This window comes from Ruditapes philippinarum, unplaced genomic scaffold, assembly GCF_026571515.1.
Source record: "Ruditapes philippinarum isolate M1 unplaced genomic scaffold, ASM2657151v2 ctg3104_1_1_1_1, whole genome shotgun sequence".
NCBI lineage: Eukaryota > Metazoa > Mollusca > Bivalvia > Venerida > Veneridae > Ruditapes > Ruditapes philippinarum.
The window spans coordinates 23,868-95,956 of NW_026865562.1; the positions used below are offsets into that span (position 1 = coordinate 23,868).

General features: G+C 32.0%; 1 protein-coding gene and 1 long non-coding RNA gene across 2 annotated transcripts in view; one reads left to right on the top strand and one right to left on the bottom strand.

Annotated features, from left to right (window-relative positions):
* LOC132729549 (uncharacterized) overlaps positions 1 to 288 on the top strand; it is a 2,089-nt gene extending 1,801 nt beyond the window's left edge. Inside the window, exon 3 of the long non-coding RNA XR_009625637.1 lies at positions 179 to 288. This is a non-coding gene — a long non-coding RNA (uncharacterized LOC132729549). The remainder of the gene's footprint in view (positions 1 to 178) is intronic.
* A 15,759-nt stretch (positions 289 to 16,047) lies between these two features.
* On the bottom strand, positions 16,048 to 23,752 carry LOC132729552 (uncharacterized). Its single transcript, XM_060715332.1, has 2 exons — positions 22,736 to 23,752; positions 16,048 to 16,319 (listed from the first exon to the last, which is right to left on the bottom strand). Exons 1-2 carry the CDS (start codon positions 23,604 to 23,606, stop codon positions 16,048 to 16,050), a joined length of 1,143 nt encoding a protein of 380 aa, XP_060571315.1. The 5' UTR covers positions 23,607 to 23,752.
* Between the last annotated feature and the right edge of the window lie 48,337 nt (positions 23,753 to 72,089).

Below are 72,089 nucleotides of genomic sequence, written 5' to 3' on the forward strand. Positions count from 1 at the left end.
ACCAAAATGGTCTATTTCTAGAGCATATCTGGCTTACACTAATTTCACTAGAGAATAGCATTGTGCAAAATACATACAAATACTCTTTTAAAAACATGGCGGTTTTTATTAAATGTAAGGTAAAAGTTATACACATTGGTATTACATGTAAATCTCTTAATAGTTTGTTTGTTTTCAGATATGATCATCTCGGAACACTCGGGTAACATGGTAACCGACGCCAATTTGAATGTTTCACAACCTTCAATACGATAATAAAAATCAGTTATTCACGTTATTAAAACGCTGCTTTATTTGTTGTTTTTCTCTATGATCACGCCTCGAACAAGTTTTCATGTTAAACCGCCTAATAGTATATGAGATTGAAGCATCTAAAACGAGACAAACGCAGATTAAATTTTTTTTTTAATTTTTATTGATAAGTTTATTTCAGATAATTTTTATTTATGAAATCTTATTCCAAATTGATTACTAATCAATAAGACATTTAGCATATTCGCTCAGGACAAACACATATTCTTTATATACAATGTATTAAGAACAATCGAGCTCGATGTAAGTAACACAATAAGTAATAACGCGTAAAGACAAATTATAAGAAAAATGATCCACTTTAAATAAATCTGTATCTACCAGACGTTATTTGGACTCGTTTATCATTATTTTGTAATTGTTATAAAAATACACATTGTTTATTATCTGGACTTTAAAAAGGCCTTCAGTTTTTCCAAAGACAAAATATGTTATTTTACGATAAATCGTTTCATATTCATGTCAAATCAAAAGAATTAAGGTATGCAATGCTGTTTGTCTTCCACAAAATATAAATGTATAAACAATAAGGAAGCCCCTCGGTATCTTTAATTTACTTGTCCCCTCCCTATATATGGATGGGGATATTCGTTTCCCAATCTTCTATTTTTAGAAACGAACGTCACTGCGCGCTATAAATAACTATCGGAGCGCTGTTTTGAAGAAGGCTTAGCAGTGGTATAATACACTCACTATTCCCAGGACATATTACTGGAGACCTTTGTTTGAAACAGTTCAGATTTTTTCCCAACAACAACAACAACAACAACAACAACAACAAATAAATAAATAAATCAATAAAATAAAACAAATCACTTTAACTTGGTAAATATTCTGCATGTTTTAATTTGGTCCAATATAATGACGCCAGATGTTTTGCGTCATGATAACTGTAGTGAAGAATAGTACTTCCAGCACAACTTTTTTACACCGTCATACCTTTGTATACAATCGCTTAACTTCTAACATTCTAAAGGAGTAGAGAAAAATGGAATCCTTGAGTAACGCCCAGAAAATAAAGCAATATTCATTATTTAACAAATAATACTTTTAAGCAAACCATTTCTGCTCTTCTAGTACATGAGATGTGTAAAAGCAACACTAGTCAAATACTGCGTAAATTTTATAACCCGTAATGGAATTTCGTTATGAATGCGCACAGTTGAATATAAATAACAACTAACAAAAACATTACACCCTCTTTACTGTGTTAACTTAATAAAATAGCCCGTTACGCACAAACTTATACAATCATAAAACTTGATTAGCCTACATAGCATGTACCGGATAACCGGATAACTGACTTTTATTTAGAGTTTCATATTGATTTGTAAATAATGCACTTGGAAGTTGAAAAAAAAACCCTCAGGTAATCAATGTTGTTGGAATAACAACCCATAGATGCGACAGAGTATAAAACTAGTTAATTAGAAAATGAACTTAAGTGATAGGTTCACGTTTTGATTACTTGTAATTGTTGATTGCTTGCAATTGAATATCAGTGTATTGAATCACAGCAAGAAAGTCTACTACCTTTTTAAAATATACTTGCAAGTGCGTTATTCACGCAGGAAAAACATCAATATGAGCTTTATAAAACATTATTACCTTTAATTAATGCAATCTTTCTCTTTAGATACGTGTTGATATTTATTAAATCGAACTGTATCTTTTTTTTTGATACTCGGTTACGGTTCTTAGAAACTGTCTGTTGCAACTGGCAATTGTAGCGAAAAAGAAGTACCTGATTTCATAAAACCTTCTGATATTACAGGCAATACGAAATTTGATTCACTTTACATTCGAAGCACCTCTGGCCGACATTCATCTACAAGTACAAACTTGTGTCATGAATGCTGCAAACGAGAGAGCACTGAGAACACACATCAATCTCCACGCAGTGATCTCCCCTTCATTCTCGGAATCAATATCCACGCAGTGGCCTCCCCTTTATTTGTTTTGCATCAATCTCCACGCAGTGATCTTGACACAGCTTATGCTTTTGATCATGCTAACATAATGGGCTATTCATAAAATTGAAAACTTTTGAAATTCATGGAAGATATTTAGGAATGCTCATTAATAGTTTCACTGGCTTATCCGGACACATCTAAGTCAACGGAATATTATCTGAAACTAAAACTTTTAAAGTACAACAAAGTATTCGTGAAGCTGGAATATTGCCAACTTTGCTGTATCTCCTTTTTATGATGAATTTCTTCAGTCATTACAGTTGTGGTCATGGAACGGTTATTGAATCTATAAGAAGTGGTAATCCAACGATAGCGGACGATATCGTGACGTTATTCTTTTGCCAAACATAAAATCTCTTGAACAACATTTTAATATAGTGAACAAATACGCATTCAGATCAGATGGGGACATGAATTCGATGACAGTAAATGCAAATTAATGTAATTTGGTAATTCTGGCAGGAAGGCGGTTAAAGACATAACTATTAATTTCGAAAACGCTTCCCTAAGTCCGGTGTTACTCACGCCGGAATTGAACTACACAAATATCAAAAGTGTAAGTTATCTGTGGAAACGCGTATCCAAAAAGGCCGCTTATCTTTATTTTCTATTCTACTAGTATCTATCGACGAGACTCCTGGTGACGTTAATCCCTTAGTTTTCGCCTCCTTAGTGAAATAAGTTACATTTTCATCTGCCTTTTACGGAGCAGAACTATGGAATGATATTGAAAGACACTGATATCCTTAACATGGAAAGGTTGTTTCCGTTAGCAACCAAATGCATTCAACACTTTCCAAGGAGAAAAAAAAATTGGAAACAAAGTGATCCCTCGAAAGCATTAATAACAGCACAATCACAAGAGAATTGCAGACTCGGTTTGATTGAGTCTGTACAAGAAGAGCAAGAGAAGCCGAACTGATATGGCTCTAGGCATGCTGGGATGGTTACCTGCTATAGCAGAAATTGACAAACGAAAGCTTAATTTCCTGCAGAAACTCTGCACAATGCCTTTAACTTTACTGACAAGAAAAATATTTAATTTTAGATTACACCTATATACAAACAGACGAATTAGTGGACAAAGCTGGTATATACCTGACGTATGTAGAATTTTAAGAAAATATAACCTTTTCACTATAATTGAAATCCTACTTAGAAACAGATTTTTCCTGACAAGTAACAATTAAAACGAACAGGTTTTTTACATTTAACGCTATATTGTCAAAAATACCAAAAAAAAAAAAAAAAAAATAAAAAAAATAAAAAAAAAAAAAAAAAATATAAAAAAAAAAAAAAATAAATAAATAAAAAATAACGATTTACATAGTTTAAAAGAATATAAATCCAAAAGAATTTGGTGTAACTGATTGATGGATTTTTGTTGTGATTAATGATTCCGAGGGATCACTTTGTTTCCAGATTTTTATACTTCACAACAGCAGGTGTCAAGTGCTGTGTGGCAGCTGTAAAATTTGCCCCGTACTTCGCTTCAGTGTTGTTATATTTTTCTGGTCCTTCGGGATCATTGATGCCAGCACTATTAAGTGTTGAGAATTGAGTACCGCTAAAGCCGGTGCTAGGGGGCTTGAGGGATGTTGCATTCTCTTGTAATTTTGTTGTGATTGTAATGCTTCCGAGAGATCATTTTGTTTCCAATTTTTTAATGATAAGCGTCGTAGGATTACATCTGCGGATGTTTCTAAATTAAAAAAAATCACCATTTTCGTGTTTTAATGTTGAAATAGAGAAAATAAGTATCCCTACAGAAAGTCCAAAACAACAAAATTGAAAATGTTGCAAACTCGGTTTTAATTTTGCGTAAGCCGGTGATAAGGGGCGTGGAAGGTAACTTGCACTTTCAAGTACCGCCCATGAACAGGCTCTAACAACGATTATGTGGCAATAGAATACAAAAAATAAGAATTCCTAAAGAAAGTCCAAAACGGCAAAATTGAAAATGTTGCAGGCTCGGTATAATTGAGCCTGTTCATGGTCGGTACTGTCAAATGCAAACTACCTTCCATGCCCCCCCAGCACCGGCTTATACAGAATTCAACATTTAAACATGACATGAACTTTGTTTGTTTGTTTCATTTTACGCCTTTTCCCAACAGTATTTCAGACATATAGGCGGGTAGTTTCCTAACCATCGTTTCTGGAGAGATACACCAGTACTAAATTACCTTCCTCTGTGCTAAACTACCAAAGCATCTCCCGGGGATCGAACCCGAGCCAGAGAGGAAACTGAATTAGAAGTCATCGACTCTAACCTATCGACCACGGAGGTGGTTCAATTTAAAATGGTGAAATTTTGAATTAGAAACAACCGCAGATATGTTCATACGGCGGTTATCATCAAACCTTCAATGTGACACTTTCGTGCCATTCCACGAAAAGCGACGTATGGTCCCCAAGTAAAAGAAAGCGTTTGCCCTAAACGAAAATCAGTGGAGGAACTTAACACAATGGAATTTTTGAGAGGTGATGAGAGGCTATGAAAATGGTAAACAAGATGAACAAGATAAGGCGGCGCTCAACGAACGCGACCCCACGCGACCAAGCAACAAGGACCAGCGGCTAGGAGCCCAGGTGGACCCCAAACAGGATCAGGACAGGGCATAAGGCAGAGCACGGACAGAATGTCATAAGCCTGTTTATCACAGATAAGACGTCAAAAACAAATTTATAAACATATCTTAAAATATTATAAACAAGATTATCAAGGAAAGTATTTTATGGCTTGGTGTCTTCTGGGCGCCCGACTTGGGCTGGTTTGGGGGGACGATTAGATATTTTAGACCGGGTTGCACAGGTGCAAACCCCAGTTATGGCACTAATGTGTCACATTGAAGGTTCCATGTAACAGCCATATGAACACATCTGCTGATGTTTCAAAATTTTTAATTTTACCAGTTCATGACGACTTAAGCCGGTGCTAGGGGGCGTGGACGGTAACATGTACTTACCCCATGAACAGGCTCAAACCGAGCCTGCACCATTCTCAATTTTGCCATGTTAAGTTTTCTTCACAACAGCAGGTGTCAAGTGCTCCGTGAGAATTGATTTCCACTCAAGCCGGTGCTAGGGAGCGTGAGGGATGTTGCATTTATTCAGTATCCCTCATGTACAGACTCAATCAAACCGAGTCTGCAATTCTTATGTAATTCTGTTGTGATTAATGCTTCCGAGGGATCACTTTGTTTCCAGTTTTTTTTCTTTAGAAATTATTATTTCACTTTATTATAGTATGGCAAATGTCGGGCAGCGGGCGGACAGGCGGAGATAAAATTTTCGTAACAGTTTTCTCAGCTACTACTTATCGCAGTCTCTTGACATTTGGCATACAGCATTGACATGTGGTCCCATACTTGGGGATTCGATTTCAAGCCTGTCGCTCATCCGCTTCCTTTGTCGCTCATCCGCTTCCTTTATACCGACCGAGCTAAATTTTCGATATTAATGGTAAATGGTAGGAAATTTTCGTAACAGTTTTCTCAGCAACTATTTATCACAATCTCTTGATATTTGGTAAACAGCATTATAACCACGTGGTCCCTTATATTGGGATATGAGTTCTGGTCTGTTGCTCAGCCACTTCCTGTTTGGCGAATTAGTTAAATTTTCAACATACTGGTATAAAAAGGCAAACCTTTTCTATCTTTGACCCATTTTTATGTATATAAATTGCCATCAAATGTATGTCGTTTCCTGTTACACTGACCCAGATCGACAATTAAACTACATGCGCTAAACATTAAATATATAAATCGTCTACATGCATGTATTTTGATAAACCTTCTTTTTAGTGTTTTTGTTTTGTTTTCTTTTCATAACATACTTGTCGTTGCAAAACATATTGCTATGTTTGTTACATTTGTTTCGGATGAGCATTTATGATTTATTGGTTAACTAGAACATTAATTATTTAAAGCGTGATTTAGTCATTTTTGATGTGTCAGGGCAAAGAAGAGTAGCTTCTCTAAATTCAAATTTTTACCATTTTTCGTGTTCAAATGTGGAATTCTGCTTTTGCCAGTGTTAAGGGGCGTGGACGGTAACTTGCACTTTCCAGTACCGTCAATGAACAGGCTCAATCATACCGAGCCTGCAACATTTCAAATTTTGTCGTGTTGGGCTTTAGGGATTCTGTATTCTCTATTTTTACATCAAGTTATGTTCTTCACGCGGACTTGTTTCTCCAAATGAAATGGGTCTTTGAATGAGAAATTAAAATTATTTACCTGTGTTTGACATGTAAATAATTTTGCCAAAAAAAAAAGGGAGAAAAATCGCCAAACTACAGTTTTTTTGATTCACTTAAAAGTTTTATGTGAAACCACACAGATTTGCAGGATATATTGTAACATATGATCATTACTATAGGCACAATTCATGGTTGTGTTCAAATGGAAGAACCGTTGACGGAAAATGATATGCGGACCATTGAACAATTTGGGGAAAAGTTCAGATGTGAGAAATTATATCACGAGGGGCGTTCTAGCCCGAGGTGATTAATGGATTGCCCATCCAAACGACAAACAGTGATGGTTATCAAGCGAAAAAATCACTGTTTGGGATATATTATTTCGATTCTTACACGATATCAACAAATAAATGCTGCCGTAACTGATATTAAGCTAAATTGTTTCTGAATTGTTTCCGTACTTTTTTTCAGGGCGTTGCATTTTTTAGTGGTTACGTCACATGTATAATTATTACGTCATATGTCTAATATAGAACGTCAAAAGTGACTTTGTTGCATAACAACAAACACTTTCGGTTCTTCTATTTTCAATAGGGAAAAGTGCGGGTCGTGTTAGAATATGCGATAAAATCACTGTTGACGTTCTATATATAGACATGTGACGTTATCATTATACACGTGACGTAACCACTATTAAAATACAACGCACTGTAAATAAGTACGGAAGCAAACCATGCTCAATTAGCTTAATATCAGGTACAGCAGCATTTATTCGTTGATGTCGTGTTAGAATCGAAATAATATATCCAAATCGGTGATACAATCACTGTTTGGAGTTCACCCTGGGGTATGTTGCCTGCTTTTTAAATTGTCTTTTGACGTCTTATCTGTGATATGCGGGCTTCATATCAGACTCAATGTACAGACTCAATCAAACCGAGTCTGCAATTCTCTTGTAATTTTGTTGTGATTAATGCTTCCGAGGGATCACTTTGTTTCCAGAATTTCATAACCTCAGATCCCCTTTCAAAATTCCATTTAGTTCAATTTAATTCCATAAAGATCTATTTAGTTCCGCCCATTGTTTTCTCGTTTAGGACACACGCATTCCTTTACTTGGGGACCATACGCCGCTTTTCATGGAATGGCACTACTGTGTCACATTGACGGTTCCATGATAATCGCCGTATGAGCACATCTGCGTATGTTTCTAAATTCAAAATGTCACCATTTTTCGTGTTTAAATGTTAAATTCTGCTTAAGCCGGTGCTGGGGGGCGTGGACGGTAGTTTGTACTTGACAGTACCGTCCATGAACAGGCTCAATCAAACCGAGCCTGCAACATTTTCAATTTTGCCGTGTTGGGCTTTCTTTAGGGATTCTGTTTTTCTCTATTTTTCGGATGCGAGAAATTATATCCGAACTCCAAACAGTGATGTTATTGAGCGTTTGGAATATATTATTTCTTAAATATATTTTTAGTTCGATTGTAAAGACGAACCCTAAACCTTCAATATTCAATAGTTTAATTATTATGATCACTGTTCAAGAACTAAAACTTCTCGACAATGTTCCCGATTCTATTTACAGTAGAAATGACGAGTCACATTGTTAGCTGTTTTACTTTACACAGTGTAATATGTTTCATGGAGAAAAGTGTGATACCAGCAGAACCGTGCGTATTTAAGTCAATCCTTATTTAAGGTATTAGGACCCTAATGGGCACTATCAGGAACTAAAAAATTGACATCATAAGTCAGATGTATACCTTAAAGTACACCTGTATGCAAAATTTAAACAAAGTTTACCGTACGGAAATCAAGTTATGGCCACTTTTCTGAACTCAAGCTAGGATGTTATGAGGGCCCTTTTTTAGAAAGTAGAAACCTTTAAATAATCTGCAATAACATTCTAATGAAAACTGTTTTCCCATTAATTTTTGGTAAGAAACAAAAAGTACCATTCAGCTAACAATCCAAATAAGAAAAATTATGTTTTCTACTTAAAATTTATGAAATCTGTATAAAAATGTTACCCTACCCCACCCATTTTTACCACGTGTCTGACCATTTTTCTACTTAGGGAGCCTAATTTAAAAAATTCTTAAAATTTACCCAAATGAGTGCCTGTTTTCAAAGTTTCCCTAAATTTTTAAAAAAGTATATTGGTTGATCTTGTAAAATATGAAATACTTTTACCATCTAGTTTTGATTATATTACACTTTGAAATTATCAGGTACCATATTTATTACTAGATTTAGCATAATTTAGCCAATAAATACCTATATAAATTAAAAAATCAAAATTAAACACTTTTTTCTTTGCAAATGGGACATGAGAGATACATGAATAATGTTAAAAGAAAAAAAGAAAGAAAAAAAAAGTTGACCCTTCTGGGGATTGAACGCATGGCCCTCATTTTCAATGTAGTTAACAGTAGTTCTAGCCTATTTGAATACTCTTCAAAGCGGAGGTAATGCATTAGGGTGCTAATACCTTAAGTCAGACATATAACTGATTGTTCCGTAAGGTTAATGTAAGCTTTTTCAATTATTATCTTCAATGCCAGGTACAGATGATTACAACACATGTTTAAATTTGATAATTTTATTCCGGTTAAAACATACATTTTGGTTTTAAAAACTGTATAATGATTACATGATGTGTTTTCAACTATCGTCTTCTGAAATTATCAAAAGGCATTTGTAAGCAAAATTTAATTAGTACCTCATCAACACATGAGGAAAAATTCAACAGTTTAAGAAAATATAACATATTACTTGTATCACATAAAAATATCACAGACGATTTTCAAACATGAACGAATAAAAATAAGAAGAAACATGCTAAAAATGGGTCATGAACAAAATATATACACAACAGCTCATACAAGAGAAAAACTTTTTTTCGGAATTAAGTAGGCCAAAGGTCCAAGTGAACATAAATAAACATACATAAACAATATCAAAAAAACAAAAAAAAAAAAAAAAAAAAAAAAACACCACCGACTGTTTTTGTGTTGAAATAAAACAAATGTAGATATCCTAATGCAGCCGATTTTTTTATGTCTAAATATTAACTAACATGCTATAGAAATACTAAGTAGACAAACATCTACCAACACGCCACCGTGTAATGAAACACAATTTCACCTAGATAGAGCTTTTTCTAAATTCATGATGTTACACATTTAAGAAAACATTGAAAGTTCAAATCAATTATCTTTCCGAAAAAGCTTGCACGAGTTTAATTTTCTAGACCTATAACTGAAGGTTGTTAATACTAATACGTTGTTTAGAAATATACAAAAAGCATTTCAGAATTACAAATTCCCTTTGCGTGCCATACTTCATGAAAACCCAGTGTAGAAATCGGTTTAAAATAATCAAGGAAGTTAACATATATCTGCATCTACGTTATCCTGTTAGGACAATCCCGACAAACACAAAATAAAGAAAACATATAAGAATATAAAGAATAACGATGTTGAAAAGTCGAAATGGTGAATGTATTAGATAATGTGGTTTCGACTTTATATCAATATATTAACGAAAAGTCGTGCAATATTGTTTTTTAAGCGTTTCAAAAACGGCAAGGTATTGTAATAAATATATCAAAGATACCAATATCATCATGCTGTTTTATATATCACATGCAAACATATATAATTTTCAATTTCTAAAATGATTATATGAAGTTTGCTTTCAAATTATTATTTTTAAGAAATAAAATTGCTCTGAATGCAAACATTTTTAAAGTAATCAAAATCAATGGCACGGTTGTTATTTCAGGTAACACAGACAGGTAACTTCTGATTTGTTTTTATTTTACTTTTTCGAACATTACAAATGCAAAAGTAATAGTCATATTTGAGCATTATACATTAAGTATTCTAGGGATAAAAGTACACGTTTTAAAGTTCGTTAAATTTTACAATGTTTCATCAATCAATCAATCATTGTAACGTATTTGCGAAATAGTTATGATTTCTGTCGCTAAACACTTAAAATAGTGGATTCTGTCTGACTGTATTTGTACTTTATGCTACCTGAAACACCCGACCCCTCCGTATCACCGTTCTATAAAAATGTTTTAATGGCATATAAGGTATAAACATCATCTAGTTATTAACATTCGAGATTAGACATAAACATAGATTAAAACTTTACAACGCAGGTGCCCAGGTTAAATGTCTTAGTTATAATAATAAACATAATCAATGACCATCGTATATTATCTGGAAACAAAGTGATCCCTCGGAAGAAGCATTAATCACAATAAAATTTCTTGAAAATTGCATACTCGGTTTAATTGAGTCTATATATGAGGAATAATGAGTACAATATCCCTCACGCCACATGACACCGGTTTGAGCGGTACTCAATTGTCAATGTTCAACACTTAATAGTGCTGGCATCAATGATCCCGAAGGACCGGAAAAATATAACAACACTGAAACGTCACTATTTTTGTTAAATGTTAATTTCCTATTACCGTTAAATCAAGTGTACCATGTGACTATAATGTGTACTGTTACAAAGGCAACATGGCTTTTTCACATTAAAAATCCGAAAGATAAAGATCTATAGAAAAAGTATCCCAGTGTGGTATTTGTTCGGGGTAAAATAATGAAACACACATAGGTTAATAACAGGAAAAATATCATCCCTCATAAAAATACTCGGATTTTACAGTATTTTCTTGGGATTATATTGTTACTGTTACGTTCAAACCTGTGTTATTTACATACTCATTGTAAATATACATTTACCAGACATAATGTTACAGAAAAAAACAACATTATATTAAAAGTTCTTTTGCAAACAGGTATAATATGCATACATGTATTCTTACATAATGATAAAGAGTTCAATCATAAAGCAGTTCAGTGAAATACTTATCAAAAGACACATGCACAATGCTATATGGTTAAAAGGTACCACTCAAAACAGACACAATCTTAACCGACTTTCTCCCACGGAAAATTCAAATTGACCCTTTCGAAACTGTTATACATGTGTATATATAAACAGTACCGATCTTGGTAAGACTGCGCGGGCACTGAGGGCAAAGTCTTATCACGTTCGGTTCATTGTTGAGTAGATGAAGTGCAGCTACACTATTTATGTAAGGTATTAGCATAAGCCATGAGTAAAAAAATCATCTTGTTAGAATTAATATCAGATAACAATTCAGTTTAAAAAAATAATCAAGATTTCTACGAAACAAACAGTTAAGGTAAGAAGATTAATTCCTTTATATCTTAAACTGTAATAACTTAAGTTAAACATTAAAGGTTATAAAATACAGACATATATCAACACACAAAGCTAGGTATTATGTCGAAAAACAACACTAACAATAATAAATATGAAACAAACAAATCATACAATAAACAATATTCAATTATTCTGAAATCAAATTCGTTTAAAAACAATTCTATCTAAAATCATAAATTGATTTCAGTGTATTCAAATCCATTTATTGAGTGGGATAGTTGTGTTCTTTTTAAACATTGTAACTGCGAAAATAAATGCACAGAAAAATTAAGTTCTTCAGATATAAATGATCATATCTTATCTATTAGAGATATGTTAAAGGAAGAAAAAGAACAATTAATTATGACTATTGTTAAACACAGTAAAAATATCAGACGCTGACACCAGGAGAGGCTCGAGAAAGCGCGACCCACTTACTGTGTATTGTTTTGAAGGAAAGAAAATATGCCGTCAGGCTTTTCATGATATTATATGACATTACAGACTTTCTCTGAGAGCTTTATGCGAACACGTACATGGTCATGGTGTATCTCCACGTAAACATGGCAATACTGGACGAAAGCCTATTCATGCTCTCCATTTTGACGATGTTATGAAAAATAGTGACATTTTTACGGTCGTATGCTGACGAGAATGGCTTACCACAGCCAGCTGCTCCGAGAGGACGTGGTGATCTCCCACCCATCTATTACATTCATCCTTGACAAAAGAAAGCCATTCATTCTATATTATGTTGATAGTGTACGATCTGAGAATGGAAAATGTGTTAAAAAGAGCAACATTTTGTCAGATATGGGAAAGTGTGTACCGCAGTAAAATTGTAATTGCTTCCCACGTCACCGATGTTTGTCAAAATTCGTGAACAATATCGCAAGAAGATGTCGATGCTCGAACAGAATCTGAGAAGATGACCGCGACGTCATCTATGCAAACACATATTCAGCTAGCACAAGAAGAAAGAAATCTTTATCTGACATTGATTCGTCAAAGTAAGACAGCCTTAGAGACAGCCGCGTTGCTCGGCAATATACCTAGTACAATGCACTATACATTTGATTTCGCCAAGAACGTCACGCTTTCCGCATCATACTTCTTGACACTGAAAAAGGTTACAATTTATCTACCATTTCTTTGTTTCTCATCTTATTTGTATTTACAATGCGTTATTTAGAATGCAGACTATAACTTATCAATTATCTACCAATTTTCAACGCGCTTTTTCAGTAATTTATGGTTGAATTTCAAACACGCATGAATAAATCTACGGACACAGGCTGGCCAGTGATAAAGTACCAAACATTTGAATTACATTATCATACTGCAACTGAAAAAAAAAACACTTTATAAAAATAAGTAACGGAAGTAGATTCTCGTCCAAAGACATTATTAGATAAACGTTCTACACATTCTAAAAATGCACGCATGTGCAAATTATACCATAATGAAGTTATTTCAATTTTTGTGCCAGCATTTTAGATTTATTCATCAAAAGTAAAACACGCATAATGGGTTTTTAATGACCGGGAAAAAATACCCCGGTATGGTTTTAAGAAATTAACATGCTTGTTTTATACATACATAATTCATTTTGAAAAAATTGTAAGAGAAAAACTAAAAATATAAGATGAATATTGTTAAGGTACAAGTATTTGGCTTCCGCACTGATGGAGATCCAATTAATCTGATCCTAGTTTTGATGAGAGCCAGTGCATCGGCGGGTAGACGGAAAGCTGTCACACGGTCCAAATGCTGTTACTTAGTATAGATGCACCATGCTTTCAACGCGTTGGTTAAACAGGAAGATAATTGTTCATATACATGCTGATAAACTGCGCTGGTATTTGATATTTTTCAACCTTTTTGTAGGAACTCTGTATTGAAATAAATAATCGAGACAAAAACTAAAATAAGCTTACTTGATAAATGAAAATATGTTTTAATTGCAATTTATGATTGATTCTTTTTTTATTTGTTGGTTTACGATCACGCAGATATGTACTGAGTCCCTATGTAAATGTATAAATAAAATGTGAATGAATGAATGAATGAATATATGAATGAAACCAGTAAAGTTCATAAAATAAATGAATAAATTAATTATTATTATTGCCAAAATTTACACATTATGTCCGTAATCAATTCCTTTTATAGGACAAAACAAAAACAGATATGTGTTAGCCTATCTTTCATGGCCGTGTTAATGACAGGACTGCACAAAAGTATTGACCTACACATGCAGATTCCTGAGTCACAGTAGATGTCTTGTAGACACTGGATTTTTGCAAATTTTAAGGAGATTTATACAGGTGTGTTTGCTAATTCTAATAGCTGATATAGAGGCGTCAATAGAATTTCATGACTATAATTGTTGTAAAATACCGTTTAAAAATATCCATATCTTTTTCATACTGGATTTTTTTTTATCATTCAGGGTTATTATATATATCATATATACGGTTTTCTATATCTATGGCTACATTACTGTTTATGGAAACAGTCACTGTCCATATGATTTCGGGCGACACTTTGTATAGTTACGTCGGTATTAATCCATTTACTAGCTTTAAATTCGAGAACGTTTACTCTTGTAGGGCGATGTGATGCAGATTCCTTGCTGATCTGTAAATCAAGTAAACAAAGTCTTCAACCGTAAAAACGAATCAGTTGAGCTACCCAGAATGGACATGGTTTGACTGGAAGACATATTAATCAGTACTACAAAAGCCCTACCGGGAATTTCATCATATCAACATTTCAGGTGTCAATTGTTTTTAATATATACTTTTTATAAAGATTTTATTTTATCATTCTTTTACCAATAAATTTACGTTGCATTCTAAAATTATTATGAAATGGCAGTGGCTAGCCGTACGGGCCCGTATTGCTAGCCAAAGTTCTAAGCCATACCTTAGTCACGTGCGAACGACATTTAAAAAAATGCAAAACTTTCTTTCTTGAGTATCACGAAAACTTTAACATTAACGTTACGTAAATATATTATTTTTGGCGTTTGATGATCGGAAGTTGATTTTGATAAAGTCCGTGCGAAAGTACAGGAGAAAATAAACTGAACATTATTAAATTCATGTCTATAGACGTAATACAGTTGTAATGAATTTTTATCTTGATCACTTTTAATAGCGGACATAGATAAAATGTCTGTTCATGATACAGCGCGAGTTCAGTGCGTATAGGCTAGACGTGCGCGACTGCTTAACTTTTCGCTAGCAGTTTCTCCGTACGGCTAGCCACTTTTCTTATGCCATAAGTGTTTTGTGAAAGTAAAATTAGTATTTCAATATATATTTTTCAATCCATGCTTCACAGAATTGAGCACCAATAGACCTGGCGAGGTAACTGTGAGGAAAACTCCCGATGGTGGACGAAAGATCGTTCAAACTCTTACGATATTTTCGGACACTACGTTCACTGCCAGAACAAATGCCACCTGTGACTACTGTCAGGCGGCTCTTCTCATTGAAAGACAGATGTACTTTATACAGATCTGTACGTCCATACGTGCGACAAAATGTCGCAAGATGAAACGTGCCCCGCTACCTACAAGAGAAGAGTAACTCTTCCGCTGGAAATACAATAACAAAATCTATGTACTGAAAATCTAAAAATTGATAATACATGTATAGTATACTGGAAAAAAGACTGTGTACACATATGTGAACGACGTTGTTTATTATTTGAATAATCAATTTTGCATGCATTGTCTTATTTGAAAATATTTTTCCAGGATAATTATGTTAAGCAAAATAATTTTCCGTTTAGTCAATCTGACGTACTTTTTAACGAAACGTCGTACTTTTAAACGACGTCGTTACCAACGTCAACTTAAACGCCGTCACCAGCAACAGGTGTCGTGTGAATAAAAAAGTATTATAAAAACAAGTTTTCATCGTCCAAAATAATAAAAATTGTTTTCAAATGATTCAGAAAAGATTGCGCTTGAGAATCTCGTTGAAAAAGTGAAAATGTCCAAATTTGACCACTATGTTCGAAATGTCATGTCAGCGCTCATATCAGATCATTCATATCCGATAATGTTTTATAATAACATTCTGAAATATCAGGGTTTAACATACTTCCATGCTACTTCCGAGCGAGTAAAATAAAGTTCTCGTATATTTCGGCGTAAATCGGTGCATTTTTAATTCCGTACAACCAACCGGCTCTTAAAATATCACATATTGGCCCGTGACAAACACGCGACCATTCATTTCCTCTCTTCAACAATTACCAATGGCATTGAATCCCTGTTCTGCCTTCAATCAATACTAACGCGCCAGAAATCTCCAGGCTCTGCAAATGGGTTCTCTCCTATTTTAAGAACTTCAATTTGATTCATAAGTCTAAAACCAAAGCCATGGCAATGTCCTTGCATTTGACTTTTACGCACTACCGCGCCTTGTAGGGCAAAGCTTCCTCTTGTAATCCCGGAACTCATGCCAAACTTGTACACTTCAGTCCTTCGCTTTATTTCATTTGTTTCACAAACTTCACCAGAACTGAAACATAATGGATTACTTGCATCGAACCCTGAAAATAAGACATAAAAATAGTTACAGAGCAATGTTAATTAAATTTTGAGCTATATGCAGTCACGGTCCCCTGTTGGGCGCCAGATATCAAAGGGTGTGGAAAATGTGCAGTCTGACCGGGACTCGAACCCGGGACCCTCAAATCTTTCCGCGGCTTATCTTTTCTGAGCTATTCCCGCGAACAGTTCGCCCCTGTTAGTTCTCAGGGAGAAAAAAACAAGTAAAAAAAAATTCAGGGCGGTAAATTTATTAGGGGAAAAATGAGCCCCATCACCATAGTTTAGTTACTAAAGTTAGTGTATGATATATGATGAATGATAATGAGGCTATTGGAGTAAATATGAGATGAAGAGTTGATGAATATATTTATAAGAAATGCGCTATATATCATATAGGATATGATAATGGTAAGGTATATATACTAGGACGAAAAAGAAACGCCGGGTACATAAATATGCAACACATATTTTATTGCTTGGCCTAAAATAATGAAAATCGGTCAGATTTATATAATGCCCCATGTCGCCAGACGTTTGCCAGCAAATTTCTTGCCAACAGTAAATACACCCACTCGATTGGCCAGCATTCAGTCCAGATTTGTCCCAATTGAACATTTGTTGGGACGAACTGGATAGGAGGGTAAGGAGACGTCCAAATGCCCCCACTAATCATGTCCGGCTCACACATAAGCTCCTTGCATGAAGAATGGAATAACGTCCCATGGCCATGATTACACCCTGTTGAATTCCCCATGCATAGACGGATCAGGGCTGCCACAGGCTGCGCATGGAGGACACACAAATACTGATATGTCCGGCCGTGTTTCGCAAAACAAGAAGGGTCATCGTTAAAAGGGGGTATTTTTCACATAATCAGCATCGGAAATCGATTGAAACTTCAACAGCTGGTTCCATACAGATGACATTTCATACAAAAATGAATATAATAATCCAATAATACAATTTATCCCTTAAAACAATCATTTTAGGTTACCCGACATTTCTTTTTCGTCCTAGTATATATAAGGACAAATGACCCTGTGGTATTCTTCCCCGCTCACTCAAATGTCCTGACATTTCTAATTCTTACAGTCATCTAAATTAATTACAACTACATACCTAGGGTCAGAAGTCTATATACAACGACTTTTTACATAGCAGTCACAAAATATTCCACCAACAGCTATGTTGTTTAGGTTATCATTAACATATAGTTTAAATTAACGTTCAATCAAAAAGAAACGTAAATAATAAAGATTATTTCATACATTCCTAAGGAATGTTTTACAAAATATTTGAATTAGAGTGTTGTTTTATCTTAATACAATAATTACAATAATCACTATATATTTCTTATGTAGTATCAGACATTTGTTTAAACTAATCAGACATGTTCAAATTTTATTTATTCATAATGCAACAATTATCACAATAAATGCAAGATAATAATGAAAAACTAATGCTACATATACTGGCAAATTAAACACTGGAATTCGTGAAGATGTTAGTAAAAGCAGCAGTCATTTAAATGAAAGTTATACGAAACGAAAACATGTTAAATCTTTTAAGATCGTTTAGGTACAAATTCTTCAGCTTTTGGATTGAGAGTAGATGTTCTTCTCTGAGGAATAACATATTTGGGAACATCTTGGCTTTCTGGTGTGTTATCTGACATGTTAGAAGAAGATTCATTTATGTGCTCGGTCTGTACAAGATGCTTGGGGCCATCATTCTCATGGGAGGGGTATAACTGAGCTTTCCGTACAGGCAAACTCATTAAAAGCAACAAAAGATTTCTATGAAGGGTTTTTATGCCACTTCTACCATGTTCTCTTCTAACCTGAAAACAGGTATAGAAGGATAAGGTTGAGATGTCACAATATAAACCTCCTTATCCCACCTATCAGCCAACTTGCTGTTCCCTTTCAGGCCTACATTTCGAATCAAAACACTTTCCCAAGGAAGGACTTTAGCGTCTCTAACCTTAAACTTATATTGGCGCTTATATCGTTTACTTTGACGTCTGGACTCACGATTGGCAACCTTATATGCAAAATGGAGACGTTTCTTTAAAGAAGAAATGTACTCCGAAGGACTTTTCTTGGCTGATGTTGAGTCAGGTTTGAATCCCAGAAAAGCATCAATAGATAACATTGGATGCCTCCCAAACATAAAAAATGAGGCCCGTCACCATACTTTAGTTACTATAGTTAGTGTATGATATATGATAAATGATAATGAGGCTATTGGAGTAAATATGAGATGAAGGGTGGATGGACAAGGAAGAATATATTTATAAGAAATGCACTATATATCATATAGAATATAATAATGGTAAAGTATATATATAATGACAAATGACATTGTGACATCAATAAAGAAATAAATATTGTTAAAAGTTTGTTTTTAAAATCAGTCAGTTAAAAACGAATAAATCCACCAGAAGTTTCGATTGAGTCAGTTTAACTAATCAATCAAGGGTACACATTTCTGCCCTTGAATTTTTTCAATCACACAACATAAACCAGCAAGGTCGTTTATGAATATTATGGGAAAAAAATTAAGTCGATCTCACTCAAATGTTTTGTTTAGAACAGTCTTTGGTTTCTGTATTTTACTGCGTAAGATGTGCTCATATTGTACTCTTTATTGTACTTTGTAACAGATATTGCAACGTCGGTACGAATTAAGATTCATTGATATATTAACAGGGAGACGTGCCAGTTAGTATGCAGCACTTTTCATAAAGTAATTTCAGTTCGAGCCAAAATGCATATTAAAAGATTTATTCAATTTTATTTTTTTAAAAACTAAATTCATGTTGTTTATTTATTTTCATTTGATATTGTTATCAATTAAAATTCTGGTAAAATTGTGTGATATTAATAAATGACTAATTTTTTTGGGAAGGTTATAAAATAGATCAAAGCAAAGGTCATTTCTATTGAAGTTATCGTTTCATTTTCATTATTTTGGTCTCACGTAGTTTTATGGATTACTATTATACAGACCAAAAATTGATCAATAACAAAACTCGAACAATGGCACTTCATTGGTGGAGAAACATTCGTTTAAATTTAGATTTGTATAAAAAGCCGAAAGATATTATAAAGGGGCAATCATTAGTTCATATGCTTTGTCAACTTTATCCAAACAACTGACAAGAAATTCTGAAAACGAAAAAACTTTCTGCTGAAGTCATGCTACCTTTTCATGTCTGTTCTTTCAAATAAGTAAAGGTCCTAAATATGCCTTTGAATGACACAAGCTTGCATTTGAGACATATGCTAAACCACGACATTAATAAAACGTAAAATAGTAGGAACAGATGTTGCTTTTTATCTGGTTTCAATACAATTAAACTCTGCCATTTTAGCAGTAGTATCTTGTGAATTCGGGGTCAAGGGCATATTTCAGCATGTCAAAAAGACTATGTGCAGTTGTGACTAATTTTCAGATACAAAGGCAAATATATAATAATTGATTGAAAATAAAAGTATTCTTACCTAAAACATGTAATAAGAATTTGGTATTTGCTGTTTTACATAGCTGTATTAAAATGTGAAAAGTTTACGTACTTGTTTTTCAATTTTATATTTTCAATTAAGCTTTTTCTAAAAACATGGATACAATCATTATTATATACATGGTATGACTCATAATGTCCTTTTTTTATGTGCTAAAATTCTTTTGTAAATAATATCTCCTTTTGCTAGAGGTCATGACCTCAAATCATTTAAAAGAAATTAAAAAAAATTCTGAAAGTAAATATCTCATCTTGCTAGAGGTCAAGATCTTACGACCTCCCAGCTATTAAATCATTTCTTTAGACATATTTCATATCATGTTCAAATGTTGACATTCCAATATAATTACTTCAATTTCATCATTAAACTATGTTTTAAGAAAAGCCATTACCTCCTGGGACAGCGGCCATTTGGCCCAAAAGCTAAAATTTGTATAATCTTAATAGAGGTTCACTAGACAATTTTCTGTGCTAAATAAGGTTTTAGCTTTGTTTTTAACATTTTTATGCCCCCAGAGGGAGGCATAGAGTATTCACACCGTTCGTTCGCTACATCTCCAAAACCGCTGGGGAATATCAATGAAACTTCACAGGACTGTTTGTCACCATGCTTAGTTGTGCAAATTGTCTTGATTTTCAACTTGATTTGTTATTGACATAACCCAGTTATGGTCCCTCAATGGTATTTTTTAGTAAAATAAGCTTGTCCGAGCTTCATCACCAAAACTGATTTTAGTGAAACCTAACAGGATTGTCTGTCATCTTACTTAGTTGTGCATTCGCTCTTGATATTTTGCTTGTTTTTATGCCCCCAAGGGAGGTATATCAAAATCGCACCGTCTGCCTGTCTGTCCGTCCGACTGTACGTCCGTCTGTGCGTCCCCACTTAATCTGAGTCCGGACTGTAACTTTGTCATACATTGAGGGATTATGAAATAACTTGGTACAAATGTCCACCACTACAAGACGATGTGTCGCGTCTAAAAATCACGTCCCTACCTTAAAGGTCAAGGTCACACTAACATTTTGAAGCTTCACTTTATCACAATAAGAGTAAATAGGTACACATATTTGTGTCCGGACTATAACTTTGTCATGCATAGAAGGATTTTAGAATAGCGTAGCATAAATGTTTACCAACATCCAGACAATCAGTCGCGTCTAGACTCACGTCCCTACCTTAAAGGTCAAAGTCAAACTAGGAATGACACGGAAGTGCCACATTGAAGGTTCCACGATAACCGCCGTATGAACACATCTGCGGATGTTTCTAAATTCAAAATTTTACTATTTCATGTTTAAATGTTGAATTCTGCTTAAGCCGGTGCTAGGGGGCGTGGACGGTAACTCGCACTTTCCAGTACCGTCCATGAACAGGCTCAATCAAACCGAGCCTGCAACATTTTCAATTTTGCCGTGTTGGGCTTTCTTTAGGGATTCTGTATTTATCTATTTGAAGATAAAAATTCATGTCCGGACTGTAATTTTGTCATGCATGAAAGGATTTTAAAATAACTTGGTACAAATGCCTACCACATCAAGACAATGTTTTGCGGCTAAGGCTCATGTCCGTCTGTCCGTCCGTGTGTCCCCACTTACATAACAATCATGTCCAGACTGTAACTTTGTCATGCATTGAGAGATTTTGAAATAACTTGTCACAAATGTCTATCTCATAACAACATTCTGTCGCGTCCAGGAACCACGTCAGGTCAGGTCACACTATATTTTGAAGGTTCACGCTATCAAATTAGAGATTACAGGTACAATAATACAAAGATAGATCAATCAGTTACTTTCATTCACTTTTCATTTCATAATATCTGCATGCTTAAGAAATTTTTTCGGGGTCATTCGTTACCTGGGTGACAGCTCTTGTTTGCACAGTTATGGCCCCTTAATGGTCTACTTTTAGCAAAATATCCAAAACTGCTGGGGGATTTCAGTGAAACATTTTTTTTCAGTTAATTCACTTTGTCTATCCTTTATCTCCAAAAACCACCAAGGCAATTTCAGTGAATATTTATGAAATTGTTTGCATGGCGTCAGGATTTTCAAAGCTAAGTTTTGGAATGTGCCAAGATATTGTGTGTGAATTGTTTTCGCACTTTTCCTGGCCCTTGATGATGAAACATATTTTTTTTAGTAAAATTTATTTAGACTTTACCTCCTACAATCCTAATAGAATTTCAATGACATTTTAGGAATGATAATAATCAAAGGCGGTCGGGCGTATATCACCGGTATTTTATATTGCGGATTTATGGCAAAACTGCTACTCGGGGGGATAAGTCATTTTTTCGGTGACAGCTCTTGTTTCTATATGCATTTAAGAAAACACATTACCCCCGGGTGGAGCCATTGTGACCCTAGGACTATAATTGAAACAATTTTGGTATAGATCCAACTGACAATGCCTTATGCAAAACTATGCCCTAGACCTTCGGGGTCTTTTGCAAGATTTTTTTAAAGAATTTCTTTTGATTGCCATGAAAACCAGATTTCGGCATGGAATCAAATTCTCGAAAACTTTTGACGCCTTTCACCCAAGTAACAATTCTGGCAAGTTTGGTAAAAATTGGACAAAGGAATTCTAACGAGAATATGTTTTAAGTTCACCTTATACTCTTTATAACGCGCACACAAGCACATACGCACGAGCACGCACATATTTAAATGAATCGATAAATGCCACCATATCGCAGATACTGAGGTGGAAAAAAGAGAAATAAAGTAAAAGGACATTGTTTTGCGTAAGGTCTGGAAATTGTTTTTACGCTTTTAATGAAAAATTTATATTCAGTTCCAGACACGCTTATATCTTTTCAAAAAAGAAAAATCAGAATGTTTCATATACGATGCCAGGACTATTTTTCAAAATATTCTTACCTGCTTCATAATCCTTCAAGGTGTCTGGAAAGCTTCCATTCTTCGGCTGTCTTTTTAGTATGCTTACGAGGGCAACTTCCATTCCTGATGTAGAAGGACTTCCTTCATCATAAACAGCTAGAACAACCTCACCAAACTTTGATGAACGTTTACCAATAGGCTGATACACCGTCTTTCTCAAATTATATTGTTTTTTGAATTTAATTTCCATCAGCTCATCAGCACTATAAATTATGTGTGCACATGTTATTCCGCATAATCCATGCATTGGGTGGTCAATAAATCCTCCAAGAGTACCGCCTAAAATACCTTCTCCGTTAAAAACCTTAGCATGTATTGCTAGACCATTCTTAAGATGTTTATGATACTCGTTTGGTCCTTTCACAAATGGTTCGAATTCTCCCTCTAATACATCTGTTGGGAAACCTTCAATATATTTTGGAAAAGGTGTCTCGTTTAGAGGTATACACCCTTTTACTGCAACATATATAGCTATACAAGGTACTTGTTTGATGTCAAGTGTGCCTGTCTCGTATCCAACGGACTTAACCAAGCTTGGCAAAATTACATTAATATTACTATGTCTTTTGAGAAGGTTGTCAGCATTATCGTTTATACATTTTCTAAGCTTTTCAAAAGTCTTATCATCGAGCTGACTCATTATTTCATCTTTTGTCTCGTATTCAGCAACAAGTTCTTCCTCAGTACTGACTTCGTTTTCAAATCTTTTACAATATTCATAATCTTCGAATCCGGAAAATGTGGAATTCTTTTTTAGAGTAACAATAAAAATAATAGATTCATAGCCTTCTTTGTACGACGGCAATACGTCGACAACATTTTTCAGCTTCCTTACACGTTGGCAGATCATAGTGCAAATGTATGAAATTATTTTTGAATTTCTTCCAAATACATGCCACGCCCTGTTCAGTTCACGTTTAGATGGTAAAATATCCCTTTCTAGCAATATGTTTGCGTCAGATTCACTTTTTCTTTCAATACATCTATCCCAGTCTGAAAGGTATATGTTTTTTTTGGTATAGAAATACTAAAATACATTTTAAAATTTGTAACCAGTGGAAATTTAAGTTTTAAAAGCTTCAGCTGAATGAGTAATTTTTAATATAAACATTTTTAAGAAAACAAATTGTTTTAAATCCGCTTACTCAACTTCAAATTTTATGTCAAGACAACACTACGATTTCAAAAAGATAATAGGTACTTAAAACTGAAAAAGAAGAAAAAGCAACAAAAAGGGATAATATGTTTAAAATCGCAGCATTTGCTTTTAAATACTATGCAGACTCGTTTCTTGCACAAGCGGGTTACCGATTAAGATTGTACTTAGCGCTAAAAAACAAACGCTTATGAAATTTCCCCCAACTTCGATCTGGGTAAGTGGGCTTTTAATTAGGTTAAACTTTGTATTTCAGTGTATGAAAATACATCGTTTATGGTTACAAAATGGAGTCTTTTTATGTATGTTTTTTTATTATATTTCGAAAGCTTAAGCTTAAGTTTTCTGTTGTTTTCTTTCTTTCCTATTTTATAAAATGTCTTGACATATTGTCAAGGTCTCTTTTTTACGTGAAGATATCCTTTGCTTATCCTTGGGTTAAATACTTTCATTGCTAGGACAGCCTGTACCAAATCTAATGGGAAACTTTTGCCATCTTTCGACAAAGATTTAAATTTACATAAACTATCAAAGCAATTTGGGGCTGTCATTAACATAAGCTGAGAAAGTATAGACGCTGAAATATTCAGTTTATGTAAAAAAAGTATACATTTGTATTTTTGATATGAAGGTCTAAATCAAAATTAGATTTTTTAAACAAATAAAAGAGTTAGATCTTTAACTAGCAGTTAGATATTTTTTGCATGATTAAAGAGAGCCATGATTGAATCAGTTGATTTTTTTTTTGATAACCGTCCACTTTTGAAATAATTGTTATTCCCTGAAAGTGACTGTTTCTTCCGGAGAAGATACCCAAAACTAAGCAAATGAATTCTTTCCTTATTTTATTTCAAATAACATGTATGTTTTGTAACAAATAATTAATTATCTTTATTCAAAGTTAAAAACAATTAAAACTAGAAGGGTTTTTGTCACCCAACACTATGTATGATCACTCATCTGATGTCCCACCGGTACCTTTACCTGTGAAAGCCGGACAAGATTGATTTTTCTATTATAGCTCTGACGGCCATTTTTTGCAGCAAAACAGAACATGCCGTGATATGCACAACTAGTGATAGTATTGAAGTCCTGTGAATTTTGTGGAAATCCCGCTGGCCGTTTGACATCTGTAAGCCAGACTTGATTTTCTATTTTTAGCTCTGGCAGCCATTTCGTGCAGCAAAGCAGAATGCACAACTACGGATTGTTTGGTTGAAATCCTACCAGTAGTTTGACATGTGAAGGCCGGACAAGCTTTTCTATTTTTAGCTCTGGCGGCCATTTTGTGCAACGAAGCAAAACATGCTGATGATGTGCAAAACTAGGAATGTTGCAGAGCACTCTTGTAATGTTTGGTTGAAATCCCACTGGTAGATTGACCTGTGAAGGCCGGACAATCTTAATGCGGACAGACAGACATCCAGACGGACGGACAGATCGACAGCGATGGCAAAAACAATATATCTCCCAAAAATATTCGGAGACATGAATAAAGATTGCTATATTTTAATGTGTGTAAACGTTAACACACATCATCTTTCTTCTAAAAGGGCATCTTTCATAGAAAATTAATACATTGTATCATTTTTCATTTAATCTGTCTAATTGGTGTAACTATTAAAGGCAATATCTGTTGTTTCTTCAACCTAGTAGCACATTCAAGATAACACATTGTACTTTCATTGACGTTTTTTTTCCAAATTGCCTCGAAACTCCTGTCTTATTTATTCCTGTTCTAGTACTCTAACATCCAGTTCATGGATTCTGAAATATTTCATTATTTTAGTTAATAAGAAGGAACTCAATTCTCGAAATAATGGTGACAAAATAATGTAAAAAAAATTAGGTCAGCCACAATAAATAACAGTATCAACACCGAAAACATTAAGGCAAAATCGTTAGTCAATTTAAGAAGATAAAACATATGTATATCGTATAATGTATTAATTAGTTATTAGCATTGTCAGAATTTTCGAACCTTTTGTAGCGTACAAGTAAGTTTTTGTACCAAAGCCCATCGTACTCATAAATATTTTTGCCAGCAAGACGTCAATAATTATATCCAATACAACTCAATAATGAGTATCATTTTAGTGATAAACCTTTCCGTGCTCACCCTTGCGCCATGTCTTTTTTTAGTTTTGGGTCCTCCTGGGCTCCTTGCCGCTGATTCTTGTTGCTGTTGTATGGGGTTTGTGTTCATTGTACGCCGCCGTTCCTTGTTGATCTTGTTTATCATATTCTTTATAAGTTGCAAGTAAAAATAGCAACTAACATTCACACTGTGTGCTCTTGTCTTATTATTTTTTCGCGGACACGTATCGTGCCTTTTTCCGTATCGTACTTTTTCACCACGCTTAAAAAAGTATCGTACCTTTATAAGTTGGACCATCTGCCTTAGTAGATTCGAGGTACATTATGGTTGTCCGTATAAAAAGCATGCATTGTCTCCAAATATCGTCAAAAGTTTTACATACGCTAATTTGAAAATTTCCATGCGTTCATGAAAACAAAAATAGAAGTATTTACATTTAATTTGCTGATTTAGGAGAAATTATGATGGTAAATACGTATATCCTTTTTTAAAGTAGCTACATTATGAAACTTTAAAGCGTGCACCTGGGGTAATCCTTGTCGATTGCAAAATATGAAAAACAAGACTTTTTTATAAATCAAGTTAGAGACCATATAATACCCTCAATGAAACATGCCTTCTGTGTTAATTAAAGATGAAACACATCAATATTCTTTTTATTGTTTTGCTGGGTTTTACATTGCACCGACATAAAATAGGTCATATGGCGTCTTTCCAGCTTAACTGGTTCAGGAATACCTCAGGTGCCGATTCCATGCATTATTTCAAGCACGAACATGAACTGAACCATTGACGTTCCGTACACTATTTCGACAGCTTTGAAGTCAACACCCTAACCACTCGGCCACGAACTCCCCACATTGATATTGATTTACCTGTAATTATTCTATACGGATCAGTAAAGGCATGAAGAAAAGGTCTGAAAAGTTTTAGTCGCTGCCGTTTATTGTATGTGTCCCATTTTAACATTTAAGTTAATTGTTGTATAGATATTTAATACAACGTTACCACAAAAGAACGTTTAAACTAAAAGTAAAAAATCGTAAAATTTCATAACTGCAGTTTTTTGAACTCACTTAATAGCATAAGGTGTTGTGACCTACAATTCTATTGGTAAAGCATATGGGTAAAAACGAATTTATATAGCTACACCGAAAAGAAATGTTTTCTGTCAACTTATGTTAAACATTGGGATAGTTTATCTTTATTATCAATAGGTTATTCATTACAACAAAGTTTAAGAAAATAATATTTGATTCTTTTAAGATAATTAGCATGTATGACGTGAACTGTCCATCTTTACCTCTTAAAAACTACTATGACGTCATTTCTTTGTTCTGACCGTACTGTATTTTAATACAGTACAGGTAATTGTCCAATATTAATGTGTAAGTCAAATATTAATTGTGTAACACATTAGTATCAGTCTACGGGTTGTGTAGTGAAAGAAGCTTGTATGACTACATAATTTTGGGGGAAAGTATCTAATAAAATATAATAAAAGATTAATCAAAATGAAATTTCTTATATCAGAAGTTTACACCTTTCCTTCGGCCATCGCGCATTTTACAGAATTCCACGAAATAAACAATAATTGTCAGCTGTCGATGGTTTGTTTGCTCATTTTACGGATTCTATCTTGAAGCCTACTGGTTTTCTAATTCACTTTAGCGAAAGGTTGTGGAACGTCAGTAAGGAAATGATTTTAATGAGTTTGCTTAATTTGTTGTGTATTGTCCGTTTAAAAAAATACATTTAGTCAACAATCATACTTGATTTGCTTCATTGTTCGTACGTAATGTTTCAGTAAGGTCATCTTTTCAAATAAGTGAAATGGTCAGCTTTTCAAATAAATGTAATAGAGGACATAAATCCATCTATTTAAAACAAAAGCGGTTATATATGTTTAACTTATATATACAGTGTAATATAGAAACGATTCCAGGCTCACTATATTGGAATTAATTTTTACAAGTTCTTATATTCCGTTAATAATTGTCTACATGTTTGGTTTCTTAGTAATAGAAAGAGCACCGAAACACGAGGCTTTCTGATTTGTACGAGGGGGCGTAGCCCCCGAGTATAAATCAGATTGCCGAGTGTTTTGGTGATCTTTCTCTTTTGTATCATAGTCAAACATAAAAGCACGTTCCCTGTATCACAATATGAAACCCCGGCAAAAATGAACCAATGAACGAACATCTGGATATGACATTTCTGTCGCTTTCCCTTTCTCTGCCGTCACAATATGTAAACCCCAGCAAAAATGAGCCAATCAATGGGCATGCCCTAGAGTGCGGGTAACTAATACCCGCACTCCAGTTAACGCACTGTGCATGTATATGTATACGATTTAACCCTGACACATTTTAAACAGAAAGGTCTCCAAACTATGATACAAGAGTAGGTTAAACCGAACTAGTGTATCAATTCTCTGCATTCATACTAATGTGTTTGAGGTACTTATCCTAGAAGATGCGATTGTTTACGCAGTGATCGATCAAAAAAAAAAAGTGATCATATGCTTAAAATATTTAGATATTTAAAATAACAACAATTTTTGAAATTATTAAACTTTGTCAAACGTTGGTGAATATATTAATAAAGGGATCATTTGGTCTAGAAAAATGGTTATGATTCGAAACGATTTCCGGTTTCAAAAGATTATATGTATTAAACTTAATACTTTAGACGACTAAAGTTGAATTATTTACAATATAACATAAACAACGGTTTACAAATCACAATCAAATCTTGGACGGAATGAATTTCAACTGCATTTCCATGAAATGTACATATTCTTATGAGATCCGAGAAAAATTCTTTTGTGTTAATAGGAGTGTTACACTTACTAGCATTTGGTTCATTTTATTTACTTACGATCGAGACGACCGAAGGTTGAAAAATGTTCCTTTGACATTTTATTATCTTTATCCCTGAAATAAAAGTAAGATATATCACATCGATGCTATCGATAAAACAGAAATTAAAAAAGAAATAACAACAAAACCAAGTTCTTGTCACAGATAATTTTAGAAGTCACAAACAGGTGCCTACTTCCCCCTCTCAAACTAAATTCATTTGAAAAATGACGCCTTAGAGTGAAAATATAAATAGGAAGAAATTATGTTTAGAGGTAATTGAAACAATTTTTACAGCTAGAATTATTTTCCATTTAAAGTTATCACAATAAAAGACCTGCATAACCTTATTATTGCCATTTACTTTATCTACATAACACAAAAAACGAGAATAAAGATCAACAAGGCAAAGGAGACGTTTACAGGACACAGCCCCCGGCACACTCAAGCAGGGCCCCCAATAGTCACTTAACCAAAAAACCGGGAGTGGACATAAGGGAGGCAAAACCGAAGGTGAGGGTGAGAGAAAATACCTACCTTTAATGACAATCTAACATGACAGACATCACAAAATAAGTAAACATCAAAAAAGTAACAACACAGACACGAAAAACACGTGAAGGAACAAAGAGGTACAGTCTTGGAACTGTCAGTGGCAGTTACACCACTGTGGAGTGTAAACCGATTTTAGGCGCGCCAAACCTTACTCTTAGTCCCAATATGTTCCTAAATGACACGAAAGTGTAAATAAAATTAGTCCACGCCGCCAAATGAAATTCTAACAATGGCCATGGTTACATTAGACGAAATAAATAAAACACACAAATGATTGTGTAAATATGTACAAAAAGGTACAGCCTAATGACCATAACTAAAGTTCTTGATGCCTTTAAGGTAGGAAGAGCAATAAGAAAATCACCTACAAGCGCACGACTAAGCAAATACCAAACCCCAGCGTTGTCGACTGAAAAATCTTGCCGCTTAGCACTTTCTTCAGTAAATAGTGAACAAATCAATACCATGACATATTCACTATGCTGAAATGCGTCCTCATCGAGTTTCTAATGGGTAAAGAGAACAATGTAACATTGAAATAATTGAAAGCCATAAACCATCACGGTAATCTAGCAATGCGGCCGCTTACACACTAAACACCCTGATTTCTGAACGGTTAATATCCGTGAAAACAGGGGCTTCATAATATCAAAATTTCATTTTCTTATGGCACAAGCGTTCTTTTATTTTGTAACCTAACGCTTTTCAGAAAATGGCACTTACGTGTCAAATTGAGTGTTCCGTGAAACAGCCGGGGATGCATGATTTGATCATTTCTTGTTCTGTATAAGCCGTTGCTAGGATCTTGAACAGAAGTTTGCTTAAAGGAGATATAAAAGATTTTAATTTGTCATTTACGCGTTAAGACATTATGCTTTTTTCTATTTTCTATTCTATTTTTTTCTGATAAAATATATTCTAGCTTACCATTTCTTCATGTCGAAGGCGTATGATACATTGCTGGGCGTTGTCTTTATGAAAAAGAAAAGCAATTGCAAAGATTAAAGTTGTGAATTTGATATTTTTGTCAAATAACAAAGTTATTTAACTCTTAAGATTGTTAAAAAATACATTATTAATGCAACTGTAAGCGTTCTTTAAGGTTTTGAATTTTCAGAAAGAATTGTTTGATTCGTTATGGTTGAAACAAACATTACAGGGATTCATATTTCATTCTTTTTATTTATGTCACTTTCTTTATGAATTATTGCTTGTAGATACGTCAAAATAACTCATTTAATAATAATTATTCAATTTGTGAAACCCTGTGATTTTTGTGTAATTAATATTATTATTACATTTAATGGTTATGTTTAACATTTATGCATTGAACAATGAAATATACATTAAAATCCAGACTGGTCCCTGGACAATGGGTCCAATTTTCTCAATCCTGAATAATTCAAAGGTTAGAAGGAAAATGAGGCATAATTAGAAAACGTGATTGGCACCCCTACATGTCCAAGTAATCAACAAATTATACAAGTTTAAATTTAACATCTTCTCAATTATTTGAGAAAAAAGGGAAACTTCTAAAAAAAAACAAAAAAAAAACAACCCCAGCAACAAGAGCCATGTTAACATGGCCATCCCCAGTCGAAAGTATTTGCTCATTGAAAGAATGTATTTGTAGTAAAGCAGAATAATTCAATTTTAAGAGGTCTTTTGGTAATGAAAACTGAAAGCTGAATAGATTACAGATTTCATATATTTGTGAATAATTACAAAGGACAATTACTGAAAAATAGTGCAGGGTAGGTAATCATTCTTGTGTGCTGCACTCCTTCTCAATAAGATATATCTACCTATGAAGTTGAATTGATACCTCTAACACATTTTGAGATAAGCTCCGGACAAAAAGTATAAAAAATAACAAAGGGCAATAACTAAAAAATTATAATGGGTAGAGTAACCACTCTTGTGTACTGCACTCTTCCTGAGTGAGATATATCCACTTATGAAGTTTCATGTTGATATCTCAAAGGCGTTGTGCTCTGGACAAAAATTAAGTTTAAAAAATAACAAAGGGCAATACCGAAAGTTTATGTCAGGTAGAGGTATCTATCTTATTGCACTGCACTCCTCCTGAAATATGATCCATTCACCCAAGAAGGGTTTTTCAAGTTTATACCTTTCAAATACTTTTGAGATATGCTCCCGGACAATAATGTTTCAACACAAGGACGAACGGAGACGAACAGATAGACGGACGGATGGAGACTAATTTTATTTTTGAGGCTTCACGTTAATACCTTATATTAGTAAATGCTTAATGAGTTACTGTCTTGACAAAAATTACGTATGAAAAAATAACAAAGGGGCAATAACTATATGAAAGATAGAGTTTTTATCACTCTTGTGCACTGCACACCTCTAAGTTGAGATTTATCCACCTATGAAGTTTCATGTTGATATTCTCAAAGGCTTTTTGAGTTGTGCTTTTTAGACAAAATTAAGTTTTGAAAAATAACAAAGGGCAATAACTGAAAAAAAATATGCGAGGGGTAGAGTCTTTACTGGTTGTAATGTGTTATGACTGTGTTGTATATAGTTGAATCTAGCTTCAAATCTACATGTTTCATATTTTGTTGCAGAATAGTGGATTAGATATGATAAACAGTTTACACACTGAACAGTCAACGTAATTTGTAAACGTCAACTAAAAAATTATACTCTTAATAAACAACATTTTGCCATGCCTTTCATATGTGGAGATTTGAAATTGATTTTGGTCAAGTTCAAAGTTTTCCTCAGACCCTTAATTTTTTTTTTGTACTCAGTTTTAACATTTTTATTCATTCTTTTCTTTTAAAAAATCATGGTTTTCATAAATTTACATTTAACAAGGCATTGAATAGTAATAATTGTTGGTGCACAGAAAAACATCAAAGAACGCAGATGACGTTTGAAGTGGCCTCAGATCACTAATTTAAGACATAGTTTAGTTTCTTCTTGCATTTGTACGTACTAAACGTTTCCGAACGATTTCTCCTTAATGAGACAGTGAATTATAATCTATACATAGATACCAGATATTTTTAAAAAAGTTAAGGTGGTTGGTTGTGGTATGAATTACATTTAGTGATATTTATTGATTGATCAGTAATGTACCTTTTTTTTGTCTTTGAATGTATGGTATAACGTTTTGTTTAATATATGTGTAATACATTTCTTTATAAAAACATATTTATATTTAACTTGGAATCATTGTTTCCTATCAAATTTGAATTTTTTAGGGCAGATAATTCTATAAAAAATAGTTTTGCTCAATTATCCAAAAGGCGGCGGGGGATATAAAAGAAATCTCCGTCCGTCCATCCTTCCGTCCGACATTTTTGTCCGGAGCATATCTCAAAATGTATTTGAGGTATCAACTTGAAACTTCATAGGTGGATAGATAATATTGAGAATGACTTCAGTACACAAGAATGATATGGGCAACAAGTTTTGTTGTTGAAAGTATTGTTAAATCAAAGAAACCTTTTATGCCCATGCGATCAAATTTAGACAGATCATAAGACTTGGTAGCCTTATGGTTAAGGTGCCACATCATGCAGATATTCAAAAGCATTTTATATATTTTGTGAGAACTAATTATCAATTTAAGGAAAATGAATATGATAACCTTCAATCAGAGATGTTATATTTCCGATCCATAAAGATCGATCAGTACAACAATATTGTTGTGTTTTTGGTAATTTAAGTTTTAAGCTTAATGATAAGCACCGTATGATTACATCTGCGGGTGTTTCTGAATTCAAAATTTTACCATTTCATGTTTAAATGTTGAATTCTGATTAAGGCAGTGCAAGGGGGCGTGACAATCACAGGCTCAATCAACCCGAGCATGCAATAATCTTGCCGTGTTTGGCTTTCTTTAGGGATTCTTAGTTTCTCTTTTCAAACTAACTGTTGATAAGTTATTAAAATAAAAGTATGGATTCTAATCTATTTGAATTATCAATAAATCGTTCAAATAACGATAGAAATAAAACTAGTTTTATGATATTTTATTGCTCTTCGAATACAATTAAAGAAAATAAGCAACTATCTTTCCCATAAGCATTATACGATATAGCAAAACGAAACATGTTTAAAAACACTGTACGCATGAGCAATAACAAAGATTTAGACGGGTAGCAAAAATAAATCAATATCAAAAGGTTTTTAAAGGAATAAATTGAGCATTGCTTTCAATCTTTTTAGTATTAAAAATATTCTTCCTGTACATTCAATATGTGTTCAAATTTTCACATTTATAACAGAAATTATAAAATGGAATAACTATTGGGAAATTTTTTCAGTCTACTAAATTATTTAATTTTTTATTTTTAAAACCCATATGTTTTATATATTTTTATTTTTCAAACCCCATTTAAATTAAAAAAAAGGGGTTTTTTTGGGGCCGGGTAAATTTTCGTTTCAATATAGAAGAGTACTTGCACTTAATGGGTGAAATGGGCGAGTAGAAGTGAAAAACTTAAGTCTTTGAATGCCAAAAAGGTAACAGTTAAAAAGATTTGTCGGCATTCTCGTCGATATGAAATTCACAAGTAGGGGAATCAGCTTATTGCTTTGTATACAGATCCTTATTTCAATTCCAAAATTTATTAATTAAACGTACATGGTCATCATATATTAATCTTTCTCCAACTTAATAATATTTAGGAACTAGCGTTGGCTTGAATTTATCCTTTAGCTTCGTTTTGAACAATTTAAAGAAGAGAAGTCTTGTAAATAATTATCAAGGCTATCCCATACAGAAATTGCTGAGGGTATAATAAATTTAGAAAATACTTATGATGTTATTATCATTATTTCTAGGGTTATATTGATTACTTTCGGATACGAGATTTAATATAAAAATGACAGCAATAAGTAAGTTTGACAAGAATATGTTTTGGCCTTGGCAAAGACAATGACAAAATGTATTTGCTTTTCGGCCTCCAGTTCTTGCAAAAATATGATACACATCTTATTTACAGAGCATTTGTAAGTGCATAATAATTAACATATCTATTATTTACATACAACTAATTGATATAAATATAGCTATATACAGATAAATTGTTACAAAATTAATCATATTATATAATTTCCAGATATTGTTTTCCTTTCTTCCTACGTATCAATACAGCAGTAGATTTGCATTTGTTGTTTACAAAATTGTGTTTAACTTATTCCAGTTTGGTGGTATGTAACACTCCCGATATGTGATTTTGATGTAAATCATCATTACATTCACACATAAGTAAGAAGTGATATTTACTTTCAAGACTGTTTTTTATCACACACTTTGCAATACCGTTGACTTCTTGGAGCTAGTGTATATCTTTCTACTTCAATATCCAGACTGACAATTCTAACAATTCTAAAGTTTGTGTATATGAATCGATTTTTTTGCATATCAAAATATTTGAATAATGCCCAAAAGAAAATCCATGTCATAACAATTAGTAACCTTCAAAGTCAAAATTCTCATCAACATTCATATCCCACTCGTGAAGGCTTAAATCTATCACTATATTTACAAAATTAATAATTGATCATTTTATACAAATTGAATTATGTAATTCTGTTAAACCGAGACTTAAGTCAAGAAAGGAAAGGACTAAAAACAAGGAAGCAATAATAATATGAACACTTTTACTGAGGGATCAGATACGTAAGAAAGACAACGATCAGAAATGATAAAATGACTAAAAATGCAAACAAAGTATATAATAGAAAGTAAGTCATATTAATGAGCAAAGCACAAGTGAATACATGTACAACAATTCAGTCAAATCCAGCCAAAAACAAAACAAAGCAGCAACAAAGGTAATTTAATAAAGGTAGCAAATCAAATAAAAAACAAAGTAAACAAACAAGCACTTTTTCATTCAAACACAAGCACAAAAGTGACATTATTTCTCATCAATATAAGAAAATGACATTTGACTATGACAGTTACTTTAAATTAATGATAAATAAATCCAAGCAAAGCTCCAGGGTAAATCAAGTTCTATAATTTTCAAATTAGTCAAGTATAAACCATATGATTATTCTTCAAATAATATGAATATTATAAATTGAAATATTAACATATTTTACTTCTAGTACATACAACCAATGTCATGCATGTGCCGCCTGTTGACCTCTTAAAATGACAATATCTACTTTACATGGCAAACTTGCACTTAACAATATGTGATACGGTGTTTATGAAAAAACTTTTGAGAACATCTGTTCCAGCAAAATTAAGATGAAATCCCCCATTCCTCACAGCATAAAGATTCCTATTAGAACGCTCTTAAAGAGGATATTCTATATGACTTAATAAACTGACAATTTGTTCTTTTATATTTTAGTTGTAATCTTCTATTAACCAACTTTACCTTTTCATTAATGATATCAAAATCAACAGGTCTAGGTAAAATACTAGATACAATGATATGTGCAGGAGGGTTGTGAATCCAAGTAACATAAAGTAATTCATTTGTTTATCTAACTATATCATCAACTGAAAACTTATCTATCGAGTTTAGATAATTTGTTGTCACGTGTAAAATAATATACGAGGCTTTAACCAAACAAGGATCAGCATCTATTTGATCTATCATCATTTGTAAAGTGTCCCTCAAAACGGAAAAAACTGCAGTGATCCATATCCCTTTAACATATTTGGCAATTCAATCACTCAGAATGTCAACTCGACCATCTTTTAATGAAATACATTAATTGATTTAAAAACGTAATTTTAATATCATTGATAAAATTTTCTGAATTAAGAAGTGGTCTTAAATATATTTCGATAGAATATGTACATTATCTGACCGATCTTAATCTAAATAATGACGAAAGGCATCTGATTTTCAGTCACCAATTAATTTTATACTTTCAAGAGAAATGTTAGAACGAAAAGATAATAAAGCAAAACCCCTTCTAAATGAATCAAGATTCAACCCAATATTTTCAATACAAAGACGTAATTTCTTTTAAAATACAATACTGAAACACGAATTTAAGGAACAACTTATGAAACGACTGGTAACTTATCGCGTCTGTCAAAAACTGTGCAGATTACGCACAATGTTGAATATTTATAGACAGCGTAAGAATACGAAAATTCGATGAACAAAAATAGATAACCCAGATAAATACAAATGACGTCAACACTACTAATTATAGATAAGGAAAGTCCTACACCAACCCATTTTTGAGAAGAAAATGCTATTGATAAGCCACGCATAGAGAAATCATTTTCTTTAGACAGTTTGTCACTGATGTTACCCAACTAAATAACCAATTTAGACATCATTTAGCATCATAATGAAACATGTTTTACCAATTCTTTCGTTACGCATCTTAATCATTTCAACCACTATCTATAGCTCTTTGGTTAGTCTTAACATATAGTCGATACCTAGTGCAGTCACACAAAACAGCACGATTCGCACATAAGCCTGTTTTAAGCATAATATTATAAACGTTCAAAGTTTTCCTGACTTGATGATGAGACACCATTCTTGAAAACAACATAATTTGTTTTTGCTACGTTTACCTTTACCTTATAGTCATGTCAATGATTTGATGAAACGAATAATTGTTTTTTACAGTGCCGAACATCACCAGCTACATCACAATCAAACATTTACATGTATAAGGATGAAGCTGTATGCGTTAAAAATACTACCAGACAATAATCGATCAAGTTCATCAATAAAAAATAGAACAAAATCGAACTTGCAGACCAGATCCATATCAAGCCAACAGTACTGTTTGCATAATCAGTTTTTTTAACCATTACAACGTATATATGTACATGCTTTAACACCTTCATATATACTCCAGTGATTCAAATAAATTTCCTTCGATACCTTTGTGTATTATAATTTATCCAATCAAAGTTGTGTATTGATACTATATAATTATAGTAAATGTAAACTAAAGGTCTTAAAAAGTGGGATACATATAGTAGGGATAGACAATATCATGTCTTCAATTTCTTTTAAAAGTGGGAAGAGAATTATAGAAATGTCTGTCATTAACAAATAAGAATATACTTAACTGTGGGAAGAGAATTATAGGAATGTCTGCCATTCATCTATCTGTCCATCCCCAATTTTGTGTGTGTGTCCGTTCCAAATATATTTATTCCCCTGAAATTATTTCTTGGAACTATTTCAATGAATCTGCAAACTAAACAAATCTTAAGTGTCTTACCCTTCTTCTGATTTTTGAAGATAGATAGTCAGTTGTGGGACTTGAGTCACTTTGACGAGCCTGAAATAGAATATTTTGTTCATACATTTCAGTTGAATTCTTTTCATACATATTTTTGAAACTTACTTATATTTAGTGATATGTATTTATATGCACGCATTTATCAAATAAATCAATTATTGACATTAAATATCTATTATTAAACATAACAGCCTGATTTCTGAATGTTCCAAATAACTGATAGGACGATCCCTAAAAACAATACTGGCATGCGAGCAGTTCCCGTACAGAAGCAGTACCCGTATTTTTCAGTTAAACGCTTGATTTTTACTTGCATTCTTTAAAAATTCATTTCAAATCAAGCAGATACATAAACGAGACAAAATCTAAGTGTCAGTTGCAATACGCATTAAAAGTCTCATTTTAAATCACTTTCACCTGTACGTCGTCAAAACGTGCCCTTGTTTTCTCTGGGGATTCCGTCCTTGCGCGCATGCGCAAAAATATTTACACGTGAGGCTTGTTAAAGGGTTTTCCACTAATACCAACTGTTTACAGATAAGTAGGCAATGTGATTAAAACTTGTTTAATTATCAGAATTTTGACCAATATTACTATTTAAAATAATTTTATGGTTTTGATGCGTAAAATATCATGTATACAAGCATGCTATTGCATGTGAATGCGTTGGGGTAACGGTACCGGGTAATAGATACCCGCGTTTAGTCAATAATAATAGGTCCGATATAATAAAATTGTATAATTACAATGGGTTAGATTTTATGTACGGGAACTACTCCTCTTCATACAAAATAATCAATAATTTCGGTACCCCATATGAGGCCTCATAAGTAAGGGTTATTCTATGTTTAGAACATGATGGAATTTCCATGATTTGTGTGACGAGCCGAATATTGATGTGTAAAATTCAAATTTTGGTGAGTGAGCGTAATAAAAAATAATGTTTAAGTAACTACGATTTTTGTACGGGAACTGCTCGCATGCCAGTATATTGGTTATGTGTGTCGCTTAGTTTTTTGATCTCAGAATACAAATATTCGATGTAAAACAAGAAATAATTAAAACAGCCTTTCTAACAAATTTCAGGGATATTTTGGTTGAAAATATTGCATCTATAGTGTTCACAAGATTTTCTATGTATTAATGCTATTTGACATATTTTCTAACCAAGGTGACCGATATTCGATCTAGAAATCACACAAACAACCTTTTTAAATATGCTCAGTCAATGGTTTTGACATTGAGGCAAAAATGTAACATTTAGAGTGTTTTTTATTATTTTTGGTCTTTGTGAACTTGTTTTAGACACCAATGGACCAATATACAAATTTAAGATCGAATTTATCAAAACGACCTTTCTGATAAATTGTCAGAATACTTGGATTGAAGAAATTAATTCTAGAATAAAAAAAAAATTTGGTTGTGTTACCTTGTTTTTTACCCATATTCGGATTTGAGCAAGAAACCACCTAAACAACCTTATTTACAAGTGCATAATAATTAACATATCCATTATTAACATACACCATTTTATTATACATAATGTTATATACAGATAAATGTTACAATATTAATCATATTATATATTTTGCAGATATTGTTTTCTTTCTTCCTACGCATAAATACAGCAGCAAAAAAGCATTTGGTGTTGACATAATTATGTTTTACTTATTCCAGTTTGGTTATATGTATCAGTCTTTGAATTTTTATCTTCAGACAGTTTTTCACTGATGTAACCCAATTAAATAACCATTTTAGACATCATTAAGCATCATTATGTAACATGTTTTACCAATTATTTCGTTACGCATCTTTATCATTTTCAACCAATATCTTATAGTTCTTTGGTCGGTCTTAACATATAGTCTATACCTACTGCAGTCACACAAAACGGCATCATTCGATGAGTTTTGTTTTGCGTACATAAACCCGTTATAAGCATAATATTGTAAACGTTTAAGTTCTTTAAATTTATTTCGACCCCAAATTTGAGATCACAACAAAAGTTTAGGACCAGATTTATTACCAAACATTTATAATTGACAGTATTTGTTAACTGGTCGTTATGATAGAATGCATTTAGAATGGATATCAATACACGCTTTGCTTTTACATACAGTTCATGAAGCATAGAATACAAAACAATTTTTGTGTCAGTATTACATCTTCGTAAAAAATTGTTTAAACAACTTCTAATCTTGTGTTCCTATAAAACCATTTTTCTTGACTTGATGATGAGACACCATTCTTGAAAAGAAATTTTTTCGAATTTGCTACGTTTACCTTTACCTTATAGTTATGTCAATAATTTGATGAAACGAATAATTGTTTTTGAAGACTAATTACAGTGCAGAACATCACAAGCTACATCGCCAGCAAATATTTGCATGTATAAATGTAGTATATCAGGATGAAGCTGTGTGCCTTGAAAATACTATCAGACTATTATCGATCAAGTTCATCTTTAAAAAATAGAATTTAAACGGACTTGCAAACCAGATCAATATCAAGCCAACAGTACTGTTTGCATAATCAGTTTTCGAACCATTACAACATATATATGATTTAAAACCTTCATACATAATCCAGTGATTCAAATAAATTTCCTTTGATACCTTTGTGTATTAATATTTACCCAATCAAAGTTGTCTATTGATACTATATAATTATAGTAAATGTAAACTAAAGGTCATAAAATGTGGGATAAATATAGTAGGGATAGACAATATCATGTCTTCAATTTCTTTTAAAAGTGGGAAGAGAATTATAGGAATGTCTGCCATTCATCTATCTGTCCATCACCAATTTTGTGTGTGTGTCCGTTCAAAATATTTTTTCCTTTGAAATTATTTCTTGGAACTATTTCAATGAATCTGCAAACTAAACAAATCTTAAGTGCCTTACCATTCTGTATTTTGGATGTTCATGGTCATGGTAGGGATGAGTCTGAAATAGAATATTTTGTTCATAATTTTCAGTTGAATTCTTTTCATACATATTTTTGAAACTTACTTTTATTTAGTAATATGTATTTATATGCACGCATTTATCAAATAAATCAATTATTGACATTAAATATCTATTATTAAAAATAATAGCCTACTCTTTTAAGATAAACAATTCATAAGTGTCGAATCAATCTGATTTCTGAAAGTTCCAATAAACTGATAGTACGATCCTGAAAAACAATATATTGGTTATGTGTTTCGCCTAGTTTTGATATCTGAGTATACAAATATTCGATCTAGAACTAGAAATAATTAAAACAGCCTTTCTAACAAATTTCAAGGATATTTGGGTTGAAAATATTGCATCTATAGTGTTCACAAGATTTTCCCGTATCTATGCTATTTGACATATTTTCTAACCAAGGTGACCGATATTCAATCTAGAAAACACAAACATTCTTTTTCAAAAATGCTAAGTCAATGATTTTGACAATAAGGGCAAAAATGTAACATTTAGATTGTTTTTCTTATTATTTTTGGTCTTTGTGAACTTGCTTTAGACACCAATTGACCAATGTTCAAATTTAAGATAGAATTTATCAAAACGACCTTTCTGATAAATTTTCAGAATACTTGGATTGAAGAAATTATCTCTAGAATGGAAAAAATATTTTGGTTGTGTGACCTTGTTTTTTACCCATATTTGGAATTGAGCAAGAAACAACCTAAACAACCTTTCTTTTCATTTTACAAGAAATTTGGAGAGAGAAACCGTTGCTCCCAGAGTGTTAACAAGATTTTCCTATTTTTAAGGATGAGTGACCTAGTTTTTGACCATGGCAAAGACAATGTTTTCTTCGTTTACCTTTACCTTAAAGTAATGTCAATGATTTGATGAAACGAATAATTGTTTTTGTAGACTAATTACAGTGCCGAACATCACTAGCTACATTGCCAGCAAATATTTACATGTATAAATGTAGTATATCAGGATGAAGCTGTATGCCTTGAAAATATAATAAGACAATAATCGATCAAGTTTGTCAATAAAACATAGAACTTTATCGGACTTACAGAACAGCTCCATATCAAGCCAACAGTACTGTTCACATTATCAGTTTTTTTAACCATTACAATATATACATTCTTTAACACCTTCATACATACTCCAGTTCATACATACTCCAGTGATTCAAATAAATTTCCTTCGGTACCTTTGTGTATTATTATTTACCCCATCAAAGTTGTGTATTGATACTATTATTATAGTAAATGTAAACTAAAAGTCATAAAAAGTGGTATACAAATAGTAGGGATAGACAATATCATATGTTCAATTTCTTTTAAAAGCGGGAAGTGAATTAAGGAAATGTCTGCCATTCATCTATCTGTCCATCCTTAATTTTGTGTGTGTGTCCGTTCCAAATATTTTTTACCCCTGAAATTATTTCTTGGAACTATTTCAGTGAATCTGCAAACTAAACAAATCTTTAGTGTCTTACCATTCTGATTGTTGAATATAGATAGTCACCTGAGGTACTTGAGTCATTTGAGAGACGAACCTGAAATATAATATTTAGTTCAAAGTTTTCATTTGAATTATTTTTATACATATTTTTTGAAACTTACTTATATTTAATAATATGTATTTATATGCACGCATTTATCAAATGAATCAATTATTGACATTAAATATCAATTATTAAAAATAATAGCCTACTCTTTTAAAATAAACAATTCATAAGTGTCGAATCATTCTGATTTCTGAAGGTTCCAAACAACTGATAAGACGATCCTTAAAAACAATATATTGGTTATGTGTGTCGCCTAGTTTTTTGATCTCAGAATACAAATACTCGATCTAAAACTAGAAATAATTAAAACAGCCTTAGGATATTTTGGTTGAAAATATTATATCTATAGTGTTCACAAGATTTACCCGTACTAATGCTATTTGACCTATTTTCTAACAAAGGTGACCGATATTCAATCCAGAAGTCACACAAACAGTCTTTTTAAAAATGTTCAGTCAATGTTTTTGACATTTAGGGCAAAAATGAAACATTTAGAGTGTTTATTTGATATTAATTTGGTCTTTGTGAACTTGTTTTAGACACCAATTGACCAATGTTCAAACTTTAGATAGAATTTATCAAAACGACCTTTCTGATAAATTTTCAGAATACTTGGATTGACAATATTATCTCAAGAATGAAAAAAATATTTTGGTTGTGTGACCTTTGTATTACCCATATTCGGAATTGAGCAAGAAACCACCTAAACAACCTTTCTTTTCATTTTACAAGAAATTTGGAGAGAGAAGCCGTAGCTTCAAGAGTGTTAACAAGATTTTCCTATTTTTAAGGATGAGTGACCTGGTTTTTGACCATGGCAGATAATTCTATACAATATTTTTGCTCAATTATCCCCGCCAAAAGGCGGCGGAGGATATAAAAATAGCCTCCGTCCGTCCGTCCGTCCATCCTTCCGTCCGACATTTTTGTCCGGAGCATATCTCAAAATGTATTTGAGGTATCAACTTGAAACTTCATAGATGGATAGATAATATTGAGGAGGACTGCAGTGCACAAGAATGATATGGGCAACAAGTTTTGTTGTTGAAAGTATTGTTAAATCAAAGAAACCTTTTATGCCCATGCGATCAAATTTAGACAGATCATAAGACTTGGTAGCCTTATGGTTAAGGTGCCACATCATGCAGATATTCAAAAGTATTTTATATATTTTGTGAGAACTAATTATCAATTTAAGGAAAATGAATATGATAAATTTCAATCAGAGATGTTATATTTCCGATCCATAAAGATCGATCAGTACAACAATATTGTTGTGTTTTTGGTAATTTAAGTTTTAACTTTCGGCATTTTCTAGTTAGGTGGTTCCAATATTCCTACTTGAATAATGTTGAATCACCCGTAGGATATGTTGCCAGTTTTTAACTTTGTCTTTTGATGTCTTATCTGTGACATACAGGGTTCATAATCTCTGATCTCCTTTCAAAATTCCATTTTTGTTTAGTTCCGTTCCTTGTTTTCGCGTTTAAGGCATACGCCTTTTATCATTGGGACCATACGCTGTTTTCATGGAATGGCACTACTATGTCACATTGAAGGCTTAATGATAATCACCGTATGAAAACATCTGCGGGTGTTTCTGAATTCAAAATTTTACCATTTCATGTTTAAATGTTGAATTCTGCTTAAGGCAGTGCAAGGGGGCTTGGACGGTTGATTGCACTTGACAGTGCCGTGCGTCCATGAACAGGCTCAATCAACCCAAGCATGCAACATTTTTGATTTTGCCGTGTTTGGCTTTTTTTGGGAATTCTTAGTTTCTCTATTCAAACCAACTGCTGATAAATTATTAAAACAAAAATATGGATTCTCATCTATTTGAATTATCAATAAATCATTCAAATTACATTACTCGTAGAAATTAAACTAGTTTTAAAATATTTTATTGCTTTTTGAATACAATTAAAGAACAGTAGCAACTATCCTTCCCATAAGCATTATACGATATAGCAACGAAACATGTTTAAAAACACTGTACGCATGAGCAATAACAAAGATTTAGACGGGTAGCAAAAATAAATCAATATCAAAAGGTTTTTAAAGTAAAGGAATAAATTGAGCATTGCTTTCAATCTTTTTAGTATTAAAAAATATTCTTCCTGTACATTCAATATGTGTTCAAATTTTCACATTTATAACAGAAATTATAAAATGGAATAACTATTGTAAATTTTACAGTCATACGTACTTATGAATTATTATTTAAACCTATATGTATTTTTTTATATATTTTTCTACCTCATGAAATAAAAAAGGAGTTTTTTGGTCCGATAAATTTTCGTTTCAATATAGAAGAGTACTTGCACTTAATGGGTGAAATGGGCGAGTAGAAGTGAAAAACTGGAGTCTTTGAATGCCAAAAAGGTAACAGTTAAAAAGATTTGTCGGCATTCTCGTCGATATGAAATTCACAAATAGGGGAATCAGCTTAGTGCTTTGTATACATATCCTTATTTCAATTCCAAAATTTATAAATTAAACGTACATGGTCATCATATATTAATCTTTCTCCAAATTAATAATATTAAGGAACTAGCGTTGGCTTGAATTTATCCTTTAGCTTCGTTTAATCAATTTAAAGAAGAGAAGTCATGTAAATCAGAAATTGCTGAGGGTATAATAAATTTAGTTATGTTCGTCTTTCTATTGTTATGTTATCATCATTATTTCTAGGGTTATATTGATTACTTTCTGATACAATAATTAATATAAAAATAACAGCAATAAGTAAGTTTGACAAGATTGCATGCGAATATTTAAGTACACGATAATAATAGATAAAATTCAAGTAAATATATTTTCTTGTTTCAAACAAAGTTAAAATGTAAAAATTTTAGAATATGTTCTATACTTTAAGGGGCATGACATTTATTCGCAGCTTTTAACTTTTTGAGCTTGCCTGTGAACCTCTATAAATTTACCTGCTTTGGTTTAAGAGTTACTATACTCTTATTATAGTAAATGTAAACTAAAGGTCATAACAATTGGGATACATTTAGTAGGGAAAGACAATATCATGTGTTCAATTTCTTTTAAAAGTTTGGAGGAAGATTATAAAAATGTCTGCCATTTACAAATTAGGATATACTTAACTGTGTGTATGTGTCCGTTCCAAATATTTGTTACCCTAGATATGATTTTTTGGAACTATTTCAATAAATATGTAAAATAAACATATCTTGAGTGTCTTACTATTCCGATTTTTAAATATTCATTGTCACGGTAACGAGGAGCCTTAAATTTTTTTGTTCATGATTTTCAGTTTAATTCTTTTAATAGATATTTTTTAAACGTACTTATATTTAGAAATATGTATGCACGCATTTATAAAATATATCAGGTATTGACATTAAATATCTGTTATTAAAATAATAGCCTATTTTCAAGAAAATACTGTTTAACATAAGCATATCTCAAGTGTCTTACCATTTCGATTTCTGAAAGTGACAAATCATTTTCTTCAAACAACCGCCTTTGAAAGAGAATGTATTTGGTAATGTGTATCGCTTAGTTTTTTTACCTCAGAATACCAATATTCAAATTAAAACTAGAAATTATTAAAACAGTCTTTCCAACAATTTTCAAAGATATTTGGGTTGAGATAATAACATCTATAGTTTTCACAAGAATTTCCCATATTTATCCTGTCTGACCTATTTTCTAACCCAAGTAACCCATATTCAATCTAGAAATCACAGAAACAGTCTTTGTAAAGAATCCTCAGTCAATGTTTTTGACATCTTGGTCACAATGCAAACTATGTATTTTTTTTATTTTTATTTGTGGTCTTTGTGAACTTGTTTTAGACACCGATTAACCCATGTTTAAACTTAAGATAGAATTTATCAAAACGACCTCTTGGCAAATTTCCAGAATACTTGAATTGTCAATATTATATCTTGAATGAAAAATAAATTAAGATATTTGGGTTGTGTGACCTTGTTTTATCCCAGATGACATATATTCGGGATTGAGCTAGAAACCATCTAAACAATCTTTCTTATCTTTTTTTAAACATATGCAGACAGAAACCGTAGCTTCCACAGTGTTAACAAAATTTTCCTTTTTTAAGGATGAGTGACCTAGTTTTTGACCATGGCAAAGACAATGACAAAATGTATTTGCTTTTCGGCCTCTAGTTCTTGCAAAAATATGATACACAGCTTATTTACAGAGCATTTGTAAGAGCATAATAATTTTCATATCCATTATTTTCATACAACTAATTAATATCAATATTGCTATATACAGATAAATTGTTACAATATTAATCATATTATATAATTTGCAGACATTGTTTTCCTACAGCAGTAGATTTGCATTTGTTGTTTACATAATTATGTTTAACTTATTCCAGTTTGGTGATATGTAACACTCCCGATATGTGATTTTGATGTAAATCATCATTACATTCACACATAAGTAAGAAGTGATATTTACTTTCAAGACTTTTTTTATCACACACTTTGCAATGCCGTTGACTTCTTGGAGTATGTGTATATCTTTCCACTTCAATATCCAGACTGACAATTCTAACAATTCTAAAGTTTGTGTATATGAATCGAATTTTTTGCATATCAAAATATTCGAATAAATGCTCAAAAGAAAAACCATGTCTTAACAATTAGTAACCTTCAAAGTCAAAATTCTCATCAACATTCATATCCCACTCGTTAAGGCTTAATTCTTTCACTATATTTACAAAATTAATAACTGATCATTTTATACAAATTGAATCAAGTAATTCTGTTAAACCGAGACTTAAGTCAAGAAAGGAAAGGACTAAAAACAAGGAAGCATAATAATATGAACACTTTTACTGAGGGATCGACAACAATCAGAAATGATAATATGACTAAGAATGCAAACAAAGTATAAAATAGAAAGTAAGTCATTAATGAGCAAAGCACAAGTGAATACATGTACAACAATTGAGCCAAATCCAGCCAAACACAAAACAAATCAGCAACAAAGGTAATTTAAATAAAGCAAGCAAATCAAATAAAAACAAAGTAAATAAAACTTTCTCATTCCACAAACACAAGCACAAAAGAAATTTTAAGTGACATTATTTCTCATCAATATAAGAAAATGACATTTGACTATGACAGTTACTTTAAATTAATGATAAATAAATCCCAAGCAAATCTGCAGGATAAATCAAGTTCTATAATTTTCAAATCAATCATGTATAATCCATAAAATTAATATTCAAATAATATGAATATTATAAATTGAAATATTAACATATTTTACTACTAGTATATACAACCAATGTCATGCATGCGCCGCCTGTTGACCTCTTTAATGACAATATCTACTTTACATGGCAAACTTGCCTTTAACAATATGTGGTACGGTGTTTATGAAAAAACTTTTGAGAACATCTGTTCCAGCAAAATGAAGATGAAATCCCCCATTCCTAACATCATTAAGATTCCTATTGTGACGCTCTTAAAGAGGAATGGTCTATATGACTTATTTTTTTTTACATTTTAGTTGTAATCTTTTATTAACCAACTTTACTTTTTCATTAATATCAAAATCAACAGGTCTAGGTAAAATACTAGATACAATGATATGTGCAGGAGGGTTGTGAATCCAAGTAACATAAAGTAATTCATTCGTTAATCTAACTATATCATCAACTGAAAATTTATCTGTCGAGTTTAGATAATTTGTTGTAACGTGAAAAATAATATACGAGGCTTTAACTAGGATCAGCATCTATTTGTGTTTACTATTTTTTTGTCCATGGGCCCGGATTTTATCAATTAATCCCTTCGATTTACAGCTAAAAATAAATTTGGATTTAATTACTCCTTTCGATTATTATATTGGTTCCCCTTCGATGATTCGCAGCGTTACATATTAATGAATGAGAACCGGAAAGCAGTTCTGCTGTACATGAATTCGAAAGCTATAAATAGCTATAAATGTTCTGATTTTTGACACTTAGGTTATAAATTTGTTATTTCACCTTTTCAGTAGTACATGAAATTATAATTTGTTACATTTTGAAATACATTTACACACAGTATATCAAGTATACTATAAGTGATTGAATATGTCAATAAAAAGAAGATTTCAGGCAAAAGACTTTAATAATTTTGCTTTTGATTATTATTCTTAATTTATATTTATGAAATTAAATGATTAATAATAACATGTTGATATATTGGTTGCTTTGAAATAATTATAACTTTAGTATATAAAGTTATATTTCATTGGTATTATTGGAAATGCACGGAAGGGCATGACTGTTGACATGGCCGGGGTCCGTACTCGACAGCGAAAGCTGCATTATATGCCCTTACGGGCGGATGGACCATCAATAAGCATAGGCTATAGATAGATATAGATCGCATCATTAGTAACAACAATACTTTGATCTGCAGTTTGAACATGAGGTGTATTGTTTTTAGTCCCCTACCGGTTTACCGGAGGGGACTTTAAGTTTACCCTCCGTCCGTCTGTCCGTCCGTCCATAAAACTGGATCCCGCAATAACGAAAAAAGTACTGAAAATATTTATATGAAACTTGATATATGGATAGATGACAGTATGGAGGTTATGCACGTCTTTTTTTTTCTTCCTATGTTGAAAATTCTGGTTGCTATGGCAACACATAGACTGAAAATGTGGCAACTTTTACACATAACCTGAATTCAGTGATAACGCAAAAAGTACTAGAAATATTTTTATGAAACTTGAAATATGGGTAGTTTGCAGTAATCCTTTTCTTTTCTTTTCTTTCTATGTTGAAAGTTCTTGTTGCTATGGCAACAAATAGACTGAATTGCAAGATTTCTGATTCTAGTTTTTACGTTTCTTCACTATAAGTTCTTTATTTCTTAAGGTATTTTCTTCAAACTTTGAATATAATTCTAGTCATCAACCACATCATATGTGACAAGGTTTACAACTCTAGCACAAAATTTATCAGAATATCCTCCCTTGAACTTAGAATTTTCATATTTTTTTTATATAACTTCTTTATTTCTGAATGTATCTACTTCAAACTTCATATATATGTTCTTATTATCACTCATCATTTGTGAGAAAGTTCAATACTCTAACAAGACCATTTCCAAAATTATGCCCCTTTTGAACTTTTCGAGAAATTGGTAATTTTTACTCCAACTTCTTCAATCATTATAGGATATTCTTCAAACTCCCACATCATAATAATATGACAAGGTTTATAAATCTAGCATCCATATTTCCAGAGTTATCTCCTCCTTAAACTTTGAATGTTTCTTATTCATTCTTTTAACTTTCTTTTACTTCAAATTCAAAATAAACATTCATTATCAACACCTTCATTACTAATTGTTCTTTGTTACACTCACATCATGTATGACGACTTGCATCTTTATTTCAAGAGTTATCCCCCTTTAAGAATTTTGCTTTTAAAAATGTTATATTTTGATAACAGGGATGTTTACAAAAATAACTTTAGAGTGTCCTTCAGTCCGTCTGTACATAAAAACTGTTTCCTGTGATCACTTTTAAAGAACTTTTTCAACAAATTTACTTAAAATAGAAACATAAGTGAATGGTCATTGGCCGGGGTTCTAACCGGTAGGGGACTTATGGATTGCTTGCAATACTATGATAATTGCTTGTTTTTTATGAATGGTTTTAAAGCAATTCAGCAATTTGACATACAAAAAAATGCATGTAATATTACTATATTATAATATTAGTCCCTTTTGTTACTATTTGTATATTTGTTACAATTATAATAATAAAAAAACAGACTTTGATATTTTTATCATCTTATGTTACTGACTACAGTAGTGACACGAAAAGAACACAGTACAGTCTTGTCACATAACATTTACAAGTCTTTTTCGTATTAAATGGAATTACTTTCCTTACAAGGTAGGCATCAGGAAATCATTATTATCAAATTAAATATCTGGCCCCTCTTTTTAATTGTGGACAATGCATAAGATAAGTATAATTATGCAAAAAATGATCAAAGGATTCGAAAAAAAATCTACAATAGTACTTATTTGAATATGACATGACCTGTGCGTAGGAATAATTTGGTAAAGTATCTGTAATGAGCGCATTTTTTTCGCGGAGCTTCTCAATTGCTGCATAGCAGCAACATTTGTACTTGTTTGTAAAGTGTCCCTCAAAATGGAAAAACTGCAATCCATATCCCTTTAACATATTTGACAAGTGAATCACTCAGAATGTCAACTCGACCATCTTTTGATGAAATACATTAATTGATTTTAAACGTAATTTTAATATCATTGATCAAATTTTGTGAATTAAAAAGTGGTCTTAAATATATTTCGATAAAATATGTACATTATCTGACCAATCTTAATCTAAATAATGACGATAAATGACGAAAGGCATCTGATTTCCAGTTACCAATTAATTTTATACTTTCAGGAGAAATGTTATAACGAAAAGATAATAAAGCAAAAACCCCTTCTTAATAAATGAGTGGAAAATATATCAAGATTCAACCCAATATTTTCAATACAAAGACGTAATTTCTTTTAAAATACAAAACTGAAACAGGAATTTAAGGAACAACTTATGAAACGACTTGTAACTAATCGCGTCTGTCAAAAACTGTGCAGATTACGCATAATGTTGAATATTTATAGACAGCTTAAGAATACAAAAATTCGATGTAAAACAGTTAACACAGGTAAATACAAATGACTTTAACAACACTAATTATAGATAAGGAAAATCCTACACCAACCCATAGTAAAACGATTTTTTAACAATAAAATGCTACAGATAAGCCACGCATAGAGAAATCATTTTCTTTAGACAGTTTTTCACTGATGTAACCCAACTAAATAACCATTTTAGACATCATTTAGCATCATAATGATACATGTTTTACCAATTCTTTCGTAACGCATCTTTATCATTTCAACCAATATATATAGCTCTTTGGTTAGTCTTAACATATAGTCGATACCTAGTGCAGTCACACAAAACAGCACAATTCGATGAGTTTAGTTTTCCGCACATAAACCCGTTTCAAGCATAATATTGTAAACGTTCAAGTTCTTCGAAGTTATTTAGAACCCAAATTTGAGATCCAAACATAAGTTGAGGACAAGATTTATTACCAGACATTTATAAAATGACAATTTTTGTTATCTGGTCGTGATGAAAGAATGCATTTAGAATAGATATCAATACACGAATGCTTTTACACACAGTTCATGAAGCATGAAATTCAAAGACAATTTTGTGTCAGTATAACATTGTTTAAATAACTTCTAATCTTGTTTTCCTATAAAACCATTTTTCCTGACTTGATGATGAGACACCATTCTTTAAAACAACATAATTTGTTTTTGCTTCGTTTACCTTTACCTTATAGTCATGTCAATGATTTGATGAAACGAATAATTGTTTTTGTTTACCAACTACAGTGTCGAACATCACGAGCTACATCACCATCAAACATTTACATGTATAAGGATGTATGCCTTGAAAATACTATCAGACAATACTCGATCAAGTTCATCAATAAAAAATATAACTTAATCGGACTAACAGACCAGATCCATATCAAGCCCAAAGTACTGTTCACATAACCAGTTTTTGAACCATTACAATATATACATGCTTAAACACCTTCCTACATACTCCAGTGATTCAAATAAATTTACTTCGATACCCATTTGTATCAAAATTTATACCAAAATGTTGTCTATTGATACTATATAATTATAGTAAATGTTTACTAAAGGTCATAAAAAGTTGGATACATATTGTAGGGATAAACAATGTCATGTGTTCAATTTCTTTTAAAAGTGGGAAGAGAATTATAGAAATGTCTGCCATTCATCTATCTGTCCATCCTAAATTTTGTGTGTGTGTCCGTTCCAAATATTTTTGACCCCTGAAATTATTTCTTGGAACTACTTTGATGAATCTGCAAACTTAACAAATCTTAAGTGTCTTACCATTCCGATTTTATGAGATAGATAGCCACTTGAGGTACTTGTGTCACTTGAGGGACGAGCCTGAAATAGAATATTTTGTTCATACTTTTCAGTTGAATTCTTTTCATACATATTTTTGAAACGTACTTTTATTTAGTAATATGTATTTATATGCACGCATTTATGAAATGATCAATTATTGACATTAAATATATATTATTAAAAATAATAGCCTACTCTTTTAAGATAAACAATTCATAAGTGTCGAATTCTGATTTCTGAAAGTTCCAAATTTATAGGACGATCCTGAAAAACAATATATTGGTTATGTGTGTCGCCTAGTTTTTTGATCTCAGAATACAAATATTCGATGTAAAACTAGAAATAATTAAAACAGCCTTTCTAACCAATTTCAGGGATATTTGGGTTGAAAATATTGCATCTATAGTGTTCACAAGATTTTCCCGTATTTATGTTATTTGACCTTTTTTCTAACCAAGGTGACCGATATTCAATATAGAAATCACACAAACAGTCTTTTTCAAAAATGCTCAGTCAATGTTTATGACATTTAGGGCAAAAATGTAACATTTAGAGTGTTTTTTTAATTATTTTTGGTCTTTGTGAACTTGTTTAGGACACCAATTGACCAATATTCGAATTCAAGAGATAGAATTCTAAATTATCAAAACGACCTTTCTGATAAATTTTCAGAATACTTGGATTGAAGAAATTATCTCTAGAATGAAAAAAATATTTTGGTTGTGTGACCTTGTTTTTTTACCCATATTCGGAATTGAGAAATAAACCATCTAAACAATCTTTCTTTTCATTTTACAAGAAATTTGGAGACATAAACCGTAGATTCCATAGTGTTAACACGATTTTCTATTTTTCAAGATGAGTGACCTAGTTTTTGACCATGGCAAACACAATGACAAAATGTTTTTGCTTTTTGGCCTCCAGTTCTTGCAAAGATATAATACACACCTTCTTTACAGAGCATTTTGTATGTGCATAATATAAAATATTCATTATTTACATAAAACAAATAAATATAAATATTGTTATATACAGATAAATTTTTACAAAATTAATCATATTATCATATTTTGCAGATATTGTTTTTCTTTCTTCCTATGCATAAATACAGCAGCAAAAAAGCATTTGGTTTTGACATAATTATGTTTGACCTATTCCAGTTTGGTTATATTAAACATTCCTTGATAGGTGATTAATATGTAAATCATCATAACAGTCACATAAAAGAAAGAAATGATACTTATTTTCAAAACTGTTTTGTTCATACACTTTGTGTATATATATTTACCCCATAAAAATTGTCTATTGATACTTTATTATAGTAAATGTAAATTAAAGGTCATAAAAAGTGGGATACATTTATTAGAGATATACAATATCATGTGTTCAATTTCTTTTAAAAGAATGGAGGAGGATTAAAGAAATGTCTGTCATTAACAAATCAGGATATACTTAACTGTGTGTATGTGTCCGTTCCAAATATTTGTTACCCTAGATATGATTTCTTAGAACTTTTTCAATAAATATGTAAAATAAACATATCTTGAGTACCTAACCATTAGTTCTTGGTCACTGTATAAAGAATATTTTTTGTTTCATGATTTTCAGTTTAATTCTTTTAATACATATTTCTGAAACGTTCTTATATTTGTAATAAGTATGCAAGCATTTGTAAAATATATCAATTATTGAAATTAGATATCTGTTATTAAAATAATAGCCTATTTTCAAGAAAATACTCTTTAAAAAGAAAACATATCTCAAGTGTCTTACCGTTTTTGAAAGTTTCAAGTCACTGTCATAACGATCCTGAAAAAGAATATTCTTGGTAATGTGTGTTTCTTAGTTTTTAACCTCAGAATACCAATATTCAAATTAAAACTAAAAATAATTAAAACAGTCTTTCAAAATAATTTCAAAGATATTTGGGTTGAGATAATAACATCTATAGTGTTCATAAGATTTTCCAGTATTTATGCTGTCTGACCTATTTTCTAACCCAAGTGACCCATATTAAATCTAGAAATCACACAAACAGTCTTTTTGACAAATGTTCAGTCAATGTTTTTGACATTTTGGTCAATAATGCAAACTTTATAATAGTGTTTTTATTTTTATTTTTGGTCTTTATGAACTTGTTTTAGACACCGATCAACCCATGTTCAAACTTAAAATAGAATTTATCAAAACGACCTTCCTGACAAATTTTCAGAATACTTGAATTGACAATATAATCTCTAGAATGAAAAATAAATTTAGATATTTGGGCTGTGTGACCTTGTTTTATCCCAGATGACCCATATTTGGAATTGAGCAAGAAACCATCTTAACAATCTTTCTTTTCTTTTTCCAAAAAAGTTGGAGCTTCCAGAGTATTTACAAGAATTTCCGTTTTTAAGGATGAGTGACCTAGTTTTCGACCATGGCAAAGACAATGACAAAATGTATTTGCTTTTTGGCCTCCACTTCTTGCAAAAATATGATACATAGCTTATTTTCAGAGCAATTTGTTAGTGGATAATAATTAACATATCCTTTATTTACATACAAAAATTAATATAAATATTGCTATTTACAGATAAATTGTTACAATATTAATCATATTATATATTTTGCAGATATTGTTTTCTTTCTTCCTACGCATAAATACAGCAGCAAAAAAGCATTTGGTGTTGACATAATTATGTTTAAATTTACTTATTCCAGTTTGGTTATATGTAACATTCCTTGATAGGTGATTAATATGTAAATCATCATTACAGTCACATATAAGAAAGAAATGATAATTATTTTCAACACTTTTTTGTTCACACACTTTGCAAAATCGTTGACTTCTTGGGGTACGCGTATATCTTACAACTTACAACTTCAATATCCAGACTGACAATTCCAAAGTATGTGTATATAAATCTAATTTTTGTCACATATATATTCAAAAAATACTCAAACGAAAGACCATTTATAAACAATAAGTAATTTTTTAACTCAGAATTATCATCAAAATTCATATCCAACTTTTGAACCTTTAAATCGTTTACAATATTGACAACACATTTAAAAATACATTAATAATTTACATGTGTACCATTTTGTACACATTGCTTAAGCAACGCATAGAGATTTTTTTTATCTTCAGACAGTTTTTCACTGATGTAACCCAATTAAATAACCATTTTAGACATCATTAAGCATCATTATGTAACATGATTTATTATATACTTATAAATGAAATATTGAGAAATATTGATGAAATAAAATGCGTATTTTCATTTTCCGTATTTTCACTGTAAAAATTTATTTTTCACTGCAGTGAAACATATTTTCCGTATTTTCACTGGTGTCTTGCCGGACTACTTTCTTTTAAATTCTACCAGTACACAAAATTTAAGGGAAAGTTTTTCAAATTTTATCGCAAAAAAGAGAAAAATGTACATAATAAACAGAAAATTCAAGTTTTTTCTATAAATACATGATTTATTTTCATCTTGTGGTATGAAAATAAATATTTCATGAGTGGCGGTAGCCACGAGTGAAATATGGTAATTTTCATGCCACAAGATGAAAATAAATCATGTATTTATAGAAAAAACTTGAATATCCTCTATATGTTTTACCAATTCTTTCGTAACGCATCTTTATCATTTCCAACCAATATCTAATAGAGCTTTGGTCAATCTTAGCATATAGTCGATACCTAGTGCAGTCACACAAAACGGCACAATTCGATGAGTTTTGTTTTTGCAAACATAAACCCGTTATAAACGTTCAAGTTCTTTAAATTTATTTAGAACCCAAATTTGAGATTCGGACAAGATTTATTACCAAACATTTATAAAATGACAGTATTTGTTAACTGGTCGTGATGATAAAATGCAATTAGAATAGATATCAATACACGCTTTGCTTTTACACACAGTTCATGAAGCATAGAATTCAAAGAAACTTTATGTGTCAGTATTACATCTACGTAAAAAATGTTAAAACAACTTCTTATCTTGTGTTCCTATAAAACCATTTTTCCAGACTTGATGATGTGACACCATTCTTGAAAACACTATTATTCGTATTTGCTCCCTTTACCTTAACTTATAGTAATGTCAATGATTTGATTTAACGAATATTTGTCTTTGTAGACCAACTACAGTATCAAACATCACCAGCTACATCGCCAACAAAAATGTTCATGTAGTATATCAGGATGAAGCTGTGTGCCTTGAAATTATTATAAGACAATAATCGATCAAGTTCGTCAATAAAACATAGAACTAAATCGGACAGAACAGCTCGATTTCAAGCCAACAGTACTGTTCACATTATCAGTTTTTGAACCATTACAATATATACATGCTGTAACATCTTCATTCATACTCTAGTGATTCAAATAAATTTCCTTCGATACCTTTGTGTATTAACATTTACCCAAAAAAAGTTGTCTATTGTTACTATTATTATAGTAAATATAAACTTAAGGTCATAAAAAGTGGGATATTTTTTAATATCATGTGTTCAATTTCTTTTAAAAGTGGGAAGAGAATTATAGAAATGTCTGCCATTCATCTATCTGTCCATCCTTAATTTTGTGTGTGTGTCCGTTCCAACTGTTTTTTAACCCTGAAATTATTTCTTTGAACTATTTCAATGAATCTGCAAAGTAAAAAAATCTTAAGTATCTTACCATTCTGGTGTTTGGAAGGTTATGGTCACCTGAGGGACGATCCTGAAATAGAATATTTTGTTCATACTTTTCAGTAGAATTCTTATTATACATATCTTGAAACTTACTCATTTTTAATAATATTTATTGATATGCACGCATTTAACAAATAAATCAATTATTGACATTAAATATCTATTATTATTAATAGCCTACTCTTTTAAAATAAACTATTCATAAGTGTCGAATCATTATGATTTCTGAAAGATCTAAATAACTAATAGGACAATCCTTAAAATAATATATTGGTTATATGTGTCGACTAGTTTTTTGATCCAAGAATACAAATATTTGATGTAAAACCAGAAATAATTAAGACAACCTTTCTTGCAAATTTCAAGGATATTTGGGTTTAGAATATTACATCAATAGTGTTCCCAAGATTTTCCCGTATCTATGCTATTTGACCTATTTTCTAACCGAGGTGTTGGATATTCAATTAAGAAATCACAAAAACAGTCTTTTTGACAAATGTTTAGGCAGTGTTTTTGACATTTTTGTCAAAAATGCAAACTTAAGAGTGCTTTAATTTTTATTTGTGGTCTTTATGAACTTGTTTTAGACACCGATTAACCCATGTTTGAAACTTAAGATAGAATTTATCAAAACGACCTTCCTGACAAATTTTCAAAGTACTTGAATTGACAATATTATCTCTGAATGAAAAATAAATTTAGTTTTTTGGGCTGTGTGACCTTGTTTTATCCATGATGATCCATATTTGGAATTGAGTTAGAAACAATTTTTATAATCTTTCTTTTTTATTTTTCAAAAAAATTGGAGCTTCCAGAGTGTTAACAAGATTGTCGATTTTAAGGATTAGTGACCTAGTTTTCGACCATGGCAAAGACAATGACAAAATAATTTGCTTTTTGGCCTCCAGTTCTTGCAAAGATATTATACACACCTTATTTACAGAGCATGTTGTAAGTGCACAATAATTAACGTATCCATTATTTACATACAATAAATTTATATAAATATTGCTTTATACAGATAAATTGTTACAATATTAATAATATTATATATTTTGCAGATATTGTTTGCTTTCTTCTTACGCATAAATACAGCAGCAAAAACATTTGGTGTTGACATAATTATTTTTTACTTATTCCAGTTTGGTTATATGTAGCATTCCTTGATATGTGATTAATATGTAAATCATCATTACAGTCACATATTAGAAAGAAATGATAATTATTTTCAACACTGCTTTGTTCACACACTATTCAATAGCGTTAAAATGAAACTCTAAATGCTGAGAAAACAGATTATTTCAAATTGAATTGTACTAATTACAATTGTACACCACTATGAAGTCATAAGCCGTATACGACTTCACGTTACTGGTGTCCGTTCGAAAATGGCGTCACACAGTGTCAATGAACAGCGCATCGTGATAAAGTTTTACACACAAGTTTACGGAGAGGCTGCTTTGTCAAAACTTCGAGAGGCAACTGAAGACGACAGTCGTGCATGTAGAAGAAGATGAAGAAACGGTGGCTGCCATTCGAGATAGACGAGTAAGTGAGGAGCACGTAGCATATAAGTTCACTATTTCATATGGTACAGCTCAGCGCATTATGACTGATAGATTAGGAATGCTCCCCGTTTCAGCAAGATGGGTGCCTCACGTGACGGGCTACAACACGTGTTCGAGTCATGGGTCGAGAGATGAGACAAGTGCAAATCGTGCATGGTGACGTTACTGTGAGAAGGAGCGATCATTTTGGGTACTTGAATTAAATCATTTCCCCGCTATTGAATTAGTTTTTAATTTGTAACTCAAATTTTAAAATGGGTCATCAAAAGTGAAAATCATGGTCAAATAGCCCACATATGAAAAATTCTTGTTTCACATTATAGTGTCCGCTATAACTTCCGCTTTTGCGAGCTAGTTGCACACGGCAAAACGCGGATTTAGACTGCAATATAGGTAAAACAGTTTCGTTAAGATCGTTTATTTAAGAGATGTTTGTTTTTATGAGCTGGATTTACATGAAACAGACTTTCTTCGGTATGTTTTTTTCGGCAACACCTATATTTTTAAACAATGACATGTTTCACTTCCATTCGTCAGAAAATGTCCTTCTTGTAGACTTCTAGCAACACATCTTATATTTGTTGAAACCCGCTTGACTCTTATAAGAATAACTATTTAAGTATCAGAAAATAAAGGAATATTTGATTTAGAGCACATTCGTTCGGAAAAATAAAGACACTGAAAGTGTCACCATTGGGGCTTTCTCACTGTACGGCTTCTTGCATATTCCAGAAACCAGTCGTCCGGTCAAATGCTTTAAATATCCTTTGCATTTCTGATCACGAAACTTGTGCTAGGGGGCGTGAGGGATGTTGCACTTATTCATTATCCCTCATGTACAGACTCAATCAAACCGAGTCTGCAATTCTTATGTTATTTTGTTGTGATTAATGCTTCCGAGGGATCACTTTGTTTCAAGAATTTTGAACTTCACAACAGCAGGTGTCAAGTGCCGTGTGGCAGCCGTAAAAAGTTGCCCCGTACTTCACTTCAGTGTTGTCATATTTTCTGGTCCTTCGGGATCATTGATGCCAACACTATGAAGTGTTGAGAATTGAGTACCGCTCAAGCCAGTGCTAGGGGGCGTGAGGGATGTTGCACTTATTCATTATCCCTCATGTACAGACTCAATCAAACCGAGTCTTCAATTCTTATGTTATTTTGTTGTGATTAATGCTTCCGAGGGATCACTTTGTTTCCAGAATTTTGTTTGAAAGAAGATTTTTTTAACGGTTATTAAAATTTTGTCCCGCCATGTTAAATTTGAGCTAGGATTTATCAAAACAAACTTTCTGATAAATTGTCAGAACATTTTGGCTGAAAAATACCTCTAATATTTAAACAAGTCTTTTCATCTATGTGACCGAATTTTTTACCCTTGATGACCGTATTCAAACTTGAGCTAGAAACCATACAAACAACTTTTCTGATCAATTTCTAGGACATTTGAATCAGCTTAGGTGAGTTAAAAATAAAATTGATCTCCTTCTGTGTTGCGTCTGTCTCATTTGTAAAAACGAGACAATCTGCGCCAAAGGGAAAACGCAGTATTGAGGTAGCGTAACATCCTTTTACCTGTGTCTGTATAAATAAAAAAAGAAATACAAATTTTTAATCTATTTCATAAGAGTAGTTTCTTTACTGTAGTTATTTTTATAACAATTTATTAATGTCAATGCAAAAAATAAAAAATGCAAGGTTGCATTTGTACAAAAATGCTACGCAAACGCATTAAGCTATCAGTATTCTTATTTGACCAAAAAAATAGGTATTCACTGTATTTAATAGCTATATCAAACTGAAATGCTTGACACATTTTAGGTATTGGATGTCTAATGTAGTGTCTCTTTTTCTGAAGAGTATTCATTTAAGTGAGTAGAGAGAAATATCTAAAATTGTAATTTACGAAAATGACAATATTCTTCAAACAAGATGGGAAACTTTTGTATTTGTTGTATTTATGTCTGGATTATAATAAAGTTTAATAATTTAAGTTTTAAAAAAAGTGTCAATAATAAATCTAATACCTTAAGGAAGACAAATTACCCCCGGGCCGAAGCCAGCTGTAATTTGAACAATCTATTAAGAGGTTCAACAGACAATGCTTTATGGCGAATATCTAAGCCCTAGGCTTTGTGGGTCTTTAGGATATTTTTCCTTATAATTTCGTTTTGTTGCATGCAACCAGAATTTGCATGGAATCAAATTTTTTGAACAACTTAAGAAACTCTTCATGCCAAGTTTGGTTGAAATTAGAATAACTGTTTTTTAGAAAAAAAAAGACTTTTAAGTTCACAATTAAAGACATACACACACACACGCACGCACACGCGCACGCGCCTGCGCACGCACACACACACACACACACACACACACACACACACACACACCAACACAAACGCACACACACACACACACACACTAACACACACACACGCAGGTGAATCGTTATATGCTATCGCGTCGCAGATGAACAGACACAATGAAACCAATAGAGAAAAACGAACCCTCAAAACGGCAAAATTGAAAAAGTGGCACGCTCGTTTTATTGAGCCTGTTCATTGACAGTATTGGTAACTGCAAGCTACCGTCCGCACCCCATAGCACCGGTAAAAAAAATGTGAGGCAGCTTTAAAAAAGTTGCCCCGTTCTTCACTTAAGTGCTGTTCTCTCTTTCTGGTAGATCAGGATCATTGATGCCAGCTCTGTTAAGTGTTTAAAATTGAGTACCGATCAAGCCGGTGCTAGAGGCGTGAGAGATGTTGCCTTTATTCATTATCCCTCATGTACAGACTCAATCAAACGAGTCTGCAATTTTCATGTATTTTTGTTGTGATGCTTCCGAGGGATAACTTTGTTACCATATTTTTTAATATATAAATGAATGTTAAATTTTGCATTAGGAAACTTCGCAGAATTGTTCATTCGGTAAGTGCCCATAAGAAAAGAAATGGGCATAACTTAACAAAATGGAATTTTTGGAAGGAGATCAGGAATTGTGAAGGTTGCATATTACAGTCAAGATGTCAATAACAAATTTTTAAAGCAGGTAAGATATCCTTAGGGTGATTAAACAGTATAAAAGAAGAAATATTGGAACATTCCAACCACAAATAGAAATAATTTAAATCACCACGAAACATGCACACATAAAATTTTGTCGTGCTACGACTTATGAAGACATTTACATATCAACTAAAGTATGAATTGCTAAGACTGAAATGTAATTAATATTGTTGTTTCCTTATTATCAACATATTATTAAAATGTTCTTTCAGTAATCGCCTTAGATGTTTGTAATAAACAAAAAAAAATATACCAAACTCCGATATGCCAGTTTATGGGGGAGTAATGTTAATAATCTCATTTTAAAATTATAATGATGTATTCCAGTTTTATTCAACGTTACACAAATTATGTACCGGTATGCCAATAGTTTCTGTACTAAAAACTTGATACACTTACCAAATAAAAGCACAAAATAATTATTTTTTTGTTTGTCGTAACCAAGATATAATTTATATTTCTTATAACACGCCGATCTTAAGGCCGGCATGTGATATGGTATTATACATAAGATAAAATTTCCTTGGGGGGAAAATTGGCCAGTGTGTTTGACGTCATAAGGCCAAAACAAAATGATCTTGAGGTTCTGGTAACATGCTGAAAAATAATAGGGTAGGTTTAGTTGGAAAAACATTTTATTCCTTTAACAAGTATTTTATTTAAATTTAACTGTATGTCAGATATAAACACTATAGGATACACCATTTTTACAATAGGTTAGGTGCTAAAATACAGGATCGGTCACGTTACTGGAACCACAAGATAATTTTGTTTTGGCCTAATCTCGCGTGAATGAGTCTCGCAAAAATTGTCATTTATTTCTGTTAAAGATGAACGAATATCAGTTATAATAATCATTTGAAAACAAAACGTGATAAAATGATCTAAAATGAAAAAGACACGTGACTAAAGTTCTCGCTAACGAAAAACAATTTACACCACGTGGTTTACACACGCATCGGGGTTTGCCTAAAATACGAAAGAGACCTTTTTGACGAAAGTGAGCAAAGGTGACTTTAAAAATATGAATTATACCGTTTTAACAGAATTTTAAAATAAAATTGCACATTTTGTAGACGAATAATATAGGAAACTAATTTTTATTATCAAAAATAATCATAATATTGAATTAATCGCCATTTATTTGCAAAATTTCTATACAGAAGCTCTGAGATCTTCATTTCGCTCGAAAGTGATAAGATATTTATAAAAAACTTTTAAATTGGAATTTATGCTAATATTGTAGACGTATATTATCAGAAATTGATAATAATATTTCTTGTCTAAAATAATCATTATGATGATTTATAGCCCATTAATTTTCATGTTTTTTCAAGTTCAGCGATCTTCCTTTCGCTCGCACTGAAAAATACGAAAGTGACTTAAAATATATTAAATATAGTATTTCAATTAAAATCTATAATACTTTAATAGTTTGTAAACGTTTTTTTCATGAATGATTGATACTTTTTTCTCTCCAAAATAATGATTTTGATAATTTAATATCAAATTATTTGCATACTTTCTATACTGTAGATCTTCCTTTCGCTCACAGAGAACAAATCGAAAGTGATTTATTCGGACGACTGTGAGCGAGAGGAAATGAAAGTAAAAATATTACAATTTAATATATTGAGTTTAAATTAGATTTTCACTTTGTAAACGTATGTTATTGCGTTTGCGTAAACGTATATTATTGGGTGTATCGTTCATTAACATGATTTAATCTTCAGTTATTTGCATAATGTTTATACATTGGCTGAGACATCTATCTTTTTTTTCGCTCATTGTGAACCTGACGAAAGTGACTTGTTGAATATCAGATATAGCGTTTGATTAGACTTAAATATTAATATTGCAGTTTCAAGAAAGTACAGTATCAAAGAAATTTAGAATTTCTTTTTTATTGCATTAGATATGGCCCTTCCTTACGTTTTATACTGTATACATATTTCACAAGTTGTGTAACTTCAATTACTGACTTTAACAAAAATCCTACTGCCGTCATAAAAATATTAAACTTGTTTTAATTTAAAGTCATGCTACATTCTTTGGTTATGTACAGATAACTTTTTTTAAACATAATCCCTATCTTAATCATATGAAATTTATATTTTGAGAACTCAACATTTATGTTTAATTTGTGTTTATGTTTAATAAAACCAAAAACACGTACTACATGTACTTGAGGATATCTCTGATCCGGAATGTTGATTTTCCTACAGCATAAAAACGAGTTCCCCATTCTGTTGTCTTAAAGAAATGTCATGGAATTATTGTGCTAACTGTCGTCTCTTCTTTAGAGTATAATGTTATTGTCTTTCATCAAATTCAAACCTGAAAAGGAAAAGACGCAGAAAATGTTTTTGAAGTGTAAGATTTTGTTATTTCAGTGAGAAAGTGAATTGATATAATATTCTTACTAAATGGCGGCTTTATTCATTAAAAGAAATGTTGATTTGCATACATATTTGTCCTAACAAATTTATCAAGGTTTCACACGTCACTGTACATTTGAAAGTGAGTGATTTCGGAAAAGCATTATCATAATGAATAATTTGTACAGCCTTAATTTACAAAAGAGGATAAGCAACTATGTCTGAAATAAAATAATGATAACACATTAAAGCTTGATAAGATGAAGAAAAAGAAAAAAATGACTTTGTTTCGAAAAAAACCTCTCGCTAAGCTCGCAACATGTTTATTTGTGACATATTAAAACCTGAATTTAATATATTTATTCTTGTGTTAATTTATGACATATTACAATATACTTCAATATATTTATACCTTTGTATACAGCAACAAGTATTGTTGAATTACAAACCCTAACCCTAACACTAACCCTAACCCCAGCAAAAGTTCTACGAAAGAAGATGTTATATCTTGCTACTAATTGTTCAAGAGCAGTCTACTTAACTTTTTCTCGGTGTTTGATTCTAAAACAAGTACCTGAATGATGTAGAATTTTCTAAATTTAAAAAAGGCCAGCGTACTGTCAAAAGTCTTATTAGAGTATTGAACCTTGGATAGTGACCTCCTATTATGCAGTCAAATAAGTGCGTGAAGTTTCAACTAATTCTTTTAGGTAGTTTTGGAGATAGGTACCAACTCGCAAGCAAATTCTAATGACCAAAGTGTGACGACAACACCATCGCTCGGGTGGGCACAATAGCTATCCCTTTTTCTTCAAAAAGTGGAACCTAAACACTAATTTTATAGTCAATTTTAAATCTTAACATATGAGATTACATCTGCTTCAAACAAGAAACCATAGCAACGGAAGAAATTTTTTCAGTGAAATCTGTAAATTTAACTATCAAAAAAGAACAAAATAAATTTGATGGTTATATTTGTTCGTTGCAAGATGCCGAAACTCAATCTTTTCTTGCATAAGGTCACACATTCTATAAGAAAAACTCAAAACAATGACAAATTAATGACATCCACTGCCCCCCCTACAAATAAATAAACAAAATAAATAAATAGATAAATAAATAAATAATAAAAAATAAATAAATAACAGACTAACTAAATAGATAAATAATAAAAAAGTAAAAAATAAGCATAAAACTGTCAAGTAATTATCAGCGGCCATTGCGTGAAGAATGTAAATAAGGAAACTTACCAAAGTTGGGGTCCAAAACATTATTCATATAACATTGATAGAATGCATGTTTAGTGTTTGTTTCAATGTTGATGGACATAATCGATTTTAGTAAATATGACTCTCTATTAGGCAGCTTTTTAAACATTCTTTATTAATGAATGAAATCGGATTCTGTCCGATAGAAATAAGGGCAGAAAACATCCGTGCGCATACAATTTGCCGACACCTTGCACTATCAAAAATTTATAGACACGTAAATAGTTTTTATAGTTTTATATTTAAAAAAAAAACATACATAAGTTGAAAATTGGATCTATTTTTTTATTAAATGCGTTTATCAATTTATCTGTTATTTTTACTAAATCTCGTATAAGTCAGATAAAGTTAGTCGTATCATGCCCCGGACTATTTGCTGTTAATCACAGCAAACTGTCTTCCTACGTCTTATGTCTGCAAGAAGACGCTTTTGAAGAAACACTCTAACTGTATCCATAACTAAATGTGTTATCTTATTATCTTCAATATCTTCCAGAGCATTTTAGTTCATTTGTCGAAATCGATAAATAGAGTAAAAGGTATATATTATACATTTTATAGATTTATTTTTAAATACAATAAATGCTTATTGATAAACTTGAGTAGATGTTTTACCAATGGTTATTAACATTATTCACATTCCTTATCAGGCTGGAACCTTGTTAACTTTTAAAGATGCAACCAAAAATCTGACGTCCAAGATACAGGAGAAAAATAAAGCATTTATGTTAAGTCTTTACCTTTTTTACAAGTATAAGACATAAAATGTTAAGTTGTTCTACTTATTTCGAAAATTTGCCTTTAAGCCACGGTTTCACTTACTCCCGGCAGAACCAAGGACCACCCGGTAAGTAACTGGGATGATCCGGGAAGATCCGGGGTGAAATTATTGTTGCGGTCACACTTACCCTGGCAGCACTACGGTAATTCCCTACTTACAACCCAGGATGCGTTCCGGACCATCCAGGCAGAGCCCAGGTGAAGCTACGGTTCATGCCGGTGCTTTCCCGGTCGTTATCGGAAGAGCCCCGGTCGACCCAGGCAGAGCGCCGATCGACCCAGGCAGAGCCCAGGTAGAGCCCCGGTGGATTAAAACGCGCGAAAAAGATTACATTTATACATAATTTGTATTTAATATAATATCTTTTGTTCCAAAACAGTAATTTATGATGATTTTCTGAAAAATCCTTATGCAAAACTGTATAGAAGGGAAATGGGAATTGTTTTAATACAAACAAGTGCAATCATTGCAAATTGTCGTGATTCTTTTGAAATGAACCGGGCTTTGCCGGGGCTCTACCGGGATGAACCGTAGCTCTGTCGTCATCCTCCGGGGTTCTGCTGGCATCCTCCAGAGCTCTGTCGGCATTCACCGGGGCTCTGCCAGCATTCACCGGGGGTCTACCCCGGATCATCCCCCGTTTGCGCGTCAGAACTAAGGATGAAGCCGGCAAAGCCATACTTCCCGGATAACCCGGGACCACCCCGGTGATATTAAGTATTCTATTCCATCCGGGGTCGAATGCCGGATGTTCCCGGATTATCCCAGACGTTACCGGTAGAGTAACAAATGCACTCCGGTTGTTCCCGGTCGTACCCTGGTCATTCCCGGATCGGCCAGGACGTCTACCGGGGCTCTGCCGGGATTTTAGTGAAACTGTAGCTTAATCAACATTATCCTTAACAATATACTAAAGCTCTTGCATGAAATGATAAAAAATGTGAGAACAATCGGAATATAAAATTCTTGAAATATTTTTCATCAGCAAGCGACTGTTTTTTTTCAACTAGTACCGACTTAAGCAGAATTCAACATTTAATATGAACTGATAAAATATTGAATTTTGAAACATCTGGAGATGTGTTCAATTGGCGATTATTATTGAGCCGTCAATGTGACTGGAACAACCAAACTAGAATATTGTCAAATTGAAAGAACTAAATAGAGTAAAACAACAACAAAAACCAAACATGAGAAGACACCAATATTGTCGCACCGAACGATCTGCAAGGATTGAATATAAAACGTCTTAGAGGAAAATGTACGGGCGACATTTAACGGTCTTTACACACCAAAAATTACACTGATGTGAAAATTATAGGGGAAGCATATTGTATTTGAAGGTCTGTTGAGCATGAAGAAGCAGTTTGGCACTTTGAAAAAGCGAAAGAAGTTGTCAAAGATAAAAACAAGAGCCATCAACGGGCGGGAGCATTTTAACTTATTCTAATAGCAAACAATAAACGGTTTGGACAAATCTTTAAAATGAAAATTAAAGAAACAAAATATAATAAGGTATTTTTTTTATTTAATTTAACACGTCTATCTATTCACACTTGTTGTTTTGTCAACGTATGAATCAATTCAATAAGCAATGACAAAGTTAAGAAAATATAAGCACAATTTTAGAATTAGACCAAGTCAGGGTCATTTAAAAGTCAATGGCATAACTAGATTATTCAACATGTTTGTTTGGTCACAAGTGTTTTTTTGTCTGCGTATGTATAAAATCCGTACATTTATAACAAAATTATGACAACATGTGTTCCTTAGATGCATGTCGGATTTGTTCTTTTCACACTAGTATGTAACAGTTTTATGTCCCTTGTCCTTTTTTGCGTTTACGTTAAGTATCTTCCTCTTCTTTGCCTCTTGTTTTATTTTTTCTAATTTTGTCCCTCCCTTCCCCGACCCACGAGTTCCCTTTACTGCGCCCTTAATTTCTATATCAATCAATCAATCAATCAATCAATCAATCAATCAATCAATCAATCAATTGTCTGCTTAATTTCCTTGTCGGTTACTATTATTTTCTTTTCAGTATTTTTAAAGTGATTATCCCGTCCGTACTTTGCCTTGTGCCCTTTCTTGCTTTTGTTAAGGGTTCTGCTGGGATCCTCGCGACTGGTCCTGTGTTGCTGGGTCGTGTCGGGGTTGCGTTCAATCAACGCCAACCTTCCTTTTTGATTTTGTTTTTTATATTTTTTAAAATCACAATTCAATCATTTCACCTTAAAGGTCAATGTCATATAATCCTTATGGTCAGTTCAACCTTTTAGTAGGTCTTGTGCAAAAGGTTGTTTTGTCCATTTCTAAAGAAAATCCATTGATTTATTACCAAGTTACAGCCAAAAAAATGAATAATCAGTAAAAATATAATAATTAAATTTACGCGCCAGTGATGAAATTTTACCCTTGATGACCTTTTTTTTTGAAAAAAAAAAACAACAAAAAACCAAAAATTAAACGGAAAAAAAGAAAGAAAAAAAACAACAAAACACTCAAACTACAATGTGTTAGATAGTAGCTTTAAAAAGTAAATATATTTAAAAGTATTTTCCATTAGGTGAGTATAAATCCATCAATTGATAACATATTACATAATTTTAGCCCTGGCAAACCCTTTTGTTCACATCCATTTTCTTAGATAATATCAAAGCTATTGACTTCATACTGTTATGTATGTAACATATTACATGTATATAATTTATATCTGACCAGTTGGTATTTCCAATATAATCATTGTTCTATTTTTAGAACATAAACTACATGTATGTACTAGAACTTTCTTAACTGTTGTAGAAAATTCATGCATTATATTTAGTTAGAAACTTCTGGAATGATTACTCTAGAACATGATAGACGACTTTTCTGGAATGTTCCTAGTTTATATATATATATATATATATATATATATATATATATATATATATTACGGGATATTTTTCATTTTTTTTACCTTTTAAGTCATCAGTGATCTTTTAAGTCATCAGTTACCTTTTAAGACATCCATATATTTGGAGTATTATTCAACTTGGAAATTAAGTGATTTATTGGAGCTTGGATTATTTTAAAATAGTTAAAATTATTCTTGTGGATTTTATTGTGGGAATTTATTCTAAAGTGTTCTTGGATTTAACTTGGATTTATCTGTGTTTTTCAAAAAGGGATCATTCCAGGATCAGACTAGACATTTGAATTTTACATTTTTATTTGGAATTCAGGTATTTGTACACATAATTTGTTATTTTGATTTTTCTTTAATACTTTTTCTGTAATAAATTTGTTATTGTTACAAGTTTGTTGCTGGCTTTTCTTTCTCGTTACGCCTGGCTCGTAACAATACTTTATAAATAAACGTGTTCACAATCAAAGTTTAGCACCATATCAGAAGGGCAGACAATTTTGCCGTCTTTTTTATTTATTTGTTTGTTTCATATATCAAATTCTCAAAATCTCACAATATAAATCACTTCAAACTAACAAAAGTTTTATTTGTTTTAAACGGAAGGGCATCTCTGAAGGGCAGGTTACTTTATTATTCTTGAAAACTCAGTTTTGCCCCCTCTGTTTGATTTTGTATTAGCTCAAAAGGTTCATAGATGACACGAAACCTTTTTGCTTGATAATTATCATTTTTCTTGGAGTTTTTCATTTCAAACTTCGAACATTTGTTGGCTATGAAAGCGGGTAAGTCTGCTTTACATGTATGAAGTAGTTTTCTATGTTGACTTTAACAACTATCAAGCACTGAGAAAAGTGGAACGTGTCGGTGGACAGATGCTGTTTAAAAATTTACCAGCCGCTGGCTATGATGATGTAAAAATATTTTATACGGCTCCATTTATTTTTAATTAAAAACAGTTTAGTAAATAATGATAAATGTAAAATGTAAATGATTTCAAGGAAACAAAATAAGCGACGGATGACCGCCAAATGGTTTATACGGAACGCCTCATACTAGATGAGGTATAAGTTACATACATTGTCGGATTTAACTTGTACCAATTTTACAAACTGACTACAAAAAGATAAATTGGTAAAATTTATATTACATTGAATATAAATTAATTTCATTTACAACTCATTTTGTAAAATTGCTCAAGAAACATATATTCTAAACAGTTTGACGAAAACAGACAACACATATTTTTATAGAACAATAAGCATATAGAATAAACTGAAATGTTATATAAAATTAAAATTATTAGCAGTTCAGGACCAAGAATGACTGGTTAATTATATGTTTTCAATGAAATATAATCATAAATAAAAACATGTTTGTAACTAAAAATTAATTAATTAATTGACAGAACATTTTGTTGTAAGATTAAAAAAATAAAACTTACTTCGATAGCTTTATTCTATTATTTTGAATAAAATGAAATATTGGAAAGACCAAATGACTGAAATCAAACACCAAATAAAAGAGAAAAAGTTACGAGAAATAAATGACAAATCAATTTTATGTGTTTCTCTTTCTAAAGTCTTCTACTTTGTCCGTCTTGCAAATATGCAATAGTTGTGAAAAAAATCAGTATGGCTTATATGATAAAGCTTTCAAGCTAGAGAACGGAACATTAGTAATTCTTCTCGCATTCATGCCTAAATAATGCACCCCATTCCCCTCTTCCTCCACTAGTAAGTTTAACGGTCGCAATAGTCACTCTACATAACGGCAACTACGACAAAAAAAAAATATTTATAAATTAATTAAATTAAATTATTAATCAGTTAAAATGAAAACAAACAATCCTTTAAACTCACAAAGTAATGGTTCAACCCATAAATCCGTATCTTGAAATTTTCAAAATCTTTTTAAAATGTCTATCCGAAATCATAGGATAACAAACAAAAGTCACAGTAAAATCTCATTAATCAACACCGAACACTATGTTATTCGCTTTTTAAAAGTGGCGTTAAATTTCAGTTTTTGTTTTGTAAGACAAATAAAATACATTATCAAGGCCAAATATTTCAAAAGCATATGACATATGGCTCTTATTTCATGTGATCAATGTATAAAAATAAGATATTTGTATTGAGATATAAGCGTATCGACGTTTCTACTTGAAAGGCTAAAATGTTATTATGCAGCGATATTAGTTTTTAATGAATACTTAATGACTTTTAAATGAAGTTAAATGAAAGTAAAATGCAATAAACAGGATAATTATGTTATATTAGTCATGATGATATACACATTAGGGATAATAAGTATGAGAACTAGCGTTCAATACACGTGTAAATAAATGTCGAGGTGAAATGTTTATTAAATAAAAGTTATTGGCTAGTTAATTAATACAAATGCTTCCAAAGCAAACTATTTCAAGCGATGATTATAACAGTATGAAATTTAACCACCTATATATTGTACATATACATATATTAATCATCAAAAATAATACATTAAATACATGGTATGCTATTGTTACTTAAACTGTGACTATTATTGCTTACATATGTTTAGAACAGTTATATATTAAATCAAATTTGTTTCTTCAACTGTTCTAATATTATAAGAATAAGTAAATTGTTGTTGATTTATATTTATCTTCTTTTGTTCCTTTCCTTATAAAAATTACAACGCAAGAAGACAAAAATTTATATGACCTAGAAACTTGTAAAAAATCAATGCAGAATATGTAGCAGTATTTCATTATTATTGAAAACGAAAATACAGATAAAACAACAGCATGAAACATGTATCATTTCATGCACACAACACAGATCAAATATTACAATCTACAAAACAGACTGATTAATGCATAAGAAACTAAAGAACATTACTGTTTCCTCATGAATAAACCTCTGTTAGATAACGATAAAATAAGTTACATATTTATTTCGATACTTACAAACATTGAAGATTTTTAAGTAAAAATATATTTAAACATATCTAGGTGTAACAATAAGTAAAGATCTATTTTGGACCAATCATATAAAAAACATAACTGCAAAAGCAGGTAACTCGCATAGATTTATAAATAAAAATGTCAAAGCTTCCATTAAAAAGGTAAAATAGAAAATGCGCCTATTAAACGTTTGAAAGGCCCCAGTAAGAAAACTGTTCCATGGTTTGGGATCCTTGGCAAAATATTTGGTTTTCAAATTAGAACAAGTTCAAAGGTCAGCTGCCAGATATGTATATAATGACTACA

Bases quoted from the DNA above. Each gene is read 5' to 3' on its own strand.
- LOC132729552 (XM_060715332.1), bottom strand. From the start codon at position 23,606: ATGATCTGCCAACGTGTAAGGAAGCTGAAAAATGTTGTCGACGTATTG. The intron at 16,320-22,735 runs GTAAGAATATTT...TCTTATTTTCAG, and splicing joins CTTGAAGGATTATGAAGCAG to GGTTCGATGCAAGTAATCCA.